This window comes from Triturus cristatus, chromosome 11 (genome assembly GCF_964204655.1).
Source record: "Triturus cristatus chromosome 11, aTriCri1.1, whole genome shotgun sequence".
NCBI classification, from domain to species: Eukaryota; Metazoa; Chordata; class Amphibia; order Caudata; family Salamandridae; genus Triturus; species Triturus cristatus.
The window spans coordinates 248649281-248721369 of NC_140594.1; positions in this window are offsets into that span (position 1 = coordinate 248649281).

Below are 72089 nucleotides of genomic sequence, written 5' to 3' on the forward strand. Positions count from 1 at the left end.
TTCCTGGATTTTGTCCCTGCTCATCCCAATTTCCTGCCACGCTGTGTGGTGCAGATGCAGTGCTGGATTGTCCCCAGGGCCATGCTCCTCAGTCAAAATTCCATATCATCTCATTTGCTATTGTGTGATGCTCTCCATGGATTTTCAATGGCATGGTGGGTCAAAAAACTGTGTCTTGCATGCCCTACATATGTACCTTGTGATGTAGATATAACTCTTCCTTTGTTTCAGGCTATGCACTGTTGCCTACGTAGATTTGACTCATGTGACTCATGTATACAGGTGTATGATAACTTCATGTCTCTTCACCCTGCCCACAGCATCGTCGGGGGACACGGAGGGAGACATGGACACAGACGGCGCGGAGGGACCGAGCACCAGTGCCAGCGGTGACATCAGTGCTGGCATTTCGAGTGGGACAGAGGCGGTGGAGAGTGACCCCGGGGACCTGTCGACTGGCACAACAGACTACGAAGCTGACGGGTCCGAGGGTGATCACTCCGAGTGGGCGGTGGCTGCACCACCTTCTGACAGCAGCCCTACATCTGGCACCACCCCCTCCATTGGCATCAGCCGCCTCCCACGTGCTCGTGTCCCTTCCCAGCGTGCCCGGTCCCCACATGTCTCCTTCCTGCCAGGCACCGCACCCCCTGCCCCTGTCTCCACTGCTGCCGCCAATGCTGAGTCTGTGGACATCCAGCGGCAGTCGCAGATTGGTCAGACTGCGATCCTTAATGTCCTCCATGGCCACAGCCAGGTCCTCAACAACATGGAGGCATACTTGGAGGGCATTCATTCATCGCAGGCTGACCAACGCAACTTGCTGAGGTCCATAGACTCGACACTGACTGCAGCGCTACGTCCCACCCCCTACCCCTGCTCCTTCCACAATTCCCACTCCCATGCCTGTCCCACATACACCCAGACGTAAGCATGCACCCACCACAACAGACACAGGCACCACACCAGCAGGGAAGGTCCGCCGCACACCTCCTGACACGCACACACAGGGTGCAGTAGGCACACCCACTGGGTCGGGGGGCAAACGTGTGACACGCAGCCAGAGTGGGAGTCCGCATTCCACCCAATCCACTCCCTCCAAATCCCCTCCCCTCAGCTCTCCTGGCCACATCTCCCCCAAAGACTCGTTCATGGCCGCTCTGTCCCTGAGCCCCACAGTGACACCACCCCGCAAGCGGTCAAGGAGGTCCCCGGTCAGGGTGCTTGAGTCCCCCCCCCTGTCCACACCCTCCCCCAGTGGCGCTGCGACCCATCCCTCTGACCCCCCCCCTCCTTGGGGCCTGTGGTTCCTTCGGGTGCAGGGGAGTCCCTGGAGGACCTTGCTAAGGTGTGCAGCGAGATACTGGCCTCCGCCTTTGGCCCTGCCCCACCCCCTGTGGTGGAGTCCTCCATCCCTGCACCCACGACGCCTACCCTTCACCCTCCTGTCCCTGCAGTGCCTGTTTCTTCCCCCCCCACATGATGCCCTCACCCCTGTGGAAGACGATGGATTGTAACTGTGCAGGCAAGCTAGGGGACACGCATCCCACTGTGTCCCCCATCCAGCTGGGACTCCTGGACTGCCCTATGGCCTTTGTTATAATTGGACTTACGTCATACTACTTTTTTTATCATGCTGAATAAAGCTCTTTAATTTTGGCCTTGGAACACTCCTGCATTGCTGGCATTGCTGTTGGTGGGGCTGCTACATAGTTGTGGGTGTTGGTCATGTGTTGGGTGTGTGGGAAATGTAGTAGTGTGCTGCTCATAGGGGGCACCCTGGGATCTGTGTGCCATCACACGGTGTTAGCTACCTTTGTCCATTCATGTAAGCAGTTGCTGCATGTTGCAATTGTCCCAAGGTGTATTCCTTCCTCTGTGTACCCTGACTTCTTCCCTGCAGGGTGTCCCCTGACTTTGGGACAGAGCTGTGTGTCCATTAGCTGGGAGTGTGACGTAGTCCTTCACCTTTGCACATGCATGCTGAGCGATGTCTCCACCTGCATCATTCGTGGCATCCTTGGTAGTCATTGTACTTGTGTATGTGGCCTATTGACATGACTTCATGTGTACATGTCTTCTTTTCTGCGCTATGCATGCGTATACTCCCAGCATCGTACACATGTGGTACATGTACTGCAGGGTCTTTGTGCACCTGACTGACATTTGTGGGCATGGTATCTGTGACTACTCCACATTTTGCGTTCCATGGGCACTGCTGGGAGTGATAGGCACCCACCCCTCCTGTGTCTGGGCACTGCTGGGAGGACTCTGCACCCACCTCTCCTGTCTCAGGGCACTGCTGGGAGGACTCTGCACCCATCTCTCCGATTTCACAATATGTACGCTCATGACATACACGGATGTGGATGCGCTCCATGCATTCGAGGTGAGGGTACGTGTCTTACTTACACTGTTGGGGTGGGGGTACGCTCCATACGTACGCGGGTGGGGGGTACGAGTCGTACTTACACTGTTGGGGTGGGGGGTACACTCCATACGTACGTGGGTGTGGGTACGGGTCGTACTTACACTGTTGGGGTGGGGGGTACGCTCCATACGTACGCGGGTGTGGGTACGGGTCGTACTTACACTGTTGGTGTGGGGGTACGCTCCATACGTACGCGGTTGAGGGTACAGGTCGTACTTACACTGTTGGGGTGGGGGTACGCTCCATACGTACCCGGGTGGGTACGGGTCGTACTTACACTGTTGGAGTGGGGGTACGCTCCATACGTACGCGGGTGGGGGGTACGAGTCATACTTACACTGTTGGGGTGGGGGTGCGCTCCCTACGTACGCGGGTGGGGGGTACGAGTCGTACTTACACTGTTGGGGTGGGGGCACGCTCCATACGTACGCGGGTGGGTACGGGTCGTACTTACACTGTTGGGGTGGGGGTACGCTCCATACGTACGTGGGTGGGTACGGGTCGTACTTACACTGTTGGGGTGGGGGTACGCTCCATACGTACGCGGGTGGGTACGGGTCGTACTTACACTGTTGGTGTGGGGGTGCGCTCCATACGTATGCGGGTGGGGGGTACGAGTCGTACTTACACTGTTGGGGTGGGGGTGCGCTCCATACGTACGCGGGTGGGGGGTACGAGTCGTACTTACACTGTTGGGGTGGGGTTGCGCTCCATACGTACGCGGGTGGGGGGTAAGAGTCGTACTTACACTGTTGGGGTGGGGGTACGCTCCATACGTATGCGGGTGGGTACGGGTCGTACTTACACTGTTGGGGTGGGGGTACGCTCCATACGTACGCGGGTGGGTACGGGTCGTACTTACACTGTTGGGGTGGGGGTACGCTCCATAAGTATGCGGGTGGGGGGTACGTGTCTTACTTACACTGTTGGGGTGGGGGTACGCTCCATACGTACGCGGGTGGGTACGGGTCGTGCTTACACTGTTGGGGTGGGGGTACGCTCCATGCATACGGGGTGGGGGTAGGGTCCGTACGTATCCGTCCCCACGCTGTGTGATGCTTGTGCGGGCCGTACCCAGGCCTTTGCCACGTGGGTACGAGCCGTCCCGCCATTGTTGGGGTGACGTGGGTGTGGGCGTGGTTCGACTCGTACCCACGCTCTTCAGGCGTGGGTACGGGACGTACATGTCTGTTTGTGTTGCCGGTTCGCGTCATGACGGACTTCCGTTGTGGCGGTCGCTGGCTTATCTGGACACGCCCCCACCCCCTCGTAGTGACCAGGGTATGGGAGTCAGGTATGTCCAGGGCATGTGTGCTGTGTAACTTTGGTGGGGGGTTTGTGGCCAGCCCTGGTCCTGCCACCCCCACCCCACCCCACTTTCCCCCCTCCCTTAGTTGTTCTGACCTTCTGCGGCATCTGCGTCCGAACCTGTGGAGGAGGTCGATTGCTATGAGGGCCGGGATGACTCGTAGGTTCGGGTCCATGTCTGTTAGTCGCGTACTGGTCCTCCTTGTTCGCGTCGTCCTGTCGCGTACTGGTCCACCTTGTTCGCGTCGTCCTGTGTGTCCGTCGCGTACTGGTGGTCCTTGTTCGCGTCGTCCTGTCGCGTACTGGTCCTCCTTGTTCGCGTCGTCCTGTGTGTCCGTCGCGTACTGGTGGTCCTTGTTCTCGTCGTCCTGATTTCCCGGCAGTTTTTGGCAGCCGGAAAATAATCACCGTGCGGGATGACGTCGGTGCGAATCGTAATTCCTGGTTCGTGAATGGCAGGCTGCGAGCGTCCCGACGTCAGGTCGGCGCTTTCCCGGATCGCATTTGTATGTTTATTTGGTTCGGTCGGGGTTTTTTACGATTCGTACGGAAATGGTGTTCCCGTGCGAATCGTAATTCCATGTTGGTATATTGTTACGACCGGGTACGCGTCGGACGGAGAATATGCTCCGTCCGACGGTTCGTACCCGGTTTTTACAGGATCGTGATCGGCACCATACTGTTAACATGCTCTGACAGTGAAACCCACCTACATTTGTTTTTCACTACTGTGAGGCTTAGGCTAAAATTGTTTTCCCTTTTTACATTTAGTAAGTGCATACTTTTGATTAGGAACATAGGAACATTTCACGTTTGGTGTCTGAGAAGTTGTAATTAAAAATCTTCTGTAGAGGTGATTTAAGTTACAATTTTGAAAATGCCTTTTTTGGAAACTTGCCATTTTCCTGCCCTATTTGGTGTCTGCAGCCTGCATTTGAGTCACATGACTGGGTGTAGTTGGTAGTTGGGGGTTTGCTTATTCCTGCACAGACAGCCACATAATAGAGGGATTAGGTTTGCCTGGATGGGTCATTCACTGTCAGGATGGTGGGGCAGAGCTGGGCACCCCCCACTTCCAACTGAATAGGCTTTGCCTTCACACAAATGACTTGTCACAACCTGCATTGTTCACACAGCCAGCTTGGAGCCAGTACAGGGGAAGCAGGAAACTTCATGCACTTCAAAGGGCATTCTCTAGAAATGACTTTGACTTCAAAGAGGGCACAAGGCATAAAAGTAGGACTCTATGACCTACCCTTTAGCTCTTTCTGAACCTGGGGAACGACTCTGAGAAGACTGCCTGCTACTGCCTGAATACTGCCATTGATCTGTCAAAGGCCTGCTCTGCTGTTTGTCCTGTGTTCTGCTGCTGAACCCAGGTCTACCATACTGACTCTAAGGACTATTTAGCCTGCCTCCTGATCAGATCCTCAGGGACAGAAAAGTTTCCAACTTAGGAGGTAGAACATTTTTGGCTAAATACCTCTTTGTGAACCGAGAGGAGACCAGGAACTACCTTATTCACTGCAGAAGCAGCTAAACTTTACCTTCTTCTGATATTTTCTTAAAAATTTACCAATCCATTCTTTGTATCAAACTCTCACTCCATCGTGGTCTGCCATATTTTTCATGACCTGTCTCGCACAACTAGAGGTCCACGGTTGGTACTTTAATCTTTTATGAGCTATTTTTTACCTTAAACTCAAAAAATGCAATTGTATTTTTTTAATTTTTGTTACAAATTATTCAATAAAATGCCCTCTAATTTTCTAAATTGCCATGGGATTCATTGTGTGTTGTGTTTTCACCTTATTACTGTTTGTGTGCTGCATAAATAGTTTACACATTGCCTCTAAGTTAAGCCTGACTGCTTTTGTGTCAAACTGCAAAAGATGTAAGCATAGGTTAACTTAGTGACTTTAGTAGTTCACCTTGATGGGGATTGTGGCTGTTCCATGACTAGGGTTAACATTCCACTCAAACAAAATGCATAATTTGTTATATTGGTGTTCTAGTTATGGCAGGCTGGTCTGTAATTTGTGCATGTGATTTGGACTGGGATGAGAATGCTAAACTTGGCAAGGGTGTTGTCTGTCCAGGGGACTGGTTTGGGCACATTGACTCAGATGTTGCTAGAGTTGATAAAAATAGGGCCCAGCATGAATCAGTTAATATGGGTAGGTCGGTATTCGGACACACTTTCGGAAAGAAAATATTGTGGAACATAAATATTGTGTCAAGAATATCATGACTCATAAACATCATTGAATGTAATATTGATGTCAAATAAATTGATTTTAGGTTTTGTATTTAATATCGATGTAGTTAATATTGATGTCATTAATATTGTTGCGTATAATATCATCTATTTTTTAAACATTGTGTGTAATATAATGTAATTTTTTGAGATATGTGTTTTTATTGATAGCAAATGTTCATAGAAGTTTTTTGTTTTTTTATAGGTTTGTTTAGAAATGTAATCAGTTTAAATTTTTTATTCATTAAATTATATATTTTTAGGAGCAGGATGTTGGGTTTATGGGGATAATGGTGGGGGAATATTTTTTAAAAATTATATTACTGTGTATTTCTTTATGTTAATTTTAAAAAAGTATTCAGATTTTTAATAAACGAAAATATTTTAGGAGCGGGAAGTTGGATTTATAGGGGAAAATGGTGGGGAGTATTTAGAAAAAAAATAATATTGTGTATTGTTTATGTTCATTAAAAAATAGAAAAATGTAAAACATTTTAGGAGTTGGATGATGGAAATATAGGGAAAAAGTGTGGGGGTATTTTACGTTTTGCATTATTATTAGATTTTTATGTTAAAAAAACAAATCTAGAAAATAAGTAAATAAAAATTTTAGGAGCACGATGAAGATTTTCTAGTGGATACGTGTGGGTATTATTTAAAAAAAAATATCGATTAGTGTTTATTTTTGGATGGATTTATAATACATTAGATATATTCAGTTAAAGTACTTTGCACAATTTATATTTAATCTGGGTGTTTTTTGCCAACAATTTTACATTTGGTAAATTTTATATAAATATTTACTTTTTGGAAATCAAAAATTCAAAAACGTTTGAAAATTACTTACTTTGTTAAAGATCTTTGAAATATTTAAACAGACCAAAGATTATTGTAATAATTGAAGAAAATTATTATTATTTTTTTAAAAAATTTTTTCCTATCTATAAGAATTTTTTCTAATTATATTTTTGACACGTTTTAAAACAATGTTAAAATATATTTTAAAAATGTAAGTTACATTTTGTTGTGAGTACTAAATGTAACCCCTTTAGTATTTAAACCCTTCAATTAGTTGTTACAGTGGAGTTGCCATAGTAAATGTTGGCTATTTTACTGTCCTGCACTGTCTCTCAGTTTAGTGATATTGTAGTGGGCATAGTAAATGTTTCCTGTTTACTGAACAGCTCCTTCCCTGAGTTAAGTTGAATTGGAGTGGAATAGTTAATGTTGCCCCTTTTACTGTTCAAAACTGTCCCTGAAATGTTTTATTGAAGTGGGAATATTTAATGTTGCTTCATTAGTGTCCAGCACCTTCCCGCAGTTACCTGATCTTAGAGTGAGAATAGTAAATGTGCCCCCTTTAGTGTCCAGCCCCTTCCCTGAGTTAAGTTGTATTGTATTGGGGATAGTACATGATGCCCCAATTACTATCCAAAACCTTCCTTTAGATACGTTTTATTGCAATAGGAATGGTTAATGCTGCTTCCTTAATGTCCAGCTGCTTCCATGAGTTAAGTGAAATTGGAGTGGGAATAGTGAATAGTGCCCCTTTAGTTCCAGCACCTTCCCTGAGCTAAGTTATAATAGAGTGGGACTAGTAAACTTTGGCCAATTTACTGTATAAAAGCTTCCCAGATATGATTTGTGTTGTGACAGGAATTGTTAATGTTGCCTCTTTACTGTCCTGCACCTTCCCTGAGTTAAGAGATATTTGAACAGACATAGTACGCATTGACCATTTAGTGTCCAGCCCTTTCCCTGAGTTAAGTTATATTGTAGTGTCAATAAGAAATGTTGCCTTTTTTAGTGTTCAAAACCTTCCCTGACATACGTTTTACTTTAGTCGGAATGGTTAATGGTGCTGTTTTACTATCCAGCGCATTATTTCCTGAGGTAAGTGAAATTGGAGTGGGAATGGTAAATGTTGTCCCTTTGGTGTCTAGCCTTTTCCCTGATTTAACTTACATTGTAGTGGGAATGGTAAATGTTACCCCTTTTACTATCCAAAACCTTCCCCAAGATAGGTTTACTGCAGTGGAAATCATTAATGTTGCTTCTTTAGTGTGCAGCACCTTCTCTAATCTAACTGTTATTGGAGTGGGATTAGTAAATATTGGCTGTTTAGTGTCCAGCCCCTACTCTAAGTTAAGTTAAAATTTAGTGGGAATAGTGAGTGTTGCCCCTTTTAGGGCCCAAAACCTTCCCTGACATAAGTTTTGTTGCAGTGGGAATTGTTAATGTTGCCTTTTATTGTGCAGCACCTTCACTAAGTTAAATGATATTGGAGTGGGACTAGTAGATGCTGTCCCTTTTGTGTCCAGCGTCTTCCCTGCGTTAAGTGATAGTGGACTGGTAATAGGCCTGGGCCAAAATTCCGTTCCGTTCGCGGAAATTGCGATAATTTGGCATTTTCGCGTTCCGCGGAAAGCGCGAAAATGTCAAAATTTCCACTTTCCGCAGCTTAGCGATAATTTGTTTCTTGCTCGCGCTGTAAAATAATGCATTCTCGCATGTGCACGATCGCCTTACCTGAATCCCCGCGTTCGCCGACAAGTTTTCCCGATCCGGTCGCGTTCTCCACGAGATGTTGGATTGTTGGTAACCATTTGCGCTGTCTCGCGACAGTTCGCGCCCGCAGTAACATCATGCGTCGCGCGATCACGTCTTTCTTCTCGCGATCATGCATTGTGAGACAAGTGAAAACAAGATGGCCGCGCCCGCGAGCAACCTCATGGGTAAGTTGGCGAGCCACGACCACGCAGAAAATACCGCGAACGGGCGGGAAAAAAACTTCCGCATCTTCGCGATATTTCCGTGTGTTTGCGGAGATTTTTAACATTTTCGCGATAATTTGCAAAAGAGAATTTCGCAAATTCCGCCCACCCCTAACTGGTAATAGAAAATGTTGCCTGTTTTAGTGTGGAAAACCTTCACTGACATTTGTTTTTTATTGCAGTGAGAATGGCTAATGTTGCTTGGGAAATTCCTACTTGAGCACCAGAAAGCAGCAGCGCCCTCATGCATGATGCGTAGTGCCATTCGCAATGTACAGGCAATGCTCCACTCAGATATACATCTGAACACTTTGCTTGACGGTGTCCTGGTCGCATCAACTGAAACTAATGAGGCAATGAGTGACACCATAACAATTTTTTTACCCCTACTATATGTGAGACATTTAGGAAACTCAGCTGGTTAGTAGTGCAGGTGAGTGCAGGAGACCCCATGACTCTGCACTTCTCACATGCTGAACAATGCTAAATATACAACCATGCTGTGTTTTGGACACAACAAAGCCTTGGAATGGACAAATACATATGTTATGACTACATTTTGTTCGTAGCAGAGTTTTGAGGATGTCATGTGTCACAAGGTGCCTACCTGGGAACCGATGGGAGAGGAGGAGGGTGATCAGCTACCTCTTTACGTCTCTCCTGTGCTTTATTTTCAGTCACCATGGGATACGCCCAATCGGAACTGTAGCGGTCCCTTTAAATAGGCATGGGCGGTAAATTTTGTTCCGTTTGCGGAATTCGCGATATTTTGACATTTTCACATTCTGCAGAGAGCGAAAAAATGTCAAAAATTTCGCAACCTGCCGCGAAACGGAAGTATTTTTCTTGTTTGCGCTTTAAAAATGCATTCTCGCGACTTACCTGGTCCCTGCGTTCACCAACGAGTTCTCCTATCCGTTCGCGCGCGCCACAAAGTGTTGGATTGTTGGTAGCCGGTCGCGCTATCCCGCGAGAGTTTGCGATCGCGAGCACGTCATTGCGATCGCGAACAGGAAATAAGCATCGCGAGCAAGATGGCCACACCCATTAGCGACCGCATGGGCAAGTTAGAGATATATTTCCCTGCGAGCACGCAAAAACACATCGCGAACGGGTGGGAAAAGCAATCTCCGCATCTTCACGAAAGTTTTGCATGCTCGCTGAGATTGTGTGCAATTTCGCAAATTCCGTCCACACTTACCTTTAACTCAAACCCTTCCCACTTCCTGGAGAAACAGACGCACCACGTGACGGGGTCACAGATGCCTATCGGATCACCGGCTGGAGAAGAGGCATGGTTCTTAAACCAGGAAGACGCAGAGAAGCGAGTCGCCTATTGGGACTACGGACGCTATGAGTGGAAGAGCCAAAGTAGAATCGACATGCAGGAGGAAGACGCAGACCAAGCCCAGCTGGGATACGGAGAGGGAGAAGCACCGAAACCTCAACCGAGCGAGAACTCCAGCCACGCTCATGGAGGAGCGTGGCTCCCAGAGGTACGTGCTCGAGTGCGGGGTTGGTTCCAGAAGGGCTCTTTCGTACTTGACTGAGCAGCAAGCCAGGGGAGGGAGGAGGATGCTGAATTGTTAACCCAGATAGGCGTTTTCTTTTCCTTCGTTTATTGAAGAGCACAAACGTCTCGTGTGGCATTGGTGGTGGTCCGGGTGTTCTTCCCTCACTCCTTGTCCCCTATCACACGTGCGACATAGAACCCCAGACTGATAAGTCTTCCTCTTTTCTTTCCTTTATGGCGACCCGACCTCAACTCGACAGGAGCGGAGAGCAAACCAACCACAGAGTCATCACACAGCCCTGATACTATGGAGCAACGTGACCAGACGAACTATCTCTATTTTTGCCTTTTGAAAAAGGAAAGATTACAATAAAAGTCTTCCTGTATCCCACCCTCTGTGTCTGTCTCCCGCTATTTACCCACATCATGTCTATCCCTAAAGCCAAAATGCCACATATCTGCATATCTAATGAGCTGAATAAATCTACAACATCTATTGAATGTCTACAAATGTCTAGTAACCAACTTCAACTCCACCCAAATAGATAACAATACTAATCTCTATTTTGTACTATTCTAGGTCCTTAAAAACTTTGACATAAACAATGTGTATGTAGGCACCTTAATTCCACCATGAACAATGTTCTCTACTTCTCAACAGGTTGATTCTCCGCTGCACCTGCACAGAGGTTGGTAACTGAGCAGACTTCATCTTCTTACCGATGACAAAGTCCTCAGTGATGACAACGCTCCTGAAGAGGTGTACATTTATGATGGTCCTGGCTCATTTGGTCAGCCTAAGCAGGCACCAACAGTGGAGCTTACAGGGACCACAACATCCACAGCTGCAACAAAACAGCTAACCACTGTATCCCCAACCTGTGCACCTACAACAGTCAGTCCCATCCTGTGCCTCCCAGTCCTGGGTTATGAGTCAGCTATTACCACCTAAGTCACAGAGGAACAAAGACCCAGTGGGAGGGTGAAATCTGTGCCAGGTGCACAGGACCCTGGGGGTAGGCTTAGTGGGAGGGTAACTGTGAGCCTGCAAAATGAGCCCAATGGGGACACCGACACCCAGTCTGCCATCCCCCAAGTCCTGGAAGTCTACTAGGAATTCCAAAGTGTCATGGGCCAGGTAATGACTGAAATCCGGGAAAGAAAGGTTCAGAAACAAGTTTTTATTTAGGCAATTTGTCCATAAAACATTCTAAAAAAGCTCACTTAACAATTAAAACATTTTAAAATGAACCCCCTCCTAGCTACCCGACCCCCGACTCCCCAACCCACTACATTTCATCATTGAAATTCTGTTTAACAGATCATAAAAATCGAGCAATTCCAACTGCCACATCTAAATAGCAAATTTCTGACAACAGCTCCACAGCTTTCCTCCTGTGGAGAGCATCATATTTAAAAAACAGAGGTCTTAAAAACGTCATTCGATTTGCAAGATGAAAGACGCAGTTCATAGGAATATGTGTGAGGAGGCATTTAACTTTCCAGGGGCAGGGACCACTATTATTCTACACCCTGATTCTCTGTGGGCAGGATGAGTAGATTGGATTACATCCCACCCTAACCCTTAATATTTAATTTCTCAATCCTGGGTCTGGTAACTGTGATAAATAGGAAAAGACATTATCCTGGCCCAATGTAAAAATCGAGCTAATGGATGGTTTCTTCCTCAGATACAGTAGGTCAATCGATTCAGACGCCATAGCAACAGATTCTCTCAATGCACGTTTGCCTGGAAAGGGGAGCCAAGATATAATTATACCACTATTTAAATGGAGGTCCTTAAGTGCGATTATTCTTGTTCTTACGGCCTTTGCCTACATCCTTTCACTGCTTCGGAGCTCTTCTCAACACAATTTGGAGACTTTGACCACCTCATCAATAAATAAATAAAGAAGCTGCAGAGGGAAACATGCCAATAGGTTGCCTGCATACTAAACAAGGTGGCCGCATCCACAACGAGGTTGCTGGCATGAACAACAAAACGGCCTCCCCGGTTGGGGTGCTGCGGGACATCAATACCACACTTGTTAGGGCTTTTCCACCTGCATCTACCTATCTGCATCAGTGGAGCATGCACCCCTGTCTTAGCAGCTCCAGATCTGCCCTCTGGCAAAAAGAGGGGATATCCACCCAAACATTCATGAGGTCAGGATGACAAGACACTTATCACAGCCAGGAAAATACCTTGCCCCTAATGTCTTCTTGTTTGTGCTACACATTCACTTTGTGGACTATTCCTGCCCACTTTTCCATATTCTACCATATTTGATGGGAGGAGTATATTGGACTTTAAACTTCTGACAATTTGGACTCTACTATGATGATTTCATCCACCATGACTGAAGACTTCACTTTTTGTTTGAACTGTGTAATTTGACATTAATTTCTTGATCTTATCCTTGTTCACTTCATTAAAAACAGACGTCACCAAATGATTGTCTCCTGTTGTAAATCTCTCATATAATAATGTGAATGTACTACCATGTTAACTTTGTAATGTCAAAACTAAAAACTTCTATAAGCATGGATATGTTGTATGTAAACAATGTCCAAATCCGGATCACTAACATTTCACTAAAACACATACATACAAGTGTCTGGTCTGAGAACATCTACATTCCATATTTCAAACAATAGGTTGACATGATTTCTGAAACATAGAAAATAATACATGACTCAGTTATGCTGTGTCATTAATACCATCCTACACAATAGGCAACAATACATTAGGTCTAGATCATCAACTGGAGCCATACTGCTTACATCACAAAAGGAATACTACATCAAATAAACAAAAAAACAGACACATGGCAGTACAGCATTTTCTGATACAGGGTCATATCTATCCAGTTTTGCTGGCATCGGGTGGAATGTCACAAACATTTGTCAGTGATGTACCACAGCACTTTGGGCTACAATGAGGAGACACATCAACAGCTACATACAGATCATACATTATGAGGAATTAGCCAATGTGAAAGCAGGATAGCATGAATTGGACCCCTCACAACATTGTGGTGGATCACATGATGGCACACATATTTCATTAGGACCAACACACCTCAAGTAACAAGTCCAATGGAACCCACATATCATCCATCCTATCACTGTGCAATCTGTCTTGGTACCAGCTTTGTGCACCCAAACTCTGTGACAGACGTTCCCAAGAACAATCCATGTCCACTCTGTATGTCTCAACAGCATCATATATCTGCTAATGTTACTAATCTGAAATGTCTAAATGAAGATGACATGGTGAAGGTACCTAAGAAAGACCAACACAGAGAGATTAGCTAAGAAAACATACACATGACACACATCACATTGTCAACGTAAAGAGCACACAGTCCAAAACAACATTTACAGATGAACAAAGCTAAACGTACAAAAAAAAACACCATTCCTCAAAAATTACAAGACCCATACATTTTTGGTTTGTAGCATGGACATCCTCCACACAACATCACTACAAGTGTTGCATTACATACCATACTTATACTTAGGAGAAGTAGATTTGGATGAGATCTTGATGTGTCATCTCCTTCCTCTTCACTATTATCATTACCTTCATTTGGCAATTCAGGGTCCCCACCTGTTGGGTCTTCGTGGCCTGCATTCTCTGTGAAGTAAGGTATGTTCCTTTGCAGGGAAATGTTGTTGAGTATGCAGCAGGCCACACTGATCTTATATACTTTCCTAGGTGAGTCGAGGAGGACTCTCCCAGTCTTGTCCAGACATCTGAATCTGGCTTTCAGGAGCCCAAAAGCCCAATCCACTGGCCGCCGTGTTCTTCCATGGATCTCATTGAAGTGGACTTCCTCTGGCTTTGTAGGATTCCTCAACGGTGCCAACAACCACAGCCAGTTGGGATGGCTGAGTCTGCTGGATGTGAGATAGACAGAAGTGCAACATTTAGTTATAAACTTTCAGATCACATTAGTGGAAGAGGTGTGGCCTAGCGGCCAGGGCGACTGACTCCAGAACACCGGGGCTCACGTTTGATCCCCAGTGCCGGCGGCAGGTTAGCCCAGCACCATGTGACTTTGGGCAACAGCTCGCTTAATCTACCCAATGGCCCCCAGCACCTGGAAACCCTTAGGGGTAATTGTTTGTGCTTTACAAATACCCTCTCCGGTAGTCATTGAGACTTCAGTTGGGGTATGATGCTGTTCTGTAGCATGAAGGAATCATGTACAGATCCTGGGCACCAGGCACAGATATTTGAGATGTACAAATATGGTAACCAGACAATTTGGGCGTTGAATGAATGGAAGTTCCAGTGCACTTGTTTCCTGGCTTGTGGTAGTATTGAGGCAAAATAGGTGCCATCAATGAATCCAGTTACATGTGAGATGTAACGCAATCCATAGAAAATCCGCCTTCACAGTGGCTAAAACCTCACATCTAGGGAACTGTATGTAGCTGGCCACGTGTCTCAAAAGTGCTACTAGCACCTCTTTGAGTACCCAACTGAACATAGGTTGTGACATTCCACTTGAAATAGCAACAGTGAATTGAAATGATCAGGTGGCCAAAAAATGCAAAACAGACATTAGTATAACAAGTGGTGGTATTGATGTAGGATTATTGATGTGAGGTAGGAGGTCAGGCTCCGACTGATGACATAAATCCAGGATTGTTTGCTGATTCAATAAAAAACTCTGGATGACATGTCGCTCTTCCATGGTGTGTAGGTCTAGAAATGGGCGGTACTCTGGAGGCTGTTTTCTTCTCCCTCTCCCAGAATACCTATATGAGGAGAAACACAAAAATGTATTTTGGGCACAGTAAACATGTTTACCCTCATTTGTAGTGGTGGTGATGCTCTTAACTGTCACCAATACAGTTTTCCCAGTGACTAACATAATGGATGCCTGAGCTCCCTAATAGGACATGTCAAAGGTAAAGTCAACCATGCGGTAGACAGTCACAATCATGGCAGACATAGCCATAGGCTAGCGTTGGGGTTAGTGACAGATGTGGTCTAATCGCCATGTTCACTGACGGTGATGACCATGTACGTGGCATACATGGATGTGTCAGTTGGAAAAAAAGCTCACTTTTCTCCTGATACTGCTGCTATCAACACCTCCTTCAATTTAGCTGCTGTTGTCACCTCTGGGACCAATCATGGCATACACTACAGGGGAGAGTGCCCCTCCCTTCACTCTAGAGGAGCTGGATGCCCTGGTGGATGAGGTTCTTCCGCTGTATGCCAAGTTCTTTGGCTACCAGAGAAACAGGTACATTTCTCAAATACATACTGAACTCCATTTCACTTCTTCCTTTCTATTCTCATAGGCTACAATGTGCCTCTGAGTGTAAGCATATGTTGATTGCATACATTGTGTGGGCCATACATAGGGCACATCTGTAATGGATTATGGGGTCCTGGACTTTGTGGAGAGAAGGCCACCATTAGAATGTGTGATAAGGGTGATTTATACTTGTTTTACATGCATCCCTATGCATGGCTCAAGATCATAGTAGCTACAATTAGTTCTCAAAACACATCTTGGTATATGTGCATTGTTATGCATAGGCTTCACACCATGAACCATGTCTAGATACTGTTATAGGCATTTGAGTATGATGTTAGCCGAGTTTACCATCCCACTAATAACTCAGCCCACATCAGACTTTGTAAAAAAGTTGTCTGGGAGGTAGCTATACCTCACAGACCCCTTCAGAGTACCACACAACCATATGTTCACATATCAAATGGGTAGAAGTTCCACTTTTCTGTATTGATTTGGTAGAAATGTGAGGTCCATGTGGGATACGTAGCCTCTGCCTGCAGAGAGCAAGGTCTGACTGTAGCAGGAGAACTGATGCACAGAGTTATGTCCCAGTAGAGCTGATGATTCATGGATGTTCCCAGAAAGTGTTATATGTACCACTAGTTCCCTGATAGCTGTTACATAGATAATATGAGGCATGGTGACTGAGGTGATGCCCTGACCTGATACTTCTTTCAATTGAGCCACAGTGTCAATGTTTGGCTGTCACTAATGACTGTCCCTTCTCTCACACAAGTCTGTTGACACTTTTGTAACAGTGTTGTTACATTATACAGGTCTATTGCATATCTGGAACATAAACAATGTAGCTGGTGGGTTACTTTTGAATAGATTTAGAAATGTGAATCATCTGCTTGGCTACAATATTCTCTATCACACTACACATACAATGGTATTATATGTCATCCCTGTTACAGTGACACATATGGAAAAAGGGATGCCCTGTGATGGCAGTACAAACAACACAAACTGACCATGACTTACTAAGATATTTATATACGTAGTCCACATGTCCACACAGCCACCTGAAAAGTAGCTCTGAGTTTCACACATACTAGCCCTTACTTTGTGACCCTAGTCTTAGGATGTTGTGTATACTATGGTACTTGCCTCTATGGATCAAATGCATCAATACAATGGGCCTAGCAGTAAAGGTGTCTGGACAGTCATGCACAGGTAGTTTACACTTCAGAAGGTCCAAATGGTGTGCTGTGTGCCATGGTACCTAACATTCCATGCAGGATGCCCCTGGCCTACATGATGTTAGTGGGCTGTCTCAGTCAGCGAAGGTCATGACCAGGGTTGAAGTTAGTCATCAGATGACCACAAACGTGTCTATCCATGCTTTAGTTGTGCTTAGCATTTGACACCGACATATGTATTGTGTTGTCTTTTGATGAACGTTTGTGCTAGGTGTAAAAAAAACGTGTATGAACCACATAGCTATGCTTAAATTTCCAGTTACAATCTGTTTCTACATCTATTGCATACTTACATCAGAAGAGGGTCATTTGGAGAGCCATCACCCATAAGGTGTCAACCCTGGGGGTTTTAAATCGGCATAGTGCCCACTGCAGAAAGAGGTGGAAGTCCTCCCAATGTGGAAGAGACGCGTGCCAGACCCTAACACCCCTGACAGCCTGCATGCTGGCAGTGGCCTACCCAGACCTTGATGGGCAGTTGAGGGACCAACAGCAGCTACATGGGGGTAAGTCCTGGCCAGAGTCATACATGTAATAGTGACACCTTTGAGTGCTGCAGATAGGCATTTCACCAACCACATTATTGATGGCCCAAGATGAATCATTGTTAGTGTAAGTGTGGTAGTAGGAGCATGTTGCTGTGCTGTGGCTATTGTCTTTCTGCCCAGAGCAGAGTCCTATACATATCCAATTCTCTCTTTTCGGGAAGACACCTGGCTGAGTGAAGTGAGTACTCATCTCATGTACTCAGTAAATCTAAGTGACTACTGAACCACACAGTCAACTTGTCTTTCTTGCGTGAGAAGTAATATTCTCTCTCTGCTGTTGCTCATATGACGTTAGCCCTATTACATGTGACATGACATAGAGTGCACAGTACATGCAGTGACTGTAAATCTGTTCCCATTTGTAGATACTAGTTATACAGTGAAATGAGAGTGCAAACATTACTGGTGTCATCGGCATTAGTGCCTTCATGTTGACCAGTGTGCATTTGCCAGTAGAGGTTTCCTCTGCAATGGTGTTTCAAATAGGGGTGCGCCGGATTTGCGAAAGTGACTTTCGCAAATTATCGCGAAAATGTTAAAAATCTCCGCAAACATGCGGAAATATCGCGAAGATGCAGAAGTTTTTCTCCCGCCCGTTCACGGTATTTTCTGCGTGATTGTGGCTCGCCAACTTACCCATGCGGTTGCTCGCGGGCACGGCCATCTTGTTTTCACTCTTCTCGCGGTGCATGATCGCGAGAAGAAAGACATGATCGCGCGACGAATGACATTACTGCGGGCGCGAACTGTCGCGAGACAGCGCAAATGGCTACCAACAATCCAACATCTCGTGGAGAATGCGACCGGATCGGGAAAACTTGTCGGCGAACGAGGGGATTCAGGTAAGGCGATCGCGCGCGCGCGAGAATGTATTATTTAACAGCGCGAGCAAGAAACAAATTATCGCTAAGCTATGGAATTCAGAAATTTTGACATTTTCGCGCTCTCCGCAGAACGCGAAAATGTCAAATTATCGCAATTTCCGCGAGCGGAACGGAAATTTAGCCCAGGCCTAGTTTCAAAACACTCATTCACTGACTGGTGACATGCATCAGGAAGTGAAATGCAGAACTGTGGGGATCGTATGTGAATGTCTACACTGATCCTTACAAGGCACTCCGAGTATACAATACCAAAGAGTAGTGTGATGTGCCTAGCCATTGGGACTCTGCTGATCCCAAATCTTCATATCATAAATCTTCAGGGACACCCAAAACCTTCAAAGGTGTATTGGCTTGTGGATATAGAATCTATGACTGGCATCATAGCCTGTATCAAGCAGGATTGGGGATGTTCATATGGCTGTATGGAATTCTGTGCAGTATGAACTCAGAGTATCTATCTCCCAAATTTTGGGACCTCAATGTTTCCAGGTAACTTTATCTGCTAAATGTGATACATAGGGGGCCAACCATTATAACCGAATGGATGTAACACCGCTCGGCTCTGCGCCATGCCTGACTGTATTATCCTGTTCGGTGGCACAATACCATCTGCAATAGCCGCCAACTGGGACCCCCACACTTCTAGACAACTGGGGTCCCCTGTTTGGTGATGTTGGAGCGCTGGATATTGCCTGCTGTTGTATACAACAATAGGGCAACCCACTAAACCCCAAGGGATTGGGTATAATATGTCAACACAATAATAAACCTTGAGGATTTATTCAACTTCTGTTAATAAATTAAATAGTCACCGATGTGAACTTAATTTCCAAAAGACTCAGATACAGAAAGAGAAATACAAAAAAGCCACAGTTCATTCTTTTGTATTGTTTTTATCTGAAATTAATCTTTTCTTGATTATTTAAATAACTTTCATTGATTTCATACACAAACGTAAAGGAATATACAATTTAAATTTGAACACTGGCAACAAAAACTACTGTCTCAATATGAAGCCTAAGCAGTAGTTACTGACACTTTTTCTCAGATATGTACCATCCACAGTTGGTGATATGACACAAACCATTGGTTTAAACAATTGTAATATATATCAACATCAAATGGAATTTATTTGCGTCAAAGCAGTGTCACAGCGTCGACGTTTAGGTCTCCTTATCTGGAAGATTAATCCCCGAGACCATCATCAGGAGAAAAGTTGCACCATGTATCTAATATAGAAATATATACATATAATAAATAACAAAAAAAATTTAATTAACAAATACCAGCATATGAGTTCTACTTTTAGTATTGTCAATACACTGAAGGAAGACAGGCCAACAGGTGTATCCCATTTGCACCACCCGAAATAGTGTGTAAGTACCCAGTCCCCAACAACTGTATAGCCACCAATATACAAAAAATATACAAAAAAGCACACCGCAATGTGAACATGTACCAAACACAACTAGTTTTACCACAAATGTACCATAAAGAAACACCATATAGTGAATATAACTCTCCTGTTTAAAAAGGACTTGTAAACACTTACTCCCTCAATAAAGTTTTCAATCTCCTTATTTTGTCTCGTTTTTCACGGAAGCACTAAATCAAAAAATCAAACGAAGGAACAAAATCTTCAATACCAATCACCTAAACCATCACTAACACCCAAAAGCAGCACGAGAATCAAACAATGCTGTAACCAGCCTTTACTTACACGGAAGCGGCTGCTTTCGTCTGCGCTTCTACACTCTAAAAGCAAACCAAAACAAAAAGTCAATCAAGAATCGTCTCCTTGTCTTACCTAAGCACTACGAACCCCTTTAGAGTGTCAAGCTTACTTCGTTCACCACCAAGTCAGCCTCCTCTGTTCAACTCGCCAAACAAGTCCAAGCAGCAAACTCGGGTTAGGGCGGGAGTTATTTATTTAAAAGGTAGCGTCATGGAGATCGCCACAGACTGACGGAAAACAAGTCGGCCATCTTAGAGTGTAGCCCTCGTTGTTCGTAATGTAAACATCCATTACCAAAGATCTATATAAAGAATGGAAAAGTGTAGTCTGCCATTTCGGGTCGGAAACTTAAACATCACCCCATATTCGCAGATGATGGCAACTCTTATCCAACCAGCCAAAGCATACATTTCTCAAGACTTGTAATTAATCGGTTAAAGTCGCTACGCTGTTTGTAAATATTAGTGATGATAAATCCATTCTCAAGGCGTATTAAGAACAAAGATCATGCAAAATAGCCAATTACAGTTGAAACATATCAGACAATATGTCACGGTAAGAAGACAGTTTATATGTCAATACTGAGTTACTATATCTCCAAATTGAGGGGACAGCACTTTAAAAGTTACAATTTCCAACCGATGGGCCACTCTACACGGTACCGGAATGCAGTAAAGCAAAGTCCTTACATTAAACGGACCGAAAGTGTCCCATATGTCCTAAGGAGTCAGCATCACATTTTTGAAAACACACGGCCAGTATGACCGCAATAGTAGGAAACTAAAATCGTGGCTCATAGAGACCCCAAAATTGTAGATATTGCCTGCAGCGCACTGGTGAGGAGTCCAGAGCCACAGGATTATTCCAATATGGTGGCCTAGCTTGTGGTTGGAATCGGCGGCGGCGATCCCCTTGGCAGCCGGAACTAGGCTGTGAAACAGATACCGGCGGGAGGCGGCAGCAAGTACCGTGACAGGTACTCATTAACAAAACCCGGCGTGTGGTCCCGTTCAGAGGTGTGAATGAGCTTTGTCACTGCCGCTGCCCTAATGAAGTGATACCAAAGACGATGATGGACGGAGCGTTTGAACTAATCAAACACTCATCCCCAGTCAACCGATCTGGGTTTAATCCATCATCATTCTTTAGCTCACTCCACCACCTCAGTTCAGACATGGCCATATGCAAACACGCGTAGCATAGCGTTGCGTAGTGCAGCGGTCATTTTTTGCTTGGTCGCGGTCCTCAACGTCAAGTTGGCGATGGCGAGCTAGCAAAATGACATCCCAGTGAGACTTTTTCCTCGTTCGCGATCAGCAACATTAAGTCGGCGATCGCGAGCGTGGAAAATAAACCTCCCGGCGAGATTCTCAACGCGGGGAGGTCAGGTTTCTCATTGCGAGTGGTCGCTTTTGCTTGCGACCGCTCGCGATGAGAAACTACCAGTCCGCATTGAGAAAGCTGCCGCTCGAGTAAAAATCTACTCGAGCGGAAGAAATCTAGAGCTCGCACTGTGCAAGATACTGTTTTCAATGATTGCACAGTGCCGGATGCTTGTCCGCACTGTGCAATCATTGAAAACGGCATCTTGCACAGTGCGAACAGGGTACTACGTAGTTCGCGAAGTGCTACGCGTAGCTTGCGTAGTGCGAAGGGCACTTTGCGTAGCTATACGTAGCGCTACTTCGCGAACTACGCCCAGGGTTAATCTTGAATCCAGTGGCAAAGTGAGCAAGTGACCCACGTCTGGGCATACCCTGCCAACTTAGGGCAAACAAAGCGATACCAAAGGGGATGATGGACGGAGCGTTTGAGCTAATCAAACACTCACCCCCAGTCAACCAATCTGGGTTTAATCCATCATCATTCTTTAGCTCACTCCACCACCCCAGTTCAGACATGGCCATATGCAAATCAGTCTGACCCTGTGCCTCATGGGAACAGTCCAGCCCGAATTGCCAAGCCATGTCTTCCCTGGACCAGAAACAAGCATCCTGGAACCGGTTTCGGGTCCATAACCCTCATCAGCCAGGCTATGAAAGCAATGCAGTCCCTGCACGACCCCCAAGGCCCATATTTTGAGGAGGTGGACCCCGGGAGGATCAACAGCTAATGCAGTGGAGGTCCAAGGCTGCAGCAGAAAAGAGGCAGCAAGAAAACGTCAGGATGACACGTGAAGAGACTTTTTGGTCTGGTAAAATTTTGAACTATATGTACAACCTAGTGAAGGTCTGTGGTGTTCAGATTTAAAGGGGGTCCGGCCCCATCCAAAGTTGACACTGATACATTCAGCCTCCATGGAGGCATGGGGGAATATGCAAGTGGGAGGGGGGAAAGATATGTCTTTTAGACTTTTCGACTGACAACAAGCAATAGCTAATTCTAAATTCATTCCAACTAGCTCTGAGGTGGGCCTTAGCGGCGGAAATGGGTTTGCCCCAGGAGATGCTCAAATTGAGGTTCTCTTCTGAGACAGAGTACCTCGGAGCTCAAAGTTTTAGGACATACATGTTGTTGTTGAACATGTTTTGGTATCATGGAACTTTTCAATTAGACTATGTGGTTTTGGTCAGGGTGGGGGTGCGTTGGTGGCGGTGGAGTCTAAGGTTTTCATGGGCAAACTTTGAGAGGTAATGGGACATTCTCAATCGGAATAATGATGGGTAACTGTTTATCATGGAATGGGAGGGTCTTATCTCCCCAATAAGAGGCATAACATGTAGAAGTTTATGTTAGATCATCATGTAAACATTGCTGCCCTGCCACAAACCCACCTTTCAAAAAAAGATGAATAGCGGCTAAAAAACAGGGCCTTCCCACAGATTTATCGTTCATCTGCACACACCAAACATAATGGGGTGGCTATCATCTTTCACTCCTCTGTTCCATTCCTCCTTCAAGATTCCAAATCAGGCAAGGCAGGGAGGTTCCTGATGGTCAGGGGTGAGCTGAGAGGAAGGTCATGCACTATTGCAACGGTCTATGTGCCCAATGTGGGGCAACAAAAGTTCTTGAGTACATTTCTAGCCACACTGGAGGTATTCACCACAGGGGGCATTCTGTTAATTGGAGATTTTAACTCTACATATGATCCATCCCTAGATACCACCCACCCACATAGTGCAACAGGGGGTGTGTTTAGCAAGACACTTAAAACAACATTACAGGGCCTGGGTCTTTTGGATGCTTGGAGGGTTCTTCATCCTTTGACACAGGACTTCTCCTTTTTCTCTCATTCACACAGGACCTACTCCAGATTTGTTCATGCATTCATTACCCAGTCCCTCTTTCAGACGCTCTCAGTTTGCCAGTTCCACCCGATTTCTCTCTCGAATCATGCCTCTCTAGAGTTGGTGCTAGACTGGCCCCCCTGGTGCTAAACATGCCAGATGGTACTTCCCTAACTTTCTCAGCAGGGATCGTCTCCTTAGGGATGAACTAAGAAAAGCAATCACAGAATCTTTCGACTTTAACGACCTCACACTGACTAACTTGCTAATAACTGGGATGCCTTCAAGGCAGTCATACAGGGGAAGTGCATCGAACTAGCAACCACATTAAAAAAACAACGTAAGGGGGAGAAAATGCTCCTAGAAGGGGAGCTACAAAATGCGGAACAGGCCCATAAAGCCAGCTTTCAGTCCAGCACCACGAAAAGTCACACAGCTAAAAGGGAAGTTACAAGTTATTTACAGCAATCGGGCAGATAAAAGTATGCTGCGACAACAAGCCGGAAGCTACGAAAGGGGAAATAAAGTGGGAGCTCTCTTAGTGAGACAACTTAGAGCAAAGCAGGAAAAAGAGTATATTGCACAGATTGTGGATAAAGGCGTGATATCTCAGAGAAGTGAGGAGGGGAAGGCCAGAGCATTTGGTGATTTCTACCGCACCCTATGCACTGGAGACCCCTTAGATATCGGTGACCAACAGAAATACTTAGAAGCTCTCAAGTTACCACAGGTACCAGCCTCCACGAACGAGGACCTAGGTAGACCCATTTCCTTTGAGGAGGTACAGAAGGCAATAGACACACTTAAGCTGCAAAAAGCTCCTGGCCCTGATGGGTTAAATGCTCACTTCTACTGTACTTTCGCCCCTGAACTGGTTCCTTGTTTGGTGTCCTTATTTAATGATATTGCAACCACGCAGTAGGTGACCCCCTCCATGGGGAAAGCATTTATCTCAGTTATCCCCAAACCAGGAAAGGACCACACTAGCTGTGCCTCCTACAAGCCTATTGAGCTCCTGAACCTAGATGCCAAATTATACTCTAAAATTCTGGCCACATGATTAGAGAATGTCATGCCGTATCTCATTAAGGCGGACCAGGCAGGGTTCATTAAGGGGAGGCAAACACACGACAATCTGAGGAGGGTGGTACAAATCATCAAAAAAGTACAGAAAAAATACATTCCCGCAGCCTTTCTCTCGCTGGATTGGAGAAGGCCTTTGATCGGGTTGGTTGGGCCTTCCTGACGCGAACAATGAGAACATTTGGATTCAGCAAGACCTTTCAAGGCGTGGTGCTGGCTAACTACTCCGCTCGACGGTCGTGGGTTCTGTTGAATGGGGTGGCTTTGGTACCCTTTGGACTCTCATGGGAAACCAGACAAGGCTGCCCGCTATCCCCCCCGCTTTTTGCCCTTAGCATTGAACCCTTCGCGGAACGAATCAGAGACAACCCAGACATAGGCGGGGTGCCTTTTGGGACGGACAAACACAGATTTCCCTTTTCGCAGATGATGTGCTGCTCCCAATCACAAAGCCATTGTCCTCTCTCCCGGCCATCCAATGGAGTTCACCTCCTTTGAAAATGCCTCGGGATTTAAAGTACATTTATCAATGTCCTACCTCCTCAATCTGACACTACCCAGGGAAACCATGGGAGCTGTAGAAGAATTGTCCCCCTTTCAAAACACACATCAAAACAACACATATCTGGGCGTTAAACTTACCTCTAAACTATTGAACCTCTACAGGGCTAACTAGCCTCCCTTACTTAAAGTGGATCTGGCAAGGTGGAGAACTTCCAATACCTCCTGGATGGGACGCATTAATGCATTAAAATGAATGTGCTCCCCAGGTTGCTTTATCTCTTTCACGGTCTACCGATACCGGTGGAAAGGGTTCTCTTTGTGGACCTGAAAAAGTTGATCTCTAAATTCACTTGGCAGGGTCAAAGGTCACGTTTATCCTACAGTCTGCCATCTAAGGTGAGAGTGGTGGGGGATTCGCTCTCCCAGACTTCTTGGGCTACTATAGGGCGGCGCAACTATGGGTGATCACAGATTGGTACCTTCGTGAATCTGAAAAACTCTGGCCACTTATGGACCAAAAAATAGTGGGCAGGACAATTTGGGATCTCCTCTGGAAGCCAAAACAAAATCGGCTGCTAAATGCTTACATTAGCACCCCCATGGCTACCACTCTACAGGTTTGGGATGGCTTTAACAGATCGGTGCCCCTGACCACCTTCCCTTACCCCTACACTCCCATTCACTTTAATCTCAAGTTCCCACCGGATCATCAGGAGGGGCTGTTCAAAGTTTGGTGGGAGGGGGGTTGCCTTATGATCTCCGATCTTTGTAAAAACGGAAAGCTAATGACCTTTGAGGAATGCACCAAAACATTCAAGCTTCAGCCTTCTGAAAAATTCCTCTACATACAACTCAAACACTGGGTACAACAACATCAGTTTCGGCTAGCCGCAACCAGAGACTTACTCCCAATTGAAAAATTTGCTCAATCGATGGCATTTTGAAGGGGGGCCATCTCTTTCTTTTGCTCACTCATACGGTCTCTGAGTCCCCGGCCACCCCAAGACACCAAAGAGTTTGGGATTCCCTTCTTGCGGCTCCCGTGGGGGAAAAACTATGGGGCTCCCTCTGTAAAGACATTTCCAAATACAATTGCTCAATATTTTTAAGAGATGCTCACTATAAAATGATGTAAGAGTGGTATTTGCACCCGAAGAAGCTGAGCAAAATATTCCCTAACACCTCTGATAGATGTTGGAGAGGTTGCAGGCTCTTGAGAGATTTCAGACATATCTGGTGGGATTGTCCCTCAATCCAGCCCTTTTGGAAAGAAATCTTATCCCAAATTAAAATGATCCTGGGTTACCCAATTCCCGCGACAATGAACACACTCTTTTGGGGATCCGGGACCCTAGCTTGAAATGTCAAACCCATGGGTACTACTCTGTAATGTGGCTGTGCTTAGGGGCTGCCAAAATGGCAATAACTGCAGCGTGAAAAAAGGTGCAGGACACATCCCTTACACAATGTCATGCCAGGCTATGGTAAGCACTGGCAAGGGAAAGAATGTCAGACATAGTAGAAGACAAGAGAACAGGGTTCGACTACACCTGGACCCCCTGGTTGAATATTTTTCAGAAGGTATGACCCTATTCACTTGTGACCCCAGATTGAGGGCTTTTCATCGCTTTCATATCTAACACTCTGGATGACTGTGACTCTCTGGCTGAGAGGCTTGAGGGGATTGTTTTGGGCCCTGCCCACATTAGCCCTTCCTCACCTATGACCAACCAGGATTTTGTGCTACCCTGATACTATTGTTTGTTTAGGTTTGCTTTTGAGTTATGTGGGAAGAGTGGGTATGGGTGGGAGTAAAATATGATGTGACAATTGTCAACTCCAACTACAACCAGATGGGGTACATAAATAGGCGGTCATCTCAGGTCGAGACCTAGTACACAAGATGAAATTGTCATTTGAGTTTCTTGTATTTCTTGTTTCTTTGTATTTTTTGTTGATCTGTAAGATATGCTGGTGCCTCCCACCGCTGTGTGTTTAGTATGTATTCAAAAAACTAAAACCAATAAAAACATTTTGAAATAAATGTGATACATAGCTAAGCTACATGTGATCAGCTTTCATTTGACTTTTTAAGTAGTGGAAATATGCAATTTGGAGTGCAAAGTGTCATCAGTGTGCAATGAGCATTTGTATGTGATATGAGGTTTGCCACAACACTAAGAGATGGCACATTGGTGTTTAACTTGACCTTCATGTATTCATGATGTGTTATGAGTTATAGTTCGATTTGTTTGACTCTGGACCTTGTGTGTGCATTGTGTAAATCTCACACTGGATCCATCTTATTTGGTTACATCTTTTTACAATGGTATACAACAAGTGCCAAAGTTTGCAAGGTGATTGACTATCCTAGTATGGGGTTAAGGATGGAGTGTAGACAAGTCCATCAATGCGTTTCGGCCAGTCTGGGGCTATGACATGAGTGGACCCCACTGTTTGCTTGTTATGTAGCATACATGCATTTGCTCATTCTAAGTTTGAAGCATATAGAGGGGACCATCAAGGTTGTGTGATACATGGACTTCTCCACTGTTTTCTGTTGATTTGTGATTGTCACATGTGAAACCGCAGTTGTAATGTTACATGTAATTTCAGATGCATCTAGGGCCATCAGAGAACTAGGCCTGAGTGGAAAACTATGCTACGTTCGCGGAGTGTGCGGAGTTTGCGAAACTGCGAGCTACGCGGATCACACGTAGCACAGTGGAAAAACGCGTAGCGGGCATTTTTTGCTCACTTGCGGTCCTCAACGTCAAGTTGTTGACCGCGAGCGAGCAAAATCAACTTCCTGGAGAGACTTTTTCCGCATTCGCGATCGTCATTCTCAAGTTGACGATCGCGAGCGTGAAAATAAACCTCCCGGCAAGATTCTCAATGCTGGGAGGCCAGGTTTCTCATTGCGAGTGTTCGCATATGCTCGCGACTGCTCGCGATGAGAAGCTACCAGTCCGCGTTGAGTACAAATCTACTCAAGCGGTAGAAAACGACCGCTTGCACTATGCATGATGCCGTTTGCAATGATTGCAAAGTGCGGACAAGCATTCGGCACTGTGCAATCATTACGAACAGCATTTCCCTACCGCACTATGCACTACGCATAGCATGCGTAGTGCAAAGTGCACTTCGTGTAGCACGACTACGCAAACTACGCCCAGGGTTACAGAGGACATGATGTTACAGCGTTTCCAGCCGTGAGACTCAGACACGGCAGGACCCAGTGACCAGAAGGGTGTGAGGAATGCCCCAGAGGACAGTTGTTCAAGCTCATCAAAATCTGAGTCATCTTCCAGTGGAAACTCCCAAGTAGTGGCAGACCCAACACCTTCACCCTTGTGGTCCACCCCCAGTACCATCGCCACCCTCGTTGTTGTCCACCAAAAGTTGGTCATTTCCACTATCCTAAGAGGGTAGTAATTTCCTTCGCTCGAGGTAACACAGCCTCTGCCCCTGTAATCCCTCTTGCTCTGAGTGAGGAGGCTATTGACCTCCTGAGGAGCATCTCTGTGGGTCAGTCTGCAGTCATGAATGCCATCTAGGGGCAAAGGAACCAGCTGACTAAGACGGTTAACAACCTGGAAGGCCTTCACACTGCCATGTCTAGCCTACAGAGATGTTTTCAGGCTCTGGTCTCCTCTATCACGGCAGGCCTCAACCCATCCCAACCTTCCATCCCCTTCCTGTCCATTCCCCATTCCCCATCCAAATTCCCAATTCCAATTACTATCCCAAACACATGCACACCTAAGCATACGGACACATCATCAGACACAAGCACGACACACAAACACAAAACATACAAAAAACATGCAAGGACTCAGCACTCACACTCTCACCACTCCTAGAATATACCCAGGCACCACAGAAACAGCCACAGATACCGCCACACCCACAGCCATACCCTCAGACAACACAGAAACAGGTGCAGACCACTCCACACCCAAAACAATGCCCCCAGGCACCGCACACAAATTCAACACAAAACTCAAACATACATGCACTCAGTAGACACTCACCTCCCTCAACACCCCCAGCATACCCCCAGGTACCACAGCCACACATATAGTGCCCTCCACAGACACACCCCTACCTTAGTACATCAATGCAACAAACACCGACCCCTTCACAGACACACCCATTATTACAGACACCACAACAACACACGCTGACCCCTCCACAGACACACCCACAGACACCACAGCAAGACACTCTGACCCCTCCACAGACACACCCACACCCACAGATAACACAGCAACACACACTGACCCCCCCGCAGACCCATCCATACCATGAGACAGCACAGCCACACACACTGGCGCCTCCACAGATGCACCCATACACTCAGACAGCACACCAACACACACTGACCTCTCCACAGATACAACCATACCCGCAGACTGCACACCACTACACATTTAACCCTGCACAGACACAACCATACCAGTACACCACAACAACACTCAATGACCCCTCCACAACACCAAGCATATCCACACCACTCCCACCAAAAAAGCAAACTCTCACATTCACCCACACAACAGACACAAATACAACACATAGTGCAGACAGCAGACCCAACTTACACTTACATTCCCTCTTCCTCCCAACCAGAACTCCATCCCAAACACTCTATTTATTTTCTTCGTGAGGATGTCATGTTTGTCCTTGTCCTTACCCCTCAGAAACCTCCCCCCTCCTCCCAAAGTCTCAAAAACATCTCTTGCAACCAGACCCATTTCTTCCACTTCTGACTCCACCCCTGAACAAAGGCAACCCCTGCCCCAGAACCCAGCCCTAAAAAGAAAATAAAGAAATATTCTCACAGACCAAACCCATCCATTCTACTTCCTACTCCATCCCTGAGAAAAAGCATTCCCACCCCCCTAAACCCAGCCCAAAACGCCCGAACTTGAGAAGACCCCTTCAAAAACTAAACCCACCCCTCCCTAAACCTCTACCCCCCTTCCAAAGTACCATCTTCGGGGTGTCTGTTATGCCCAATGGATGTCCCTTTGTATGGAGGTTCCCTAGCAGTGTCAGTAAAGGCAAGTTTGGTGGCACAGCCTTGTGCTGTTGCACAGTGTGCTAATATGGACTGGCCATTGCCTTTGTTTTACCGGATGGCTTTCATCCATTCAATAAAACCTCTCCTACTTTTGAAGACATTGATACCGCCATTACTTTTCTGTCTATTTGATGTTATTGTATAGGCAGTGATGTGTGAGTACAGTTGTGATTGTTTCATCCCCGATTTCTGATCCAGTTAAAGCAGTTAGTAGGATCTGATGTTGGATCCAGTGCTGGAGTTACACAGGACAAGGGTAAATGCTGGATGGATGTCTATGTGGGATGACATCTAAATTGGGCACACCTTGCATTGGGTGGCTTGTTAAATGGTATTTCAGCTTGGCCTGGTCAATGTCAATGTCATTTAGGTTGCACTTCTCCCTTTGAAGTAGGTTGGATATGTTTTGATATGTTGAAGTTAGATATTTGTTTATCCACACATGTAGGATGTAAGTTTGGCATACCTTTGTGGAGTTCTGCATGGACATGTGCCCATTTTGCAGTGTTTACCTTACCGCTACTTTATCTAGATGTGTGCCAAATGCTGTTAGTGCTGTGTTTGCTTTCCTAAATTGCACTTACCTATTGCCTACACATGCATGGCACTTGGTAATGCTATTGGTTATCTCTGATATACTTCAGTTCCAAGGCTTTGTACACATGGAGTCTGTCAGACATGTGCAAAATGCACTGTGCCCCAGGGCCCCAGCCTTTCAAGGGTCCTTCTGATAGAGGCGCAGCTATCCCGTGAGAGTGCTATCTTTGCACCCTTAAAATTGTTCACACACTGATTCTGTGTAATCCTATTGACTGATGCTACCTTTTCATGTGGGTGATGTTTGAGATTCCAATTCAGAGTTATAGCGGCGAAGGTGTGTTTAACTTTAATGACACATACATACAGATGTTTCTTTGACATCAATTTAGGGCCTGAAATTTGTGCAATGTGAATGTGTCATTTTCACATAGCATCTTGGTTAGAGTTCCAGTGAGAGGGTCTCAAGCTAGTTGTAGACACTTCAATCTCACTTTAACAACACTTGGAAAATGGTGAGCTGCATGATGTGTGAAGATCAGTAGCAACATTGCAGACAAATGAGAAAGGGCAAAAGAAGTGTGTGACATTAATAGGTGTGATATTGGTGAGGAGGTGCTGTTGTTGAACACAAAAAAATGCACACATCACTATCACTGAATGAAATTTGCAAACACATGTACAATTCTGTACAGTGTGCCTGTGCAGTACCAGTGTTTTGACCTAGGAGGGCTTCCTACAGATGCAGATGTACTTTTGATTCTTGTTATGAAACAATCCCATTCAGGGTCCCTGTATATGTGCAAATTACTTAGGGACCCCAACTCCCTTGCCTGGTTCATGGCGGGGCATCGTTTTGCAGAGGAGTCTATGGAAACTGGTAGTTGTATGACTTACCGTCAATTTCGTCCACAACGGAGCCGGTTTTGAACATCGTTGAGCATGTACAGCAATGGGAGGAAGTGTCCAATGGGCTCCATGACAGTAGAAGATGAGTAAAGGTGAGTTTTGGCCTTATATTCCTCACTTTCTGCTGTCTCAGATGTGGTGGTTTGACCACCATGGTCACGCCGACTGTAAAGCAGCTCGTAATTGGGCCAGCTGTTGCACTGGCAGTCCGAGCTTCCCTCAGTCTCATCAGCCCATTCTGTGACTGCAGCTGTTGAAGGTGGTGGGCAGTGTCAGTGGTCCATCCGCGGTCTTCGCAAAGCCAAACTGCAAAACTCAATTCAATATAACTTTATTTGAATACATGTTGTATCCATAAAAGTACTACATTTAAAAAACATCCAAATTCATTACATTAGTAACCATAAGCATACATAAATATGATGTGTGATGAATAAAAAGGATTAGAAATCCATCGCCCTCAAAAGTGCTTAGGGCCAGATGTACGACCCACCAATTAGCGAGTCGCAAATTGTGGCACCTTTGCGACTCGCAATTTGCGACTCGCTAATTGGAATGTACAACAGTGTCTCAGACACTGTTTGCGATTCCTAATGGGGTCGCAAATTGCATGCTTCATTAATATTCATCATATAAGCTTTATTTTGACAGAAATGTCATCAAAGCTACAATTTCAGTGAAAACATATTGCTATTCATTAAAAGCTAAGAGAAGAAATATGACAAAGTACGGATTTACAGCATTGTTTGTTTGTGTAGACGTTACTGCAACACAATGATCAATTAAACTCATAATATGATAATGGTCTGCTTACTGGTGAGAGCAGTCAGCCCCGTTTATTCCAGTAAAGAAACTGCGACAGGGCAGGGTTTTTATGAGAAGCATTTGATATAGCACAAACTCCAAATAGCAACAAGTGCCTTAATTTGTCGGGAGACCCTGCTGATAGCTTCCCTACCTGTCGCCAGCTTCGTTGCCCCCTGCTGACTCCTGTCGCCTCCCGCTGCTGCACACTGGGTTGTGTGGCCGCCGAGTGGAGGGGACTTCAAATCCCAGGTATCCCGCGCCAGTACCCGGAAGCCGGAAGACGACGGTGGTTTCCTCGTGCCTGGAGGCGCTATAACAGCTGACTCGCCCTCGACAGAGCGGGTGCCTTAATTTGTTGGGAGACCCTGCTGATAGCTTCCCTACCTGTCGCCAGCTTCGTTGCCTCCTGCTGACTCCTGTCGCCTCCCGCTGCTGCACACTGGGTTGTGTGGCCGCCGAGTGGAGGGGACTTCAAATCCCAGGTATCCCGCGCCAGTACCCGGAAGCCGGAAGACGACGGTGGTTTCCTCGCGCCTGGAGGCGCTATAACAGCAGACTCGCCCTCGGCAGAGCGGGTGCCTTAATTTGTCGGGAGACCCTGCTGATAGCTTCCCTACCTGTCGCCAGCTTCGTTGCCCCCTGCTGACTCATTTCGCCTCCCGCTGCTGCACACTGGGTTGTGTGGCCGCCGAGTGGAGGGGACTTCAAATCCCAGGTATCCCGCGCCAGTACCCGGAAGCCGGAAGACGACGGTGGTTTCCTCGCGCCTGGAGGCGCTATAACAGCTGACTCGCCCTCGGCAGAGCGGGTGCCTTAATTTGTCGGGAGACCCTGCTGATAGCTTCCCTACCTGTCGCCAGCTTTGTTGCCCCCTGCTGACTCCTGTCGCCTCCCGCTGCTGCACACTGGGTTGTGTGGCCGCCGAGTGGAGGGGACTTCAAATCCCAGGTATCCCGCGCCAGTACCCGGAAGCCGGAAGACGATGGTGGTTTCCTCGTGCCTGGAGGCGCTATAACAGCTGACTCGCCCTCGACAGAGCGGGTGCCTTAATTTGTTGGGAGACCCTGCTGATAGCTTCCCTACCTGTCGCCAGCTTCGTTGCCTCCTGCTGACTCCTGTCGCCTCCCGCTGCTGCACACTGGGTTGTGTGGCCGCCGAGTGGAGGGGACTTCAAATCCCAGGTATCCCGCGCCAGTACCCGGAAGCCGGAAGACGACGGTGGTTTCCTCGCGCCTGGAGGCGCTATAACAGCAGACTCGCCCTCGGCAGAGCGGGTGCCTTAATTTGTCGGGAGACCCTGCTGATAGCTTCCCTACCTGTCGCCAGCTTTGTTGCCCCCTGCTGACTCCTGTCGCCTCCCGCTGCTGCACACTGGGTTGTGTGGCCGCCGAGTGGAGGGGACTTCAAATCCCAGGTATCCCGCGCCAGTACCCGGAAGCCGGAAGACGACGGTGGTTTCCTCGCGCCTGGAGGCGCTATAACAGCTGACTAGCCCCCCGCGTCGCGGGACGCGCGCGGGTGGTGCCGGGCTAAGCCCGGGCAAAGGGCGGGCCGTCTGTGGCCGTCAGAGGCAGAAAGAGGCTGGGCTGGGTCATATCCCTTTCGTTTGCTTTACGTGAGTAGTAAGGTGACACTGTGGACTGCTTGCTGTAACTGTGTGCTGTGATCAACTGTGGCATTTGTCAAAGTTCCTTGTTAGCATTATTAACGCTCATACAAGTTAATCATTTTGTGACTGTGTGAAAGCCCAGGTTTTAATCTGTATCCATTGTATCGCACCCCAGCGAAATTGTGTTAAGGATGGGGAAGAGGGCCTGCACCGCGAGGCAACATAACCCTGCTCCCTCAGCTAGTATGACCAAACCCACATCTATTAACAGAATGCTCGAGAAAGCTCTAGGAGTAGTGGCTACGGAAATAGAACGCACAGAGCGGCGCCTTTCTATCACCCCAAACTTAGAGTTACACTCCCAAGTCTCTGATTCCTTAATTAACACATGGCCATCAGACACAGAGCTCTCTAAAGATCAATCTCTAATTGAGGTGAGCCAGATCCTGGATCCTCCTAGAGAGGATGTTTCTCGCTGCCCTGGTCGTAAATACAAGGAAAAAACTAAACACATAGTAAAATCACCCATAAGAAAGAGAAGGGGACAGGACGTGCCCAAGGAGAAGGGGAAACAAGGCAGGCCCCAAAAAGAGGTTAGCTCTGTAACTACAAATGACCAGCCCGCATGGGTCACTTTGCTGATGACGAATCTCCAACAGCAGGTAAGAATTATCATTAAAGAAGAACTAACCCCTGTAATAACAATGTTGGATAGCCTGTTAGTAAAGTGGAATGCATGGGTACAAAATAGTGAGAAGCTTACAGACACAAATAATAAAGAAAGTATGGCAAGTGCCCAGTTCCCTACGAGCAATATGCAAACTGAATCCCCCTCAGTCACCAAAGATTTTTGCAATCAGACTCTACAGGGAAAATCCGCGCATGATAGGGGGGAAACTGTCACTAATGCGGGACGTTGCTCGGCACCAACCAACTTGGCGCCACAGGACCGCCCTCGATTACCAGGAAAAACGATATTGGAGGATACCCAGAGGCAGGGGTTGGTTGACACCCCTTCAAATCAGGTCTCTAGCGACCCTGAACTGAAAACTCAAACATACTGTCCCCCAACCATAAATCTACCACCCGAGTCTGCACCATATGTATTGATCCTTGCAGGAACCCCAGCATTAAGAAAGGGTTTAACAGAATCACATCAAGAGCTTAAGCATAACACCATTCATTGGCTAGCTACCCATAGTGATTTTGGTTACGAGAATACCTATGAGATCTTAACTACAAGAAGGGTAGGATGGATTGGTAAACACCACAAGGATATACAAGGGGACTGTGTAATAATCAATTTTAGAAATCCATGTATCATCGAGCATATTTTAGCGACAGAACAAGGGAAGAATACGGGGTCTATTATTTTACTTCCCTTAGGGTATTTCTATCCCCCAATAAGACCTCATTATCATTATCAAGATCACCTACTCCAGTTGAAAATGAGATTCCCAACCAAAAATGTGGTACCCCTAAATCTAGGCCAGTCGTTCTATAATTATCCAACTTTTAATATTCCTACTGGCAATAGGTTCAGCCCCCTTAAGGGAGTGGACTGACAGGGGGGGGTCAAATACTACTATCAAAGTGGGAACAGTTATGACACCACCTGGTCTAGAGCACCAGGCTAAGCGAACTGGGTTAATTCCTAAGATTGAGGAAGAATCAGCCAGAGGGAGCCAGACTGGCTGCCGCAATCTAGGTAATCCTTGTTTGCGGTCTGACCATTCTGAAACCCCAGATTATCTGATGCACTTAGTTTGTAAACCAATGGGTGGTGTTGAACCAACAAATGTTTCTCCAAATCAATCAATAGTGATGACCCCGTATAAGAACCCTCCTAATGCTGAAGCAACAAGGGTGTTATCATGGAATATTGCAGGTCTAAATAGTAAACTAGACGACCCGGAATGGGGAACCTTCACTGATCAGTTCGAAATCTGCATGTTCCAAGAAACCTGGGCAAGAAGAGAGGTTCTTAAATCAGGTTATACCAGTTTCAATATTTTGGCATCCTCGAGGGGAAAAGGGAGACTTTCGGGGGGGCTTATAATCTGGGTGCGATCCTACTTGGGGTGTTCTGCAACCCCAATTGACACAGGCTCTAGTGACATTTTATGTGTATCGCTACAGTTCCCGGCAAAGCCCCCTGTTCTCTTAATAAATGTATATTCACGACCCTCCCCAAAAGGCAATGAATCTAATACTGTGGAAGAATTAACCACCTTCCTAGGCACCATTGATACAAACCAGTTGATTATATTAGGTGGAGATTTCAACTGTTAGTTTGAACCATTAGAAGGACTACCACTTGATGGTTTATATGACGAGGACCTTTTTTTAAAAATCCCAGAGTCAGGTTGCCCTAAAGTCAAACTATGGTCCCCATTGGCCATCCAGATGAGTTGTCTCACCATGAGGTATTCTCTTCGTGCCTGCAATGGGAGATCTCTATCTGAGACATCGAATAGCTACACATTTTTTAGCAAAAATAGGGGATCCATACTTGACTACATTTTTATTAATTCTCATTTTTGGGATAGGATGTTGGATTTTAAGATAATTCCTCGTTTAGATAGTGACCACTATGCTCTTGTGGTGGAACTCAAAGCATTGAACAATGGGAGTATGTTGGATATAGATAATCCCACTGACTCTAGGCTCGTGGTCACGCATTGTAGAAAGAGAGTGAAATGGTCTAATTTTACCCAATCAGAAGAAAGACTGGCCAGCTTATATGATGCCTTGCTTCCGGTTTTTATAGATGCATCTAAATTGTCTAGCCCAATCGGAGAGGGTATAGACCTCCAGCAGGCCCAATTAAACTATGATATTCTAGGCAAAATTACCTATGATTTCTTTTTCCCAACAAAAAAACTGAAAAAAGACAAGTGGCCTATCCATCCATGGTATAATATCTCTTGCCGTCAGGCCAAAAAGGTACTGGTCTCAACTATTAAAACTAAAGACCGCCCCTCAATACGGTCAGCTAGAGCTAACTATAAAGCAGTTATACAGGAGGCAAAACAAAGTTGGGAAATTGAAAATTGGGCTATTATGAAAACCGCTTTGGGCGATAGAGACATGAGGACTTTCTGGGGAATCGCTAACTCTGGCACAACCACTCTGCATAGTGCGGTTGAGCCAAACTTAGACGAACAGATTTGGCGGGTACACTTTGAAACTTTGTATGCCAAGGAATCGGGTAATGACCTTGTCCTCGGTTGTGATCTACCAGCTCCTGGCCCTTTGGCTACTGAGGATTCAAACCCTCTATTTGCAGGAGACCCGGGGTTGAGTATCTCTATAAAATAAATACAGGCCACATTGGCTAGAATAGCTCCTGGCAAAGCTCCAGGACTGGACAAGATACCCGGTGACCTATTCAAAAGCGAACCCGCTATCTGGGCTCCATATCTCTGGATGCTTTTTAATTCAATTATGCAAGGCATGAAGATTCCCCCAAGCTGGATTGGTGCGGAAATAATTCCAATTTTTAAAAAGGGCTCCCCACTCCTTCCGACCAACTATAGACCCATAAGTCTAATAGATATCTCCCCAAAAATGTTTGCGAGAGTGCTCCTCCTCAGACTCCAATCATGGATGGAAGAGAGGGACATTTTGTCTGTTCTGCAGGCCGGGTTCAGGGAAAAATTGTCGACCCTGGACCAAGTCCTAAGATTACAATTATTGTATTGGAAAACTGTATGTCTGCAGGGGGGAAGCCTTCTTTTAGTCTTTGTAGACTTAAGATCAGCATTTGATCTAGTACCCAGGGAGAAATTATGGGCAGTTTTAGGTGAGATGGGGGTCCCTGTTTATTTAATCTATCTTTTTAAACGCTTGCATGAATGTAATTATGCCCAAATAAGGTATGGGAAGGATGGCAATCTCACAGCCCCTATACCAATCAATCGTGGTGTTCGACAGGGTTGTGTGCTCGCGCCAACCTTATTCAGCCTTTACATTAACGGCCTGATTGATGCCCTGCTATCAGCAAAAGACCTGGATGCCCCCAAGCTTGCCTCTCGTAGAATTTCGGCTATGATGTTCGCCGACGACACCCTTTTGGTTGCCAAATCATCCATGGGGATACAAAGGGTTCTGGATAATTTTGAGGAGTTTTGCAGGGATAGAGGTTTAGAAATAAACCTTCAAAAAACAAAATTTATGGCATTTAATTGCCCAAAAACCTCACGACCTAACCCACTTTTAAATGGTAAACCCCTCGAAAGAGTGTCATCTTTTGTGTATTTGGGTTTCACAATTACCGAGTCTATGGATTGGGGGGCTCATATCACAAAATCTACGCTAAGACTAGCACAATCTTCAGGAGGCATCATGAAGGTTTTTAACAGGTCCAGTAAAAGAACTGTTAGCCCAGCAATTGAAATCTATAGGGCTCAAGCAAGAGGAGGGGCCTTATATGGTGCTGAGTTATGGGGCCACCAAAACCTGACAAAACTATCACAGGTGGAGAACAAATATTTAAGACAGTTATTTAGACTACCACGTAGTACCCCTCTGGTCCCACTACGTTTGGATACAGGCATAACACCAATAGCTGGCCTCAAGCCCATAATGTATTGGCGTTGCCTCTGGACCTTCCCCGAGCTCATACCATATAGGGAGGAGCTATTAGAGGTATTGAGGACACGGGGCGCTGTAAAAATTCCGTGGTTTGACTATATAAAACTTCTTTTATCTAGCATGGGCCTAGGAGATTGCTGGCTTGATCCTGAGTCAGCTTGTCCGCTAATATCCAAGGGTCACATGAAGGCATGCTATAGAGACTACAGTCTAACCCAACTTAATACTTCTCCTGGGATTGGGAAATGCACTAGTGCTTTTTTAGAAATAAAAGATTTACCTCGTTTTGAACCGGCAATAGATCTCATTACTCCACCAGCGGCAAGGAAGCTCTATTTACAATTTAGATATGGGGTAATTCCACTTCGCTGTTTTACATCTAAGTGGAGAAATCAAAATACGACTCAATGCCCGGTTTGTGACCACTCTGAGGAAACAGAGCTTCATGTCTTCTTCTGTTGCTCTGGCTACCAGAAGGCAAGGAGTCGCTGGTTGGCTCAGATCTGCAGGAATCTTGGCAGTAGGTCCTGCCTCGAAGCCTTTAGGATACTGAAATCCGACTCGGGAATACCAATTGTATACTCGGTGGCTGGCTTTCTGTTTTCTATGTGGTGCACCAGAAGGGCCCATTTGAGATCTCATAATGATGAATTGATTGCGTAGGTAGCAAATGTGTAAATATATTTCCCGTTATTTCTTCATGTATAGTTTTAATATAGGAACTTATGTTTCCTTTTTTTATCAAGGCCCTGTTTTTTAGTAAATTTATGTATTTATTGTACCATGCACTTTCTATTCCTACTGTGCTATCTATTGTCCAATTCATACATCCCAAAATTCAATGTATTTTATATCTGAAACTGTATGTACAATCATTATTGATTTTTATGTATCTGTTTGCTCCATGATGTACTTTTTAGGACATTCTGTCCGAAATAAACTTTTTTGATGATGATGATGATAATGCAAATGTCGTATCCAAAGAAGTAAAAAAGATAAAACTTTAAAACAGGAACAATTAATATATACACAGTTCAGTTCGAGTTATTTAGTGCATATCGTCATGTTATGTTATGTTATATTATGTTAGGGGCATTTGTATTGCGCACAGCTGCCCCAGCTAAGGGGCGTCCTGGCGAATGACAAGATAAACTTAGCCGCACCTAACAGAACAGAGGGAATAACACACAGATAGCCCAGAAAGAAAGATGGTTAAAATAGCACCGTCTTCACAGCTTTACGGAATAGAAAGAGGTCGTCCAAAAGGCGAATCTCCAACGGGAGAGAATTCCACAAGATAGCTGCTTTCACCCGAAAGGACCGACCTCCCATACGACTCAGCTTAAATCTCGGGACCACTGCCAACGCTTGGCCCAACGATCTCAAAGGGCGAGACGGTACATAAAAAGACAGAAGGCTGAAGAGGATCCGAGGGGCTAGACCCTTCAAAATCTTGAATGCCAGACAAAGCGCTTTAAAGTGAATTCTAGCTTTCACCGGGAGCCTGTGAAGAGATCGGAGAGTGCTGGACACAGAGCAGGACCTAGGCAGGCCCACTATGGCCCTAGCAGCTGCATTTTGGACCCGTTGGAGGCGGTTAATTTCCGCCAAGTTAGCCCCTACCAAGAGTGAACTGGCGTAATCTAATCGAGAGATTATGGTTGCCTGAACAACCAACTGCCTCGTATAGGAGTCAAAAAACTTCAAGATAGATCTTAAGCCTCGAAGAACTCCGAAGCAACAGGCCGCAGTTTTCTTGGAGTGCCCCACGAAACTGAGAGCGGGTTCCAGCCATACTCCCAGGTTTCTCAGCTCCGTAACCGGAGTTGGAACTGGCCCAAGCTCCGGTGGCCACCATCTATCACCCCATAGGTCACGTCCCTTCCCGACAACCATAACCTCAGTCTTCTTCGCGTTGAGCTGGAGACAGTTGGCATTCATCCAGCTCGCCACCGCTCTCAGACCACTCTGGAACCTGGGGGCATCGCACTCAGCGTCCCCGCTGATAGTGACCGCTAGCTGAGTGTCGTCAGCATACGAGACCATCGTCATGCCCCACTGTCTGACGACATCCGCCAGCGGCCTCACGTAAAGATTGAACAACGTGGGACTCAGCGAGGATCCCTGAGGCACCGCCAGGCCCAGGGGATAGAAATTGGACTGGTAAGGAGGTATGGCAACGCAGAAGGAACGGTCCTCAAGGAAGGAGCGGAACCACTGTAAGGCGGCACCACTAATGCCCCACTCCTCCAGGCGACGCAGAAGGATAGGATGTGAGACAGTATCAAAGGCGGCGCTTAGGTCTAATAATATTAGCGCCACCGTCTGTCCCAAGTCCACCAGCCCACGAAGATGGTCAACCATAAACAGGAGAGCTGTCTCCGTACTATGCCCAGCACGAAATCCCTGCTGGGTGTCATCCAAGATGTTAGCTCGGGTGATATAATCAGAGAGAGCCTGGTTGACATGGGCCTCCATAACTTTTGCCGGCCAGGGAAGTAAGGAAATAGGCCGGTAATTCTCCGGCCTCGAAGGATCCAATGAAGGCTTCTTCAAAAGAGGAAAAACCACCGCCTGCTTCCATTTGACTGGAACCAAGCCCGTCATCAGTGAAGTGTTAATGAAGGATCGCAAAAGAGAGCGTCCTACAAAGCACTGATCTCTTAAGACGACAGGCTTTAATGGGTCTAAAGGTGAACCAGACTTAATTTTTAGGGTGACCCTATCAAATTCCTCAGAGGAAAGCAAGGGTAGCGACTCCATTGTAGGACGACCCAGTATTGTCACCGGAGGCCCCAAAGCTGGACTCAGAGCAGAAAACGACCGGTAAATGGCTTGCACCTTCTCCAAAAAGAAGGATGCCAAAGCCTCGCAATGTGTAGTGGAGGCCAATACCGGGGAAGAAGTTCTTTTGGCCAAGAGATCTTTAAGGGCCTTGAATATTGATTTCGATGGATTGGGGCTGTTACGGAATTCTTCTGAGTAGAACGCTGCACGAGTTCTACAAATGGCTCGATGGTACGCCTTGACGGAAGACAAATACAGCGATTTCTTGGCCGCATCGTAGTGTCTCCGCCACTCTCTCTCAGCCCGCCTGCAAGTGCCCTTTAACGCCCGCAGGGCGTTATCATACCAAGGGCTCGATTCTCTCAAACGAGACCTACTTGCCCTAATAGGGATCAAGAGATCGAGCGCCCCAGTAATCCACTTACAGAACCGGTCATAACCCAGTTCAATACCATCAAAAGGTCCCAGTGGATCTAACGCCAAGACCTCATAAATAGCTAGAATAAAATCATATAATTCTTAGTTTTTACAATGAGTTATAAAAAGAAAATTCAGGGCCTTTCGATTTTCTTTGGCTATCAATGAAAGTTTTAGAAATTAAAGTGCTTGTGCAAAGTTGATCCAGCCAGTTGTGTAATAGGGCTTTAATGTCCCAGCTAATCTGCTTTCAGTAGAGGCTATTTCTTTGTTGTGAGCACCTTACACATTGTGAGCCAGGCTTGTCCCAAAAAGTTTGCTACATAGCATGCATAAAACAGCCTGGAATCGGACCTAAGAATGCGTAACTCTGTGTAGTGGTCTCGTGTGCTCAGTTGACAACATAACGGTTTCAGCCATTTAGCCCGCAATAATTTGTACGGCGGTCAAGCAAACATTAAATGGGCAGTACTTTCAATCGGAGCTTTGCAGCATGGGCAGTTTTTCTCCTTACTTGGGCCCCACTTTGTTGTCACCTCACAAACTGGAAGAGTTCAGAGCCTAAAGTGGATATAAAGTATTCTATCTCTTGGTACTTTAATGGTGTCAAGGAAGGGCTTGCTTGTGAGAATAGAATTCTAGGGTTAGTTTGCCCACATTGGGGTTGAGGTTCTCTCGTAAATCCACCCATTCCCAATATAGGCGTTTAAGATCCTCCCACCTCAGGGGCTCCTGACTAACCCAACAGCCCTGGAGACCCATAGCTATCAGAGAACTTTTAATGTTGGCAATCCATCCTATTTTCCCACCGGTATCTAGGCTAATAATCTCAGTCAGGGCATATTAATGAGGCAGGCGCAAATTTAGAACCCTTTAGGAATGGCTAGCATTCACAGGGATGGTGGACTGCTGGGGTCAGCAGATCACCATGCCTGTGATTGCTTTTTTAATAAAGCAGTTTTTTTTTAAATGATGCCCATTTTACTTAAAGGAAAACGGGATGCATTTAAAAAAGAAAAATTAAACTTTTCAGTTCCATTATTTTTAAGGGCAGGCAGTGGTCCCTGGGACCACTGCCTGCTCTTAGAAAATACTTTCCCAAATACTCACAAAGGGGTCCCTTGGGGGCCCCTTCCCCTTTGTGAGTGGTTTACCACCTACTTGAAGTAGGTGATAAACTGCGAGTGTTTTGCTGCCGCAAATGCGGCTGCAAACATTAGTACATAGCATGTTGACTCGCTATTAGAAAGGGACGCCCCTTCCTAATAGAAAGAGTCGCAAATGCTACTTTGCGAGTCAGTGACTCGCAAAATAGCATTTGTACATGCTATTACCCTGTTTTGTGGCCACAAACGGGAGGTTCTCCTGTTTGGGGCCGCAAAAAAGGGTCGTACATCTGGCCCATCAAGTGCAAAATCGTGCAAGGTGTTCTTACAGCTGCTTTCAAAAAGGTACACAAACAAATTGTTTCAGCTTCATCTTTCAGGTGAAGAACCAATTCACATGAATCTATTAAATGTCGAACTCCTTGTTTCTTTAACAAAAGAGCCAAAAAATGTTTTGAATATATAAGATAAAACTCACAGAAAAACATAAAATGTGACATTGACTGTCCAGAGCTCTTAGTCTAAACTTAAAATTGTGGAAAGATGAAGTGAAATGAAGATCCACACACATTTTTTAAAAATACAAGCCATTTGACTTTGCATAACCAGCTTTTGAATGCCAGCAACAGACATAGATTGATTTCCATTTTTAGGGAAAGTGTTGCTCAGTCCATTTGTAAGTCGCCTTTTCCATGCCGTCCTTGCCCACTATGGTGAGTGTGTAGATGAGGGGGCCGTGACGCAATAAAGGAGAGGGGCCAGCGCCATAAACCCACTGGAGCCTGCCTTGTACAAATAAGTCACGCAGACAGTCTGGAAGACCACTCTAAGCAAACTTGAACTCCAGTGGATGTTGATGTATCTCTGGCAGAGCCGGGCCCGTGAGGCATGTTCAGGCGGCGCCTGCTTCGCCTCTGGCACTTTACAGGAAGTGATGCATGCCAGGGATTTAAAAGGGCAGACACTTCAGGGTTTACTGACAGTGTGTGCAACACTGAGGTGACGAGAGAAGGGTCCACGGGGCTAGGGTGTCTCTATCTAGGGGTCTCTCCGATCAGCTTGAAGCTCCAAAACTCTAGGGCTGAACTTGAGTGGGGGGGTACAAAATGCCAAACTCTTACAGCAATCTTCAAGAGCCTGTGGGAATCCCACTGTCGTAAGGAGAGGTGCTGCAGAGCCCACGGGAACCCCACCGTCGTGAAGAGAGATGCTGCAATCATAGAGCCCATGGGACACCCTGCAAGAGGCCTCTGCTATCTCCTGAAGGATTATCACTCGCACAGCAGAGTCTTCACCTGCACAACTCATAAAAAGGCGGTCCGACCGCCGAGCCCTGGGTGGTCAGAATGCGGGGACTGTCAAATTCGTATTAAGGCCTTACATGTAAGTCATGTGTATTCTGTGTATTAATCACTAGCTTTGTGTGCAGTTATATTGTGCAAATGTGTATTTCTAAATGTAGCGTTTAGTGCAGGAGGGTGTTTTCTCTATTCTTTGCAGATTTATTTTTCCCGGGACTGTTCAAAGGGAAGTTGGATGTCCTGTTTTTCTTTTTTTAGGAAATATGAATTAGTTTATTACAACACATTTTTTTAAATATAGGTTTTCTGTTTTGGGGGGATAATAGTTGTTTGATTCCTGCTTAATGTGGTTTAGTATTTTCATGTAGGTACTGGTTTGTTATTTCAGCTGTTATGCGTACACAACAGGTAAGTTTGTTTTATAAAATTAACTATGTATGGCGTAAAGTTGATGGAATGGTTTGGGACACATTTTGAATGTGCCATCCATCATCCATGTTTGATATTGGGCTAGTTTTGATTGCTTTGTAAAGGTAGCAAATATACGTATAAGTTTCTCATGACTTTTAGTGTCATCTAGTAGGAATTGCTCCTCTCTGTGAGCTAATACAAGCTCTAGTGGTATTTCTGTATCTTTCAATGTTAGGAGCAGGTAGCGTTTCACTTGTGGTCTTTTTAGATGGGTATGGATGGTAACTGTCCTGTTATATGTTCTGGTAAATGGGATATTTTGGAAATGGCCCTTTTTGCAGGGTTATGCCCAAACCTTTTGCTTCTTCCTCCTTTATTTTTCCTGACCTGTGGTTGTTGGCTATTGGCCTCTGGGCACTTTACCACTGCTGATCAGTGCTAAAGTGCCCATGCTTGTGTGTAAATTGTTATTGTGATTGGTTACCCATGATTGGCTTATTTGTTTTACCAGTAGGTCCCTAGTATAGTGCACTGAGTGTGCCACGGCTGGTGACTCAAATGCTACTAGTGGACCTGCAGCACTGATTGTACCACCCACATGAGTAGCCCTAAAATGGTGTCTCAGGCCTGCCACTGCAGTGCCTGTGCGCAGTTTGTTAACTGCCATGTTGTCCTGGCCAGTGTACACACTTGTCAAGCCTGACCCTTCCCTTTTCTTACACATTGGAAACCCGTATGGTAGGCCCAAGGTACCCCCCTGGGCAGGGTGCAGTGTATGTGAAAGGTAAGACATGCACTAGTGTGGGTAACATGTCCTGATAGTGAAATATTGCCAAATACTGCAAATTTCGTTTTTCACTATTGAATGGCCATCTTGCCCATAGGACAGAATGGGGACTGCTGTGTAACATGTTTACCTGCATATCTTCCCATAGCAGCAAGATAGCAATTTGGAATCTGGTATCCCTGAACTCAGAATTTAATAACACATCTTTTAGGGACGATGGTTTTTGAATTCAGAGTTTGGAAATAGCACTTTTAAAAAGTGGCTATTTTCTTGTTCAACCTTTGTGAATTGACTGTCTGGTTTGTGAGTGACAGGGGCTGGGGTGTCTCCAGGAGGCTGGATGAGTCAGCACTAGGCTGAATAGACCTATCTGCATTTGGAGTGGTGGGAGGAGTAGCACCTGGGTCTGAATAGGGTGGTGCCTGCCTTCCACAATGCTGACTCCACCTCCTGTGGTGTGTCTGATAGCCCTTGCCCACACTCACAAAGGAAGAAGATGTGCACTGGCAGAGTGCACCCAGAACTGGTTTGGACTAGGTCCAGGACCCCTCACACATGAAGAACAAAGACTTTTGGGGTATAAATATTAGAGCTGAAACCCCTAAACTTTAGACTGGGAAACTTTGTGATCAAGAAGGAATCCTGCCAAAGAAAAACAGTTGAAGAAGACTGAAGAAAAGTGCTGCCATTGCTGTGTGTCTGGGGGTGACCTGCTGGTGTTATTGTTGCTAAGGAAGAGGACTAAGGGACTTTCTGCTGTGTGCTGTGTCCCCCTACTTGAAGAGGAACTGTGCTGTGTGCTTTGCCCCTCTGAATTGAGACTGTCTCCAAGGGCCTGAGAAGAGCTGTCCTCCTGTTAGAAAGTCAGGGATACAATAGTTTCTCCAAGATCCTGAAGCTCGCACGTCCTGCACCGTGCTCCGCTTTTCCTACTGCCTCTGGGGATAATTGTGTGCCCCCAGGACATCGCTGGGGCCGCCGTGAAGCCTGCATTGTCTGCACGCCTGTCTGCTCTCAAAAGCACCGAGAGCGCTGCGTGTATCACCACCACCGGCCCGTGACTGGCGAGAAGCATTGAGGGACGGTATTTTATCACCACTGGCCCCCGATTCCCAGAAATGCTGCGTGCTTGCTTTGATTTTACCACCGCTACTCAAGTCGACTGCCTGAGGCCGGGTTCGCTGAGTAGAGGAGCCACGTTGCAGCTGGATTGGAGACGGAGGGTCGCATAGCAACCAGGACACCTGCACCCACATCACCACTATGCAGGGCGGAGGGCTGCCCGGAAGGAGGTCCCGTCCCTGCTGACGCATCTCTGCCGTCGGGGGATCACCTGGAAGTAGACGCCAACACAAGAGCATCCCCAGGTAATACGCTCCCAGCCGCGCTGTTATGTGTGTGAGGCTGGGAGCAGGTTGGGAGCTGGTGCGGCTGCAAGAGACTGTGCGGGCGCGGTGTGGTTGTGCGATGCAGCATTTCAGCAACAAGTACAGCGGGGGCATATTGTTGCTAGAAACACAACCTGCGAGGCAGCATTTTGGCTACAAGTGCAGCGGGGGCATATTGTTGTTAGAACCACAACCTTTGATGTAGCATTTTGGCTGTGAACGCCTTAATTAGCCTAAAGCCTATCGAAGGGTGAGAGGCCTCGTGCACAAGTTTTCTGCTATTGGAAAAAGTTACTTCTGCAATCTTTTTCTTGAGATAGGCTCTACTTTCTATTGGATGAGAAAAGGTTGTATTATTTATAATGCATTTTGTATTTTTGATGATTGTTTTTTTACAGCAATGTTTATTGGGTTTTGAAGCAACATAATGACCCTCGTGGGCTGCACACATGAAGGAGACTCTGTAGGATAAAACCCCAGAACCATGAAAAAGACAAAATATATGCATGAAAGCCCAGTACCACCCCACCACCACCCCACTCTGCATCAAATGATTTATACAATTACGCATCATGACCCTTTCGCAGTATCCAGTATGCCGTGACCATATTGTCTAACCTCAGCATCTAAGGAGGATTCAGTTAAAAATAACGGCCCTAGTAACAAGCCCCTATAATCGGCCCACCTCTGCCAAATATTCTGATGTTTTGGGAGGCACCCCCTTGCCTGGAACACCGCTGCCTACAACCCCATACAGAAGTACATCTCTTGCTTTCATGCCCCAAGAGAAGGTGGCTTACTGGCATTCCACTGTCTGGCTATATCTCTCTTTGCATGTTTGAGCCCAAGAAATAGATAGTGGCATTTGTAGGAACTCCCTCTGTACTATTTAGGAGAAGCAGCTTTGAGACAAGTGGGATATCCCATGCTAAGACTGCACTCAAAAACGACACTACCACATCCAGAAATGTGCAACCCCACACCGTATGTGAAAATGTGCCTTTCTCTATGTGGCCCATGCGCTACAGGCGGCTCCTCATATAGTACACTCTGTGTAGCTATTTCAATTGGATGAGTCTAAGGTGAGAGGAAATCACTGTCCTGCAAGGGGTCTCTAGGGCCTCTGTCCAATCATCATCACCTATGTCTTTATTAACACCCTGCCATTTCACTCTAAGGGTGGGTAGTGTTGTGGAACTATTAGTAACTGGGGAGTGGTTCATTTTGGAAATTTGACAGCTGCTTAAGTCCCCCATCAGGAGTTTGCCCTCTAGCGGGCTGAATTCCGGGAGGTCTGAGAGACCACACAGGTATAGGTAGATAACATGTTATTGCTGCAGATATTTATAAAACTGGTTGCGATGCATCATGAATTCAGAATGTAGCTCCTGAAATGCCTTGAGTATGTTGCCCTGCATGAGGTCCTCTATTCTGGAGATGCCAATGCAATCCCATCCCTGGAAATCCTGCAGCTCAGGCGGCTGTGGGAGGAGGGTACCTCACCACAGTGGTGTCTCCCTCACCAGGCACCCCGCCAGCCCATTTTACAGAGGGACCGCATCATACTCGCACCACCACCCCAGTTGCTGGGGGAAGGGCATTCATGTGTGTCTCGCTATAGAGCAAATGTAAAAGGGAAGTTTCACCCACGGCCGATCTGTCCATGGCATAGGCTGGGTCTGTCTGTGGACAATACCACCAATCATTCAGAATCTGCAGATGAGCAACAGCATAGTATGATTGAACATTGGCAGTGGCGATACCGCCACAGAAGGTGGATCGGAAGCAGGTACGGAGGGTTATGCGAGATGCACCCCCCCCCCATAAGAACTGACCAAGAAATGCTTTGAGCTGTTGAAACCACACAAGAGGCACAGTATATGGGTAGTTCTGAAACTGGTATAGCAGGCAGGGTAGGGAGACCATCTTGAAGATGGTTGCTCTTCCGAATAAGGACAACAATATTGGGTACCATGAGATAACCTCCTCCCAAACCTGCAGCAACAATAGAACCATATTATGTTCTCATGTGGTAGAAGGGACAGACGAAAGAAAGATCCCCACGTATTTAAACCCTTGATCTGCTAGGGTCAACCCTGATTCCCAACCCATGTCATTCGGCGAACCACCCAGTGGCAGCAAGTATTTTTGATTTTTCAGGAGGTTTAGGTTTATTCGAGCTGTAACTGTTGCTGTTTTACTGCATTTTAAGTACTTTTTGAGATATACTTACTTTTTTGTTGTTTTTGCTGTGTGTTTCTTGATGAAGTTGCTTTGAAGATGGAGTAATCTATAGAAAAAGATAAACAGTAAATAGTGGATTAGTAATTGTTCATTAGAAATTGTTATATCTAACATAAATGGTACTTACTTGGACAAAATAATGTATGAGTGTATATGTTGAATGATTCTCTGTTGCAGGGAAAATCTGCCAGTTTCCTCTTCTGTCAGTTTTTTACATTTTGGAGTAATTTTTACATGATATTACTGTGGCTTTTATATTGTTCACTTAATTGGCTCACTTATTTTTTTGTTTAGACTGTTGTATAGTTTCACAGTATGGGTTGCTTTAGTGTCCTTTTAAGTATTTTGTCTGTTATGTCCTTATTTGGAAAATTACAAATTAATGTTTTTTTATGCTGCATTTGGAGATCATGTATTTAATTGTATATTCTAAGCATTAATTTTGAGTTGAAAATACTATTGTATGTGAATATAAATATATGATATATTTTAGTGGGATGCACAAATGTGTGATTTATAATTTATAGCAGTTTTATGTTGATATTGGTTAAATGTATTTATTTTTATAAGGAAAATATTATATTGTGTTTAGAATCTTTTGTTATTATCGTGGATATATTTTTCATGTTTGCTAATTTAAAATTAGTTTTTTTGGTATTTTGTATAGCAAGGTGTTATTTTATTTAATGATATTCATGCCCCCGATATTGTTGAGCTAAATTCATTTGACATAGTCATTTGTTAGTTATATGTGATGGTATTTTTGTTTATGATATTTTTGTTTTTGAGATATGTTAAATTAGATATTTTTATTGTTGACTTTTTTTATCTGCTATTAGTGACTTTTTTAAATCAAGTGTAGGATCTCAATATTTTTGTAAATGCTAGTAATTTGTACGTCGATATTTATGCTATAGATATTATGTCAACAAGGTAGATCCCTTTTCTCGTTGGGTGAGGCTTAGGCTTCCAAGGTCTTCAATGAGTGAGCTTGAGTTTAGGTCAGTGTGGTCTTCCATGTGGATGTTCTGGTCTCCGAGTAGGATGTCATTTCTATCACCGAGGGCAAGTGGTGTGACAAAATCAGTTATGGTGTCGATAACGTTGGTGAGCAGTCCTGGGGGTCTGTAGATAAGAGTGCCAATTAGGGTGAAGTTGGCTGTGACTTGGAGCTTGAACGACAGGTGTTCCATGTTGAAAGCAGGTGGTAAAAACAGAAATATTTTGATTTCTCCTTTCTTTTGTGACTTTGCATGTGTCCTGCTCAGTACAGAAGAAGGACGTGTTTTAAAAGTTGTCTTGGCATAGAATTTTGTACTGGAAGGGAACTCATCCAGTACAAAACCTATGCTAGACTCATGCACACACCCTTGCACTATGGCACAAAGGTGTGTGGGGGCGCTCAGTTGCAAATATGTGTTCGGGCAATAGAGTGAGGGGTGGAGAGTGCCATATCTCCGTAGATTAGAAGCTCTCCTGTTCTCTCCCTGCATAGCATTTTTGGCTTCAGCGTTGCTTTGGGTGACACTTTGGTAAATCTGGCCGAATATGTTATGAATAACAGTTGCAACTTCCAGTGGGTTTAATTTGGGATCATCCGAAAAGTCAATGACCTTCCAAAAAGCAAGGGCAGAGACTCATTGCCCCTCCTTCTGTATACTGTGCATTAATTGCATACACTTGGTCAGACAGCTAAAACTGTCTCTCGTCACCGATTTAAAGAGGTACCTCTGTATGAACTGTCACTTCTTGCAGTATTTTATAATATTTCAGTGAACACATGGAAATACCGAATTCCTTCTATAGAATACGTCAACCCACTTTAAAGGTAAAACATTCATATCTATGTAATTCGCTGTAAATGTGATATTCAAATAAACATAAGAGAGCAGGTTCAAGGAGAAAATGACAAGGGAAACAGAATTAGCTGATCTCCATTGTCGATGCAGGAGAACATTTGAATCCCTTAATTTCTCTGGATAAAAGGTGCACTTTTCGTATCCATTCTTTGCTGTTAGAGTCCATACTTGTTTTTGTGTTTTAAAGCAGCAGATGCCATTATCATACGGCCTGACTGCCTGGCATGAAAGCAAACAGTGCAAATGTGGAAGTAGGCACGATGCCAGAAAATGCTGCTGCATGTGATGCCCATAGGACGCTTTGTCTCTTCATCTACACAGTAGTTCCAATTGCCCTTTGAGCAGCCTTGAGATAAATGTCTATACCGTGAATTCTGCTGATGGCACAGTGTCTTCATCATTTCTTTACACATTTAGATCATAAGTGTTTGAGGAGGGCTTCTCAGAGAAAAGGTCATGCATTACTTCCTAACTTTGCATTTTCCATGTCTTCTGGTCATATTCTGTCATTACCTCTACATTCTAAAAAAGATGTATAACAGTTAGTTCATATTGAAACATCTAATTACCTTATGGTGCCTGGAGAAATCTAGCTTGCACCTTCTCATCAACCAGCTGGAAAAAGAAAGTCATGGAAATGGCCAATTCTTGGTCATTTTTTTTAAAACATGAAATTCATAATGTAGTTGAATTAAAATTGAAGTTAATGTAATACACAACATAGTTTTTGAGGTGACGGTTTTTCTATTGGTTTTAATGTATATATTATATTTGTGCAAATGTTGTTTGCTCCCCTTGTGTGTTAACCCGGAGTGTGTGTAAGAAAAGACTTACAAAAAGGACTAGTCATTGACAACACTAGCACTTATATTAACATCCTTGTTAGCACCCCTGCTGTTTATTATTTATATTAATGGCCTGTCCAACTGTTTAAAGAAAGCTACCCCCGATGTCCCAATCATTTTAGGAAATCCCTTGCCCGTACTTTTATATGCAGACGACGCTGTCCTTTTGGCACGTACACCAAACGCCTTACGTCTGCTTGTACATAGTTTTGTAAATTTTATGGAGGGACTGGATTTAAAAGTTAATTTTAAAAAGTCTTTTATTATGCCTTGTGGGCCGGGCAAAAGGAAACTCGGCACTATTCAAATTGGAACAGATAAACTCGAATCTGTCCATAAGTTCCCTTATCTGGGGTTGGTTTTCGCTGCGAACGGCTCCTGGAGTGGGCATGTGGCCCACGCCACGAGCAAGTTCTCGAAAGCCAACAACTCCGTCCTGAGTCTCCCACGCCCTAAGAAAATCGGCGCCACTAAAGCTATTGTTCAAATTTTTAAATTACAGTGTTCCCCTGTTGCTACGTATGGAGCCGAAGTTTGGGGATTGGCCAGCAGCATTGGTATTCAAAGAGAGGAAAACCGTTTTTGCAGGAAACTGCTGGGAGCACCAATTTCCTCTTCCAATTTCATCTGTCATAACGAACTTAACCTCCCATTCATAAACGACTTTATTAAAGCAAGACCAGCACTCTTCTGGATCAGAATCTGGAGGAATGAGGCTGCTGCCCTTACGCAAAACATCATTAGGGACTGCCTCAATAGTGATAATGGCATACAGATCCCCTGGTTTAAAGAAGTTTTTAAAATATTTAATGAAATAGGAAGAGGTATTTTGTTTACTGAGCCAACGGCTATTGAACCAAAGGACAAACATGAGGTTCAAAAGGCACTCTATGCACTTTATCGTAATGAACGGCTTGGAATTGAACTACAGAAATCAGGGGTCAAAAAATACATTGGTAATGGTCTCTGTATGCAAATCATGCCACCCTACCTATCACTGCCTATGTCAAATTGGGAACGATCTCTACTGTTTCGTCTAAGGGCAGGAACTGTTAAATTTCTGCTCTCTTTTCCTCTGGGGTATCAACACCATACTGTCCTTACCCCCTGCCCCTGTGACGGTACAAGTACTCAAGATGATTTGCACTTTCTGTTTTTCTGTAAATATTATGTGAGATATACCAAATGGCTTTTAACCCCATATTTTAGAAAGCTCAGACCTCTTACACTTCAGGAATCCTACATGCTGCTGCTCACCCTGGACAATGATGAACTGACATTTCGCACTAGCACTTTTCTAAGACTAGCCATACGTGCACGCAAGACTATGGAAATTCCTTGTAATCAGATTCAGTCAAAAAATACTACTGCTAAAACCTTATAAGTTAATGGAATTTACTGTCTATCCTCTGTATGAATTGCTTTGTTACTATGAAATGTAAATTATTTAACTGTTTTGTATTATGTGTATGTATATGTTCTTTGATGTGTCGGTACTTTTATGAATTTTAACAAATTCGAATAAAGGTCTTTTGAAACTTGAAACTTGAACATCCTTGTTATACACAATATAATATATGTATTTGTAACAGTGAGACAACTTTATCAGCATCTAATTGGTCAGAGTATCACTTTCATTATAAAGTTAAACATGTAAGCACTGATGAGGGCCTCATTGCATCAGGTTTCAACCCTTACATGTCTACCCCTCCCCGCTGTTTTGTCCTAGGTTTACCCCTTCCCCCGGTTTACTGACAACAATACCTCCAGGCAAACACAGCAACTGCTGCATGTCACTAAATATGCTGAATAGGCATCATCAGTGGTGAGACCAGCATTTAGCATTTTCTTCTCTCCCTTCAGGGAGAGCCACTGTACAGTGATGCATCAGTGATGTAATCTGTTGCTTGACAACTGGTCCACATGTCCTTCCTGAGATGGATAGACTGAACAGCACTCTTCTTCACCAACCAATTGCACAAGTACAAGTAGAAGCAGGTAGCAGAGGACTTTGGTGTTGCTGCCAGTTATCACGCAGACTTCTCTCTCCGTATTGTGTCTGACATCACATCTGCTGCAGCTGCAGGCAACATGAATGAAACGTGAGTGGAAGTCAGTGGCATTGAGCATTGCAGTCAGTGTAGTACAAGTCATCCTCTTCATTACCAATGCTTATCATCTAAAGTAAACGTGAGTGCATGGGACTTGTTAGTTTTATTAGGTGATCAAAGTGACTTCTCCCCAAAGAATAATTACAAATCTGGAAGGAATTTGTGTGAGCAAGTGCTTTATTACAAAGATTTGTTGTGTGCACCTTGTCCTTAAAATGATTTACCTAGACATGTATAGTTATTTACCTTTTCCAGCCTTTCAGTTCCTGAAATACCAATAATATAGCAGGGCTTTTCTCGTCACTAAAAACAAAAACATTTTGTATTCACTTTCAAAAAATGCTTCCTTTCAATGTAATACAATCCATTCAAACTTTCCTGGAGAGCCCGAATGAGCCGTAGTCATTTGTATGAAGACTTCTAGGAGTCCGAACAATTAGGAATACATCGCCCACATACAGAACAGTATGCAGACCTTTAGAGCCTACTTTTGTGGGATGATGCTTTCCTTCATGCAGATAGAAAGGAAAGTCGGAAAGATACAGAGAAAATAATAAGGGTTCCAGCAGGCAACCCTGCTTTAAACCATTTAGTTTGGGGATAGAAATAGAAAGGCTTTGAACTCCCCCCGCCCCACCCGGCAGCCTTTTACGACGTATTGAAGAATGCAAAGACACCAGAAGACGCAACTGATCCCTCTGTATCCCCAAGGCAAAGGACTTCTGCCAGAATTGGTTTAGCAACACAGTCAAGTGCAGGGGAAAATTCAATAAAACTGTGTAAACCTATGACTTATTCATTGCAATATACTTATCTAATAAAGATTGTAAAACCGATATATCAGTGATCGAATGATTTGCTTTAAAATCAAATTGAGACATAATATTGTCTTCCTGCTCCCAATTCTGTATGTGCTGTAAAGTGTTAAATGTGATGACCTTTCCCACTGCATCAAGCAATAAGATTTTCTGGGAAATTACTGTTAGTAATTTACTTCCTTTCTTGTGAAAAAGACGAAAACACTACCCCTGCAAGACTCTGGCACCTGGCCAGTAGAATGACAAAATTTGAATAAGGGAACAAGGCATCTTGTTCACATTTAGGGATTCTTTTTTTTAAACCAAAATAGGCCCTTCATCAGGACCCTCTGCTGACAAGGCTCTTGTTTTCGTAATGTGCCTTATTATCTGATCTTTGGAGGGAGACTGAATAACTGCAGTGCTTTGCTGGAGTATCTCAGAAGAGCATGCGTCCTTATTTGACTTATATTAGCCCTTGATGCAGTCAGACTAGGATGCGAATAAATCTCGTTTGCAATAGGGCTCTTTTGAGGCTGGAGTTTTGAGCCATTATACTCCAGAAGGCACATGTGTATTCTTCTGAGGCGGCTGGCTGTAACGAAATTTAAAGCAGAGCTTGTTGTCCTACAAAGACTCAACTTGTTACACTTTGTAGACAAAAACTTATATTGTTTCTGAATTAAATATTAATTTGTATTTCAATAGATTGCTGCCTTTCCATTATATCCTAAAATGGCCTTTCAATTATTTGCCCATTTGTATTCTCTTTCTTATATATTTGACTGATTTAGCCATTAGACGTTCATACCCAGGAATTGGATTACTTGTTTTGCAATTAATTCCTTCAGTCAGCCTTTTTAATAAACGTAGCCACATTATATGGATTTGAACGTAATTTGACATTTCCTTTAGGAATATCTGCCATCACGGTATATGTGCACAATGACCAGTCCAACACTTTCAGCGACTGATTTCAGTACAGAAAGGAGAATTGCAACATCTGTTTCTCCTACAGAGAAATGTGCTATGAAATGGAAGGTCACATTGAAAGGTATGATATAATTAATAATAGAAGAACTAAGAGGGCACAGCTATAAATTTGATTGACTTTTTAGAGGCATTGATTAAAGAAAAGTTGGTTCTGGAGGGCCTCTCTCCATAGTATGCTTTAGAGTGTTCCCCTGCTATGTGGGGTGAGCCTCTGTTAATGTAACAACATGTATGAGCAGGAAAGCATGGTGGTAGATGATATGGGAGACTGTGCCATGTTCTGCACACCACAGGTGACAAGAAGGAAAATTGACAAATTTTGCAGGAGCAGGTTCGGTGTCTGGTCGTGGCCAGGAGGTGGGGTGATGCCCCCTTGAGCTGTCTAGCAGGAACGCGTGTGGGAGTATTACATGTGTGGAAAGCGATGTGGAATTAAAAGCTATAGTGGGAGGCTGTGTTATCATGTGGTGAGGCAGTGCAGATACATATGGGTGGCATCCTATTAGTTAATGGAGGTTGTTCATCTGATTTGGCTTCCACTGTGAGTAGGAAACTTTCCCAACATTCACCTCTCATGTGGGAGTTGCCCCTCATGCGAAGCAACCTAAGGGTGTGTGTTTCAGACTTGGTCCACATCAATAAGACACAGAGCCATCGTTGAATGTCCGGGGGAGCAGAAGACTTCCATGGCATGGTGATACTGCATTTAGATAGGAAAAAAGGCTGACTCAATTAAACAATGTAGATGTTTGTCACCCTGTGCTTGGGGTTGCAATCCTAACAGGCATGACTCTGGAATGGGGGTGAGGTTCTGTGCTGACATTTCAGCCGCTATGGCGGTTATCTTCACCCACATGAGTTGCAAAGTTATGCATGCCCAAAACATGTGAAAAAATGTCTGCATTTCTTGCCTTGGGGCATTCTGGAGATTGTGCCGGTGACATGCGCTGCATACGCCTTGGGGAGAGGTAAGTGTGGTGTATGTAATTGAATGGTGTATAGTGTAACCTGGGGTTGTGAGACACACCCTTCATCCTCTGGAGGGCACGTGTGTAGGCCGCATCAGAAAGTGATTGTTGAAGCACCTCATTCCATCTGGTATGCGCTTTCATAGTGTGGTCAGTAAGGGCGCTGTGAAGTGCTGTGTATAAAGTCATGATGGCATGTCGGGTGCTAGTGGCAGGCAGTATTGTATGTACTATCTAGGAACTAGATGGCCCATTTACCCAGCATTCCACGTCTCGTGAATAGTGTACTAAAGAGCCTGGTATGTCACGAACTGCCCGGTGTTCAGTCTGTATGTTTCCACCAGACCGTGGAACCACATGAACATGCCCTCATTGTAAAGGTCACCTATGTGTGTGAGCTCCACATCACTCCAAGGGATCAGCTCGGGGCATTGTCCCGCCCAGTTCAGGAATGGTAACTCCCAAATAGTAATCGAGTGTGGAGTCTTTAGGGTGTATGTACCTGCCCCAACTGTCTGAACTAATGTCGTGGGCAGGAGGCAGGTTCAAGCAGCCAGATATAAGTGCTCCTCCTTGCAGAGCTGCAGGCAGTAGTTCAGTCTTGGGATGCTGCTGTGTGCTCAACCACACCATTGGACATTGCAACTGCACAGCAGCATTGTAGAGCTCAAAATAAGGTGCTCTAATATGCCCTCAGTAAGTGGGTGCTGTAGCGTGGTCAGGGCAACTCGTTGATGACCTGAGATGCATATCAATTCAAGTAACAACTCATGTAGTTCTCAAAAAAAGATCTTAGGGAACAAGATGGGAAAGGCCAGAAACAAATACAGCAGTCGTAGAAGGACCAGCATTTTAGATATTTCTACCCAACCCAATGGGGTCAAGGGGAGTGAGCACCAGAATGGCAAGGAACAGCATTTAAAGCTCATGGCCTTGTCCAGGTTCCCTTCCTTGAAGTCTCTCTTGGTTTTGTATATTTGTATACCCAAGTATTTGAAAGTTTCATAGCAGCCTTGCAAAAGGGTCCCAGGGGGTTCCATTCAATCCCCATTTGGCCTGTGCACCAGAGGAAATGCACATGAGTTGTGCAAATTTACACATAGCGCAGAGATCTCACCAAATGCATCTAAAATCTGCATGAGGCCGGGAGCAATGCTCCAAGCTCTGAAAGGAAGACCAGGGCATCGTCATCATATAGCAATATAATGTTGTGCCTGCCTCGTTCTCAGATGCCCCAGTCTTCTGCATGCTGGCGAAGTTGGCAGACCAGCGGCTCCATGGTCAGTGCGAAATTGAGAGGAGATAATGGGCATCCTTATCTTGTACCCTTGCAGATGTCAAACCTATCTGAGAATACCTGTCCTGTTTTCACAGGTGCCATAGTGTTAGCATAAAGGGTGTGCAGGAATACAGGTACGAATCCCATGTTTGTGAGGACCAAGAAGAAAAATTTCCACGTCTAGTGATACTGCGACCTCTTGTTGTTTCTGTGCTTGTTATGCATGTACGTGGGTTGGATTATGTCCTATTGGTTTGAATGAGGAGTTGTCTGCTTCTAGTCCTGAGGATAGTGAGTTGGGTTAATGTTATTAGGTTTTGGAATTTACGTACAGTTACCCCTATTTGCTGCTTTAGGGTACTATTTGAACAAGAAAGTGCCACTGTCATGTGGACTGCAGTGATCACCACTGTTGGCTATCCTACCTCCATAAAGAATAATATTTTTTCCTGGAATGTCTGGGTTCTAAATATTTTGTCCAAAAGATGCAAAGTGTATTCTTATCTTCATAGATTTGAAAGATTGGCTCTTCCCAAGTATCGGCCATCACTTATTGGATTTGGGTGAGACCTGGACTACCCTTTCAAAACACTAATGAACTTTTGTTCATTTGCATTCACCTATAGGGGATGTTGATTCTTGGAGACAAATGTACCCTGTGGTACATGACTACTCATTTTACTCAGGCTTACATGAACTTTATGTTTGGATGGATAACTTTATAAGCTCTCAGACTGTCAATGGTGTGGTTCACAGTATTGAATATCTATACAAACTATTTCAGATCACAACCCTGTGTTAGTTTATCTGAATATGGAGTATGGGTACTCTCGCATCACGGTTTTGACGTTTAACAGTAGAGGTGCTAGATGATATATTTAAAAAAAATAATATTGGAGAGGTCATAAATGTGTATTTTAATAACAAATTTAGAATAGCTTCACCCCTTTGATTGAATGGGATGCATTTAAGGCAGTGATCAGGGGTTGGTGCATCACAGAAATGCATGAGGTGCGTAGAACCTTGTTTGGTGAGGTGGTAACCCAGGAAAAGGTACTTAGAAGTAGGGGTGGGCGGAATTTGCGTAATCGCGTTACGCAAATCTCCGCGAAACAGTAAAAAATCTCCGCGAACACGTAGAAATTCCGCCAACACGCGGAATTGCTTGTTCGCGATGCTTTTTTCCTGTTCACAATCACTGTTTGCATGCTCGGGGAGAAATATCTCGCGAACACGCATTTTGAGAACACGAACAAGCAAAAAATTTTGCGAAGTCGCGGAAAGCAGAATTTTGGGCAATTTTGCGTTCTCCGCAGAACGCGAAATTACCCAAATTCCGCAAATTCCGCGAGCGGAACGAAATTTGCCACCAAGGCCTACTTAGCAGCCTTGAGCAATGCAGGCCTGGTAATTCTTCCTCTTAAGTACTCCCTTCTTGAGACAAAGCACTTATTGGCAGCCCCATTTGAAAAATCATGTTTCTTTGATAATAAGGAATATTTGACTGGGGTTCGTGCAGAGCGTGATAAAGCTGGAATACTTTTGAAATGGCTTATTGATCCAAAAATATGGGAATCCCTGATTCTGGAGCTTACCTCTCATGCAAGTGAAGCTTTATATAATCAAGCTGCTATTAATGTTCTCTTCCATTAATATTACACTTCACTATATGCTCCAGTGCATACAGCAGCACCTCAGGATTATGAGGATTTTTTAATGATAAGCCATCTTCGAGTCCTCTCACGTGAGGATGCAGATGATTCGGGGTGGATACAACTATAAAAATTATAAAATGCCATAAAATACATGGTGCATGGTAAGGCTGCTGGAACAGATGGCTTGCTATAGAGTTTTTTTCTACACACAGGAATTAATTGGCTCCTAGATTGGTGGAAATGTATTCTACATCTTGGAAGACAGGGCACCTGCAAGTATCTACATGTTAGGCATTAGTCATTCCTCTTTTGAAATCTGGATGCCCTTGAATGGATGTTAGATCCTATAGACCATTGACTATGCTCAATGTAGATTATAAAATTCTAAGTTGTACTCTAGTAAGCAGAATCTTTCCACATAAAATATATTCATTCATACTGATTATTCCAGGATGTAATACAGCATTTAATATTCGGAGGCTCATCTTTCTCTTGAATGAGGATTTTGTGGATAAGGGGAGGGTGACTGTCATGAGATTGAAATGGCATTCTACAGTTTAAGCTGGGAGTTAATATAGTCTGTAATAGCTCCATTGGGTTTGGCTGCAAGATGTATTCACTGGATCAAACTTCTTTATACCGGTCCTAAGGCATGGGTGTGTACTGGGAGAGTTGTATCTGAACCCTATGATATGGGACATGGGACTAGACAAGGGTGTCCGATGCCCACCTTATTACCTGCTATTTCAATGGAGCCCCTAGCCAGTTGTACCGGCACTGGACATTTTTTATCATGGGATGCAGGTCCATGGGCAAACCCATTTTGCAGCAATTTATGCTGATTATATTCTGCTATTACTCCGGGATGTTGGGATGGATTTGCTTAGTTCAATAGACTTATTAGCTCGCTTTGGTATAGTATCTGGACTACATAATAATTGGCAAAAATCCCACTTGTGCCCACTCTGTCGATATGTTGCTCTGCCCCTGAATTTACATGGTCTCAATTGGAGCCCAACCTGCAATAAATATTTAGACGTTAAAATATATCATAGCCAACAAGATTTATTCAATGGTCATTTTTTAGTAGCTGTAAGAGCATTTAGAACAATCATTAAGTTTTGGACACGCTTACCATTTTCTGTGGCTACCTGAATAGCGGTAGCTAACATAATGGCACTCCCAATATTGCTCTATTTCTTTAACACATTGCCCTTGGTGGTGTCATGCCAACTGTTTTGGGAATTGGAATCACTACTTCTGAATTGTTTTGGGGAACATGTAGGTGTAGAGTATCACTAACAAAACTACAACCCCCTGTAATGGAGGTAGGATTGACTGCTCCTGATCTTGAATTGTATTATTTGGCGGTTCAACTACAATGGGTAAACATGCAGGTTTACTGTTGAATGAACCCTGAGGAGGGTGTTTTTGTCTCATAACCTGATTTGCAAGGACTTACTGAAAGTTTTCTTGCTACCTTGGTGGAGGAGACTGCCTGCAATTTCTAAAGGACTACTAGTGATACTGCAGTGGTGGCGACATTGCCTCCTCTGAACCCAGGTGACCTATTCTCAGATATGCTATTAAAATGGATTAAAATAGGGGCCCAGGCAGCAGTGTTAGCAGGCATTTAGAGTTGGACTGCCTTAGGGGTTACCTGTGTTGGGGATTTATATTGAGATAGAGTATTGCTTAGGTTTGAAGGCTTGACTGAAGAATTTTATATACTTAGAGGACAATTTTTGGTAGAGAGGGCATTGGTTGCAACAATAAGGAAATTGTTGGGGAAAAGGAGATACTGAACCTGCCACGCATCAAGTGTGTCAACAACTCTGTACAACAACTGGGCGTGTAAGAGCGGTCACGTATTTATGTTGTGTGATTCATGCAAATATTCTATTCTCATCTTGCTGAGTGGAAAATAAAATCGGAGAGAGACCTGAAACTTCAAATTAATGATGTGGACTGGGAAAATTTTGCAGCACATTTACGAGTGGTCTCTAGAAATTTTAGGTTCAAATTAATTAAATTCTATTTCTTGCTTAGAGCTTATCTATCACCTGGCAGAATCAACAAATTCTATGAGACTGCTGCTGCAAAATGCCCTAGATGTGGGGAGTTGGGGGCAAAAGTGCTCCCTATGATATGATCCTGCCCTTCATTAGTGGGGTTCTGGAAGGAAGGAATAGATTATATTAATGAAGTACCTTTACAGGATCCCTTGCACACCCATGATCTGCTTCCTAGGGGGATACCCTCATCCCACAAATAAGAAAAATATTTACTTGATTTACTGACTTAGGATTGATTCTGGCAAAAGAAGAATTGAGTAAGCACTGGAAATCGACACATGTTCCTCAAATTACTATAAGGAGTAAAGAAATGGTAAAATGGGCAGGCTTGAAGCGTACTGTGTTGTTTCATGAGATAAAGAGAGGGCAAGGAAATATTGAAAGTGTTAAAGCCTGGGAACACCTGGTGGATAGTTTGTTGGCCTCAGAAACAGATACAGATTTGTCGAATAGCTCCCTGAGGCCTTTTGTGTGAAATAAGGAACATCTAGTTTAATTCAGATATAGTGGCTGATAAGAGCTAATACAGTGATATATATTTGTTTGTGTGAAATATTTTGACACTTTATTTGGGAATGCTTTGCTTGGGTGGGGGTATTGATGTTGTAGTTTTATTGAAGTCATTTTAGTGGAGCTAAGATATGTATGAAATTTACAGTCATTGAAATTCAAGATTTTAGCATTAATATATCCTGTAATTATGATCTCAGAGATCTTTTCTTTTCACTTACTACAATTATTCCGCATCCTAGTGCCAAATAAACATTGAATACTAAAAAGGAATTTCCACAAGTTGGCACCAAGAATGGCAATGAGATCATGAAACCTTAGATGTATTTACTTTCTATCACAGTTTTTGGGAATTTCCAGTCAAATTTGGCTGAGATTAACATAGCTAACCCCCCCTTTGCATGTCCTCTTTTTGTTGAGCTTGTGGGCCTATTAAACATGTAGTTAGGCCTGGGCCAAAATTCCGTTCCGTTCGCGGAAGTTGCGATATTTTGGCATTCTCGCGTTCCGCGGAAAGCGCGAAAATGTCAAAATTTCCGCATTCCGCAGCTTAGCGATAATTTTTTTCTTGCTCGCGCTGTAAAACAATACATTCTCGCGCGCGCGCGATCGCCTTACCTGAATCCCTGCGTTCTCCGACAAGTTTTCTTGACCCGGTCGCGTTCTCCACGAGATGTTGGATTTTGGTAGCCATTTTGCGCTGTCTCGCGAGAGTTCGCGGCCGCATTCAAGTCATTTTTCACGCGATCACGTCATTTGTCGCGCGATCAGGTATTTCTTCTCGCGATCATGCACCGCGCGAGTATGAGAAGATTGAGATCTCGAACATGTCATTCTACATCGCGAGCCAGAGAATGAGGACGCGGGCACATGAAATCGAACGCGAACAGGAGAAAGAGACCGCGAACACGTCATATCCAACGCGACAGGGACAAAGAAGAGAACGCGATCATATCGTTTTCGACACGCCGGCGGAAGTAATGTGAAGCTGGAGAACTCAACAATGTAAAATTTACAATTTGGAGAGGAATATCGGCTCTAGCAGCATGAAACCATCTGCAAATACTGATTTTGGATGAAAAGAACTCCTTACATTCACATTTGGCTTTCCTTTTTTGTGCAAGGACTCCAGGAGTCATTTTTTTTTTACAAAGTGGAGAGAGGGAGGAAGTGACACAGATTCTCCAACTTCCTGTTCCTGTCCAGCAGGCTCCTCCCAGTGCTTTGTTCATCTCCTGCTCATTCTGCCTTTGGATTTGGAGCTGGAAAGATCTCTCTTTTTGTCTGCTGCATCATTGCAATTGGATTTCAGGATTTTTGGAATAGGATATTTTACAAGTAAGTGGTTGTTGTGTTTGATTGTGGGCATTGCAGTTGTTGTGTAACTACAATTTATTTTTGATAATTAATTATCATCATTCCTTTTTTTTTTTTTTTAATTTATTTTAATTTTGTGGGTTGTAGTAGTAGGCCCGAGCTAGCCATGGGCATGGCCTCATGGGTGTGTGTGTGCATGATGAAGCAACTGTTCCTTTTGTTTTTTGAATATATTTCATTTTCAATCACATTTAGGGCATGGATGGCATTGGATTGAGTTGGGGAAGTGTGTATTTTGGGGTGGCCTTGCTGATGTTGTTGGGGCTCTCCATGTGGCTGGTGGCCATTTTGAGGCCTAGGCCTGCAAGCTTGCCTGGCCTTGTCTGCCAGCAGGCCTGCTTTCATCCACTGCTACCAGAGCAGGTAGCCACAGCTTTAGTAATCTACTGTTTTCTGTGTGTTCTGTTGATTTTAGACATCATTTTGGGCATGGATGGCATTGGATTGAGTTGGGGAAGTGTGTATTTTGGGGTGGCCTTGCTGATGTTGTTGGGGCTCGCCATGTGGCTGGTGGCCATTTTGAGGCCTAGGCCTGCAAGCTTGCCTGGCCTTGTCTGCCAGCAGGCCTGCTTTCATCCACTGCTACCAGAGCAGGTAGCCACAGCTTTAGTAATCTACTGTTTTCTGTGTGTTCTGTTGATTTTAGACATCATTTTGGGCATGGATGGCATTGGATTGAGTTGGGGAAGTGTGTATTTTGGGGTGGCCTTGCTGATGTTGTTGGGGCTCTCCATGTGGCTGGTGGCCATTTTGAGGCCTAGGCCTGCAAGCTTGCCTGGCCTTGTCTGCCAGCAGGCCTGCTTTCATCCACTGCTACCAGAGCAGGTAGCCACAGCTTTAGTAATCTACTGTTTTCTGTGTGTTCTGTTGATTTTAGACATCATTTTGGGCATGGATGGCATTGGATTGAGTTGGGGAAGTGTGTATTTTGGGGTGGCCTTGCTGATGTTGTTGGGGCTCGCCATGTGGCTGGTGGCCATTTTGAGGCCTAGGCCTGCAAGCTTGCCTGGCCTTGTCTGCCAGCAGGCCTGCTTTCATCCACTGCTACCAGAGCAGGTAGCCACAGCTTTAGTAATCTACTGTTTTCTGTGTGTTCTGTTGATTTTAGACATCATTTTGGGCATGGATGCCATTGGATTGAGTTGGGGAAGTGTGTATTTTGGGGTGGCCTTGCTGATGTTGTTGGGGCTCTCCATGTGGCTGGTGGCCATTTTGAGGCCTAGGCCTGCAAGCTTGCCTGGCCTTGTCTGCCAGCAGGCCTGCTTTCATCCACTGCTACCAGAGCAGGTAGCCACAGCTTTAGTAATCTACTGTTTTCTGTGTGTTCTGTTGATTTTAGACATCATTTTGGGCATGGATGCCATTGGATTGAGTTGGGGAAGTGTGTATTTTGGGGTGGCCTTGCTGATGTTGTTGGGGCTCTCCATGTGGCTGGTGGCCATTTTGAGGCCTAGGCCTGCAAGCTTGCCTGCCCTTGTCTGCCAGCAGGCCTGCTTTCATCCACTGCTACCAGAGCAGGTAGCCACAGCTTTAGTAATCTACTGTTTTCTGTGTGTTCTGTTGATTTTAGACATCATTTTGGGCATGGATGGCATTGGATTGAGTTGGGGAAGTGTGTATTTTGGGGTGGCCTTGCTGATGTTGTTGGGGCTCGCCATGTGGCTGGTGGCCATTTTGAGGCCTAGGCCTGCAAGCTTGCCTGGCCTTGTCTGCCAGCAGGCCTGCTTTCATCCACTGCTACCAGAGCAGGTAGCCACAGCTTTAGTAATCTACTGTTTTCTGTGTGTTCTGTTGATTTTAGACATCATTTTGGGCATGGATGGCATTGGATTGAGTTGGGGAAGTGTGTATTTTGGGGTGGCCTTGCTGATGTTGTTGGGGCGCGCCATGTGGCTGGTGGCCATTTTGAGGCCTAGGCCTGCAAGCTTGCCTGGCCTTGTCTGCCAGCAGGCCTGCTTTCATCCACTGCTACCAGAGCAGGTAGCCACAGCTTTAGTAATCTACTGTTTTCTGTGTGTTCTGTTGATTTTAGACATCATTTTGGGCATGGATGGCATTGGATTGAGTTGGGGAAGTGTGTATTTTGGGGTGGCCTTGCTGTTGTTGTTGGGGCTCTCCATGTGGCTGGTGGCCATTTTGAGGCCTAGGCCTGCAAGCTTGCCTGGCCTTGTCTGCCAGCAGGCCTGCTTTCATCCACTGCTACCAGAGCAGGTAGCCACAGCTTTATTGATCAAGTGTTTTCTATGTGATCTGTTGAATTTTTAGACATCACCTTCCTGAGAGTGTAGTGTGGCTGTACACAGTACTAGTAGTATAACATAGCTCTAGTTAAAAAAAATTCATAAATGGCTAGACTATCTTTTGTTTGCACTAGTACAGTACTAAGTAACTGAACCACAAAAACAAATGCAACATTTCACTGATGTTCTTCTCCTGTCTTCTTTGCTTTTAGGTGCACAAAAGACAGAGTAGGAGGTGTCATCGGCATCACCTGGCTACCCGTTGTACTGCCAGCCAGACAGAAGTCCTGCTGCGCATCACGCCCACGTGTGACCAGAACTTGTTGTGCATCTGCCTCCTGCCTGACGTCGGAATAAGATGGCCCCAAAGAAAGGTACCAGGTCCAGTACCAAGAAAGTTGCTGGTGAGAAGAAGGAACAGAAAAAGGAAGTGCCATTAACCACGACTGGTGGTGTGCCGGCCAAGGTTTTTTTTGGCACCAAAGCGTTGTCCGGGAACCAAGCTGGGAGCAGCACAGCGGTCCAGCAACTCCACCAACCTAGGCCCAAGGGCTTTACTGTCGCAGAGGTAGCCAGTCTACTAACGGGCAGCGATGTTGAAGAAATGTCATTACCGCAAAGTAGTACACAATCAAGTTCAACGCAGGCGCAAACTCAGCAGATCAGTGTGCAGCCGCCGCAACAAGAACAGCAGCAGCAGCCGGCGCAACCAGAACAGCAGCAGCAGCCGGCGCAACCAGAACAGCAGCAGCAGCCGGCGCAACCAGAACAGCAGCAGCAGCCGGCGCAACCAGAACAGCAGCAGCAGCCGGCGCAACCAGAACAGCAGCATCAGCCGGCGCAACCAGAACAGCAGCAGCAGCCGGCGCAACCAGAACAGCAGCAGCCGCCGCAACCAGACCAGCAGCAGCAGCCGCCGCAACCAGAACAGCAGCAGCAGCCGCCGCAACCAGAACAGCAGCAGCCGCCACAACAGCCCACCATAGTAGTTGTTGCTCCTGACGTAGGGGCATTTCAGGAAATCGAGCTTCCTGCAGACAAAGCGGAGCGAAGTCAAACCACTGTTTCAGAACATCTATTGTCTTCCAGACCACCAGCAAGGAAAAGGAGGCTTAGTCCATCATCTTCTTCTTCAAGCCCCGCTTCTGATGATCGTGATGACACTTGGGTCCCACCAGCTCGGTCTGAGAGTGAAGTACGCCACAAGACATTGCTTCTGAAAAGGAAGGTCCCAGAAAAACTTAGAGTTATGGAGGTAGATGTAGAAGAGGGGGGTGATGATGTTGATGAAGACGAGCCAGTCATCACGCACATTACTCCCGCCCCAAAGGGATTGGAGACCGACATTCTAACCCTATCCAGAAAGGCTGCTACTGAGTGGGATGCAGCACGGATCTCACCAACACAGGTTACACCACCACTACCTCCAGCTGCCATATTTTCCAAGGCCCGGCAGGGACCTACATCCAGCTCAACCACCTCAGTAGGAAGTGGTAGTAAAAGTCACAGTGTAGGTGGACAGGGTCACATATTTTCAAGGACCCCCTCAAGTTCATCTGGTGTTGAAAGTGGCACATCCAGCAGTGCCAGAAAGTTCTCCTCCCCAGTTTGGGACTTCTTTTCTGTTAGCGCCAAGGAGGAGAACATTGCTATATGCGCAATTTGTCGGCAAGGTGTTCGGCGTGGTAAGCTTGGTACAAACTATGGTACCGGAGGACAAGCAAGTCATCTCAGAATACACCACACTATTGTGTGGGAGGATCACCTACTTAAGTTAAAAGAAAGTAGGAAAACTAAACCCTTTGAAGTTGGTAAGGAATCAGGGAGCGATATTATTGTGGTGGCAGGTGAAGAACAGGGAGGCATTTCTAGCCCTGTCTCCAGTAGTGCAGTCACTGCAGTGGTAACGCCCACATCCTCCTCAGTAACATCAGAGTGGCACCGCAGTAAGAGCCATACTCAGAGTGTGGGTGAGACACCAAGGCGACCGGCGGCGAGTACCTCAATGAGACAATCTGTGTCGTTGAGCCTTAGTGGGTTAATGGCACCACTAAGGAAAGTAAGCCAGCCTACCATTGACAGCATGTTTAGGTTGGAGGGGCAGTTCCAACGCAACCACCCAACGGCACGATTGTACAATGCGAAGCTGGCTAAAATGTTAGCGCTGGACCTTCTTCCTTTTTCATTTGTGGAAGGGGTGGGTTTCCTTGAATTTGTGTCTGCCATCTGCCCGAAATGGAAAGTTCCAAGCCGGTCCTATTTCGCAAGAATTGCTGTTCCGGCACTACATCATGATGTGCTGGAATTGGTTGGACAAGCTTTGCAGAAGAGTGCTGTGCACAATATCCACCTGACAACAGACATGTGGACCAGTTGCCAAGCCACAGATTACATGTGTATCACTGCACACTGGATCTCTTTTGTGGGGGTTAAAGATCAACTATCTGCACAAGGTGTTGTTGACACAGCTGCGATTTTTGAAGGTACTCGGAAACATGCAACTGTAGCCATGTTCGCCATGGAGAAATCTCATACGGCTGAAAACATTTTAGAAGAGTTTCGCACCAAGGTTTTGGAATGGCTGCAGCCCAGAGGGCTTGGTATTGGTTTTGTTGCCACAGACAATGGCAGTAATGTACTTAAGGCCATGGAACTTGGTTCCTATTTCAGGGTTCCGTGTTTGGCACACTGCATAAACATTATAGTGCAAGACTTTCTGAAAAAAGAACCCATAGTAAGCAATTTACTGTCCATCTGCCGAAGAATATGCACTCATTTCAGCCATTCTTTTAAAGCTCGGAAGCAGCTGAGGATCCTCCAACGTGAGCGTAGGGTGCCAGTCAAGGCACTCATCCAGGAGGTGGCAACACGTTGGAACTCAACGTATTACATGCTTGATCGTCTGTACGAACAGCACAGGTCACTCAATGATTATGTCTGGTACAGAAGCAGTGATGCTAGTGTTAAAGGCATGACCCTTCAGAGGGAGCAATGGACCCTAATTCAATGCCTGACTGAGATGCTGTCTCCTTTTGAGGTCTTCACACGTGAAGTCAGCAAGGAGGACTTTACAATGGGCCAAGCGATCCCATTGTTGCAAATGCTAGAGCATGAGCTGAATAATGTGTCTGAATCCTACAAAGGTGTAGAGGACAGAAGGCAAGCCCATGACTTGGTGGAGAGCTTATCCAGGCGCTTATCAGAAAATGTAAGGATACAAAATAAAATTTTGTCACAAGACCATTACATTTGTGCCACAATTCTGGATCCACGTGCAAAATTAGGACTATTCCTTTCTTTTTCCGACACTGATGTTGCCCGCTACAAAAGTTGTATAGCTGAAGCAGCCATCAAGTTTGAAAACGAAGGGCTGCTAATTAAAAGCCCGCCACATCAACCCACAACAAGTACTGATACTGAAGCAGGCCATGCAGAATCAAGTGCAACTTCGTCGGCTGAGGGCAGTGCGGTTGGCTCACAATCGCAACACTCACCATCACCATCGACTACAAAAACAATAACTGGATCATTCAGCCGAGTACAATCATTATCAGATTGGTATGTAAAGATGGGCCGTAAGCACAGTGCTGATGCACAGAAAAAACAGCACAAAAGCTTACCAGCAGCAACCCTGAACATTGAGCGGATGGTCCAGGCCTATCTGGACGACCCAACAGAGGTGTACGTTGATCAAAACCCAGTGCAGTATTGGTATAGGAAAAGGTCTGAATGGCCACAGCTCAGCAGGCTGGCAATAAGCTATCTGGCTTGCCCTGTCGCAAGTGTCTCTTCCGAACGTGTTTTCAGTGCTGCTGGTTCCATTGTAACCTTGAGAAGGACCAGTCTATCTCCCAAAAACGTGGAGAGGTTAACAATGATCAAAATGAATCAGCACTTCATACCACCGAATTACACAATGCATGAATCAACAGAGGAAGATGAGGACAGCGGCTCAGGTGACGGAAGTATTGTGTCAGATGATTACCTACTACTGGACGATCCCCCAGAGTTTGAGGACGAGCTATACTTCCCTGACAATTAGGCTCGCACTTACTCTCTTCCTCCCTTTTTTCCCCCTTTGTTTGTGTCTGTTGTTCCGGTTATAAACTTGTGAATCGCAACCAATGCATTATCACCGTCTTCTAATCTTCTAATTTAAGATACAAGTTTCAGGTGTCTGCCATTTGACACTACAGTCCTCAGAATCCAGCTCCTCCGCTCGATCATACTGCATCTCCTGGTCAATTCCATTTCCCTCATGAATGATGATTGGATGATGGTAACAACAAATTCAAACTTTCCTCGTCCTTCCAAAACAAGTGGACCATGAATCTGATGACTTCTATAGCTATCCTCCTTCAGAGCCGAGAGAGACTGGCCATTAACTGAAAATAAGATGCAACAGGTAATGATTGATGCCATGCATTGTCCGCAGAAAAGCAGACTGAGTGATGTAGATTTTGTTGTGTGTGTTGCGCATGAATGAATTGATGTAATTGTGCACTGCCAATAATCAACTTTCTACAGAACACACTAGTAATTACTAATTTTCCTCTTCTGGCAAACAAGAAATGTGTACTTCTCTCCTGCATCTTGGTGATACATTGCTTTTAATTCAATACAGGAAGGGCACTCACTCAATCTGCGCAATGCAAATGACTGTGACTTAACAGCACCGTCCATCATGATGATGGCGAAAGAGACGGCCTGCAGCGTTAACGAGATGAGATGCAACAGGTAATGATTGATGCCATGCATTGGCCGCAGAATAGCAGACTGAATGATGTAGATTTTGTGGTGTGTTTCGCATGAATTGATGTAATTGTGCACTGCCACTAATCAACTTTCTACAGAACACACTAGTAATTACTAATTTTCCTCTTCTGGCAAACAAGAAATGTGTACTTCTCCTGCATCTTGGTGATACATTGCTTTTAATTCAATACAGGAAGGGGACTCACTCAATCTGCTGCGCAATGCAAATGACTGTGACTTAAACAGCACCGTCCGTCATGATGATGGCGAAAGAGACGGCCCGTTAACTTAAGATGAGAAGTAACAGGTAATAAATGATGATAATTAATGGCATGCATTGGACAACTGACTCTGAGCTATTGATCTTTGTGTTTGCGTTGTTTGTTGTGCACAAAGTGAATGATGTCAAAGTGTACTAGTGTTAATCTATCTTTCTGTACACAATAAAGAATGACTCAAGTCAGTAATATTTATATTTCTACTCTTGTTGTGTTCTAAAAATTACACTTGTACTGCAGGCCGATCTTCAGTCAGTAGAAGTATCAGAGCTGATGATGAAGTCAGGAGGATGTTTCATGAGTGGCATAAAACGGAAAAGCCTAAAGGTAAACACGTGAACCACAACCACAGCACACCCAAATGTCTGTGTAGAAGTTGAATAGAGTGTAGCGGTGGGATGACTGCAGTGCATTGATTTTACTAACTTTAACTGTAAAATGCTATGTCTGGAATGGATAATGTGCTTTGCGTTTGTCCAACTCTTTGAGAGAAAAAAAAAAAGGACTCTAAAGTGTTAACGTAGGATGTGCTAATGGTAAGCACTGTGGGCCTGATCTCTCCTGTTACTGTTGAAGGTCTATGCTGGAAACAGACTACAGTAGAGATGATGCATATGCATACATGCCACCTCGGAAAGTGTTCTTGTTGCACTACACCATCACTTGTGCATTTGTTTTCACTTTCTTTCTGAATATCCCCTTTGGTTTTCAATCTAAAATTACAGGCCGGGCCTTGTCCAAAACTTTGTAAAACATTACAATGCATATTAATTACCTTACCAATCAATCACCTTTTTATTCCAGCCGGGCAGTGGCGAGTGGTGAGGCGACACACCCAAGATTGATGGACGAGAGGAGCAAGAGGAATGCCGAGATGCAAAAAACCAGTCCACATTTTTGACCAGGATAACACAGTAACAGTATCCACTTTTCACTTCTTTTAAATAATTTGATTAATATCTTGTATACATTCTTTACAACAGTGTGTTCTTGGAGTTGTTATTATCAATCATCATTACGTTTGCTCTGTGTTTACGATTCTTCACTACCAATATTTAAAATTTCTATTTGCTATCTGTTAAAGTTTTAAGGCCGGAACAGAACAAGAAATAGAAGTGTATGTAATCCGGGTCTCATCATGCATGCATTTCCTTTTTTATACCTTAACATATGGAATGGATATGGTATGGTAGTCTTCAATGATTGTCGTTTGTTTGTCTATGTATGCATACTGTTTTTCTATGTCAAACCTTTCCCAAAATCCCCCTTCCCATCCAATCAACGGACCCTAACCCTCTTCCCCCGGGCTGTGTGACTTATTGTCAAGGTGTAACTAAATTAAATGTACACCAATACTTAATCACACACTTGCTGGGGCGGATGTGGTGAAAGCAACACTACTTCAATTTCAATGCAGAGCGATGATCTTCTTCTGCTTGCCCACCCATGAGTAGGATATTTCACAGGTTATTTTATTTAACAAAGGAACATATACCTCAGCATGAATTGCCGGCATTGATTTGATTTGTTTGTTGTCATTCCTCATATACAGCACTAACTGTTAGACTGTAGGCA